The sequence below is a fragment of the Schistocerca gregaria genome, chromosome 1 (assembly GCF_023897955.1).
Source record: "Schistocerca gregaria isolate iqSchGreg1 chromosome 1, iqSchGreg1.2, whole genome shotgun sequence".
In the NCBI taxonomy this organism is placed as follows: Eukaryota; Metazoa; Arthropoda; class Insecta; order Orthoptera; family Acrididae; genus Schistocerca; species Schistocerca gregaria.
The window spans coordinates 553361223-553428745 of record NC_064920.1 but is presented as its reverse complement, the minus strand read 5'-3'; the positions used below and the strand labels follow the sequence as shown (position 1 = coordinate 553428745).

Below are 67523 nucleotides of genomic sequence, written 5' to 3'. Positions count from 1 at the left end.
AGCTTCTTCATCTCCCAGTACCTACTTCAGCCTACATCCTTCTCAATCTGCTTAGTGTATTCATCTCTTGGTCTCCCTCTACAATTTTTACCCTACACACTACCCTCCAGTACTAAATTGTTGATCCCTTGGTGCCTCAGCACATGTCCTACCAACTGGTCCCTTCTTCTAGTCAAGTTGTGCCACAAACTCCTCTTCTCCCCAATTCTATTCAGTACCTCGTCATTAATTACGTGATCTACTCATCTAATCTTCAGCATTCTTCTGTAGCACCACATATTGGTTGTTATATCCATGGACGAGTCGCTCGTGGCATGTCCGAATCTTTCATGCGCAGCAGGTATCAAGTGGTCGTAAATATCGTATGTCATAAAAGGTTCAAGATATCGAAACGACGAATTACGAAAATGACAACACGCAGAAAGGACTATTTTATCATATGATTAACAGTAGATACGTTTTTGTAAATGCGTGAGTAGAGCGAAAACAAGACTCCCTATAACTTACACTATGAGGTTTTGTCCAAATTTTCATAGACAAACAAAGGGAGAGACACAGGTAAACGGGGTATCAAAGTGACCAACATGAGGTCTAGTTTGGCATGAAAATATCAACTGTTTGAAAGTAATCAGGCTAATGAACAAAAACTTAATAAATAAGCTGAGGAAAAATTGAAATATTTCAGGAAAAGCTGCTGTAAATGAAGTGTCGAAAACGTCATCTGTTCAAGACCTAGCTATTTTGCTCATAAAAAACATTGTGTGGCATTTAAATGTCAAAAAGACTTCCTTCAAATCAATTACGTTAGGAAGGCAAACGAGGAGTTAGTAACATCAAACTTTCTGAATAAAACCTAATTCAAAAATGGAAGAAATCAGTCAAATATTTTATGAAATGATTTGTGTAAAAGAAATGAGTAGATCAGAGAAACATTCTACTTGCCTTTGAATGATGCTCGAAATCATGAACAGAAAATGAGGTGCATCAAACGTTTCCCTAATATTTATTTATTTCATACTTTTTGACAAATCATTACACAAAACATTCGACTTTCTTTTCAAAAATTTTATAAGCGTTACTTTTAGAGACTATTTAGAGTAATCAAAACGCTTGGCCTTAACACTGACTGTTGATGAATTACGTTCACAACATCAAACATCTGTAAATTTTCATGGTACATTGTAATTTATTAGGAATTAAATGTGTGTGATGTACTGGGATAGGTGTGAAGATCAAGTTCTAGGGCAAGACCTTAAAAATATACTTAACGATGCAGTGTAAACAGTATACATAAAACTTAGTATGCTGAATCGTAACTGAGTCAGTAAAAATATATGAACTGTCGGGAATCGAGCATAGGAACTTCTCACACAAAATTATAAATCGAATCACTACCCCTGCACCTCACGTAGCTCTTAATCATTTATAACAAACTGTGTACTTATGTTTGTATTTACCATAGTTAGTCGTTTAATAGTCATTCTTCCGCATTTATTGGCTGTTATAAGTTCTTGATCACGTAAAAAAAAAACATTCGTATTTAATTTATTGATGAGATAGTCGAATGCTCCTCCGATCTTTCACGTGTATTCGAAGAATTTGTCTGGTAAGCTTCGTAGTTGACGATACTTATGAAATTCTCCATGGAGAAAAATAAATTTCATGCTCAGCATTCCTTTTCACTTTATTTTCTTAAGTAAACCTAATTCTGTAGCCTTACGCTACAGCTAAAGTATTCTACAGGTTAAAGACGCCGATTTATAGAAACAGCTGGTTGGCTCTAAGCAGCCGTCTTGTAGCGCGACGTGGTCGTTCACACGCAGGACACCCAAGATTGTCGCCCAATGCTGTTCCTTGTCGCTGGAGTGTCGCGTATCTCAGAAGTCGCTCGCTGTCAGTCGCTTCTGTCGCTCACCGAGGACACGGCCTAAGGCGTTAAGCCTGACCGGATTTTGTATATGAATCTGTGGTGACATGTCCAAAGGAACAAACATGAAGCATTCATGTATACTTGATTCGCCTCGGTGACCAATGGATCCACAACCTTGAGTGTGGATGCACATTTACATTCTGCCTCCAGTGGGAATCTAAAATTAGCGAGCGTGGAGGACTAGTTAGGGGCTGCAGATAGATGGACCTGAGTCAGCCGGGGAATGGGCTAAGACAGTCTGCGCATTTGCGATAAACACTGCGTCGGGGTGGTGCAGTGATTAACGCAACTGCCCAGTAACCAGGAGATCCTGGGTTCAAGTCCAGGTCCTCAACACATATTCACTCGTTGCCGTTGATTCCACATGAGGTAACTTTCCCTTCCTTTCTTCCCCCTGAACCTTCAATGTTTTTTTTATTGTCGCCAGAGTTGCTTTTACCCTCTTCTTTGACTGACTGTCCGATACCGAAGCCGCTGCTCGTCACAGTACCTCCAGTGAATTTCGTTATCATCGCAGCAGATTCAGGGGGCCACCATTCGTTAGGTACTTGCCCCGCCCAGGTATGCATTTGTGTGGCACATCATGCACCATCAATCGCCGCTTCATAATGCCCGAAACGACTCTTCCACAAATAAAGGACTCCGTTATTTGCACCATTGCAAACGACGATACTGATTCGTTACACTGGTAACTGGTCTTTCGGCGACAGCGCGACTCTGAATGATTCTGTCGGTCGTGATGCATCGTTCCGTCACTGCGAGTTGCAGCTGAAGTTCAACAAATGCAAGGATGTAAGGTGTTTGTTTTGCACATCTCTTTCAGAGTTATATTGTTCCCGACAGTTAATTTCTATGATCTAGCAGAATGATGATTTTTGCTTAAAGCTTTCTTTTCGGATCCACTTAGAGTAATTTCAGGAATAATGGAAACAGCAATATGTATACCTGGGGAATATCTCGCCAGAATGCCCAAGCTTGCGGACCCCTCAAGACACGTATTGTCCATCATTCAGTTTTCGGCATCTGGTCACACCGATAGAAACACCTATCTGACGTAGAATGTGGGATGGCCCGTGGCTGCATAGTGTATGGTGATTCCATTGGTCTATAGTTTCTTTTCTGCAAATATCTTAAGAGAGAAAGTAGCCTATGATTGACACAAAAAACGAAATGAGGTTACAAAATTGATAAGAACACATATATACACTCCTGCAAATGGAAAAAAGAACACATTGACACCGGTGTGCCAGACCCACCATACTTGCTCCGGACACTGCTAGAGGGCTTTACAAGCAATGAGCACACGCACGGCACAGCGGACACACCAGGACCCGCGGTGTTGGCCGTCGAATGGCGCTAGCTGCGCAGCATTTGTGCACCGCCGCCGTCAGTGTCAGCCAGTTTGCCGTGGCATACGGAGCTCCATCGCAGTCTTTAACACTGGTAGCATGCCGCGACAGCGTGGACGTGAACCGTATGTGCAGTTGACGGACTTTGAGCGAGGGCGTATAGTGGGCATGCGGGAGGCTGGGTGGACGTACCGCCGAATTGCTCAACACGTGGGGCCTGAGGTCTCCACAGTACATCGATGTTGTCGCCGGTGATCGGCGGAAGGTGCACGTGCCCGTCGACCTGGGACCGGACCGCAGCGACGCACGGATGCACGCCAAGACCGTAGGATCCTACACAGTGCCGTAGGGGACCGCACCGCCACTTCACAGCAAATTAGGGACACTGTTGCTCCTGGGGTATCGGCGAGGACCATTCGCAACCGTCTCCATGAAGCTGGGCTACGGTCCCGCACACCGTTAGGCCGTCTTCCGCTCACGCCCCAACATCGTGCAGCCCGCCTCCAGTGGTGTCGCGACAGGCGTGAATGGAGGGACGAATGGAGACGTGTCGTCTTCAGCGATGAGAGTCGCTTCTGCCTTGGTGCCAATGATGGTCGTATGCGTGTTTGGCGCCGTGCAGGTGAGCGCCACAATCAGGACTGCATACGACCGAGGCACACAGGGCCAACACCCGGCATCATGGTGTGGGGAGCGATCTCCTACACTGGCCGTACACCTCTGGTGATCGTCGAGGGGACACTGAATAGTGCACGGTACATCCAAACCGTCATCGAACCCATCGTTCTACCATTCCTAGACCGGCTAGGGAACTTGCTGTTCCAACAGGACAATGCACGTCCGCATGTATCCCGTGCCACCGAACGTGCTCTAGAAGGTGTAAGTCAACTACCCTGGCCAGCAAGATCTCCGGATCTGTTCCCCATTGAGCATGTTTGGGACTGGATGAAGCGTCGTCTCACGCGGTCTGCACGTCCAGCACGAACGCTGGTCCAACTGAGGCGCCAGGTGGAAATGGCATGGCAAGCCGTTGCACAGGACTACATCCAGCATCTCTACGATCGTCTCCATGGGAGAATAGCAGCCTGCATTGCTGCGAAAGGTGGAAATACACTGTACTAGTGCCGACATTGTGCATGCTCTGTTGCCCGTGTCTATGTGCCTGTGGTTCTGTCAGTGTGATCATGTGTTGTATCTGACCCCAGGAATGTGTCAATAAAGTTTCCGCTTCCTGGGACAATGAATTCACGGTGTTCTTATTTCAATTTCCAGGAGTGTATTTGAATAAATGATGGAAATTTTTTATATATTTTTGACAGCTCTGATTTCATATTTCATTGTGTTTTATGATGATTATGAAATAATTATTGATTGAGCAGTATACATGTGTAGACAAGCATTCATGAACTCCTTTAAGGAACCAGTTCAGCGTCTTCTTAGATATTGTGAGAAAATCACTGAAACCGTTAATCTGAGAGCATGATTTGTTACTCCGAAAGATTGATTGTCACGTTCTGCGTTTGATTGTGATGCTGCTTTGTAGACTGAGTTCAGTCTGGTGTATTACACTCCTGGCCAATAATGTTACAGCACCCTGAAGACAGCATGCAACAAGCATCAAATCCGCGTGAAGTGTAGTACATTATTGAGTGTGCAAATAGCTAGGATTCTAGCGCAACCGCAGGAAATATGTAGCTACAACGCCATCTGCATTCTATATTGAAGGAAAGAAAACGCAGAGGTTTTCTCATTCAAAATATCATTTGAATGTCGTTTGTTTGTGAGAGTATCGTGTTTTCTCGCGTAAGGGAGAAGAGTGTCTGGCAGCGGAAGTCGGACAATAGTAGCGGAATAGCCTATCGTAACAGCGGTTTATCGTTGCACGGTACTGTTGCTCCTGTTGATCATAATACCACGACGGAAAATATAGAATTGATGGGTCCAGGACGTCCATGCTCAACGCCATGCATCGCAGTTGCCCCGTCCAAGTACCTGCGACTAGCGTCTGAGAGGACAGACGCAACGTTTGCTCTGCTGTGCAGGATCGTTTAGCTCCGACAGTGTTTTTAGTCAGGAAATGGGCCTCAGCTCACCAGTCTGAGACTGACAGCCTGCATCGCAGTAATAAGTAGCAATGAAGAAAATAAGCAGCAAGCTCAGTGCCCAGCCATTGTTTCTACCAGGGCTGCAGCTATTTGCACGTTTCGCACACTGTATATTCCCAAATCAGTTACTAATTTAGTCATGTGACCATCCTGCTGATCTGTACACACAAGATAAGTAAAATTTCTACATTTTATCCCTCCTGGTGTTGCTGTTTAATAGACAGAAGTACAGATTATACACTCCTGGAAATGGAAAAAAGAACACATTGACACCGGTGTGTCAGACCCACCATACTTGCTCCGGACACTGCGAGAGGGCTGTACAAGCAATGATCACACGCACGGCACAGCGGACACACCAGGAACCGCGGTGTTGGCCGTCGAATGGCGCTAGCTGCGCAGCATTTGTGCACCGCCGCCGTCAGTGTCAGCCAGTTTGCCGTGGCATAGGGAGCTCCATCGCAGTCTTTAACACTGGTAGCATGCCGCTACAGCGTGGACGTGAACCGTATGTGCAGTTGACGGACTTTGAGCGAGGGCGTATAGTGGGCATGCGGGAGGCCGGGTGGACGTACCGCCGAATTGCTCAACACGTGGGGCGTGAGGTCTCCACAGTACATCGATGTTGTCGCCAGTGGTCGGCGGAAGGTGCACGTGCTCGTCGACCTGGGACCGGACCGCAGCGACGCACGGATGCACGCCAAGACCGTAGGATCCTACACAGTGCCGTAGGGGACCGCACCGCCACTTCCCAGCAAATTAGGGACACTGTGGCTCCTGGGGTATCGGCGAGGACCATTCGCAACCGTCTCCATGAAGCTGGGCTACGGTCCCGCACACCGTTAGGCCGTCTTCCGCTCACGCCCCAACATCGTGCAGCCCGCCTCCAGTGGTGTCGCGACAGGCGTGAATGGAGGGACGAATGGAGACGTGTCGTCTTCAGCGATGAGAGTCGCTTCTGCCTTGGTGCCAATGATGGTCGTATGCGTGTTTGGCGCCGTGCAGGTGAGCGCCACAGGGCACAGCAAGATCTCCGGATCTGTCCCCCATTGAGCATGTTTGGGACTGGATGAAGCGTCGTCTCACGCGGTATGCACGTCCAGCACGAACGCTGGTCCAACTGAGGCGCCAGGTGGAAATGGCATGGCAAGCCGTTCCACAGGACTACATCCAGCATCTCTACGATCGTCTCCATGGGAGAATAGCAGCCTGCATTGCTACGAAAGGTGGATATACACTGTACTAGTGCCGACATTGTGCATGCTCTGTTGCCTGTGTCTATGTGCCTGTGGTTCTGTCAGTGTGATCATGTGATGTATCTGACCCCAGGAATGTGTCAATAAAGTTTCCCTTTCCTGTGACAATGAATTCACGGTGTTCTTATTTCAATTTCCAGGAGTGTAGGTCGGACTTGTAAATGTTTTTCACCACAGTTAGCGGATACGAAAGTTAGACTAAGCAAGATTACCGATTTTAGAACCAAATTTATTTCAGTTTTAGATTTGACAGGTACACCAACACCTCATCAGGAGACAGCGTTCACGGTACGGAGAGTATGAGGTACGGTGCAGTCGTCACCGTACGCTCCTGGAGCTACGCAGCTCGCGTCACACTGCTCCGCTAGCGCTAACTGATGTCGGGGCACTTCTAGGGGATGGGCGTGGCCTCGACGGTGTTGCTCTCGATGCCGCACTCGTTGACGCCGCGCAGCATCAGGAAGTAGCCGCTGTCGCCCCACTCGGCGCCCCAGCTGTTCTTCACGATCCAGTACTTCTCGCCAGAGGCGTCGTCTACTCCGTAGCCCACAATCAGAACAGCGTGGCTGGTTGGCTGGAGAACAGGAGTTAAACGTTATATAGCAGCCGTCTAAGAATTACTTATATATCAAAGGTATTACTACCATATTCCAATTCCTGAAATCTTTATTACTCAATACTGAGCATTTCCGATGCTCAAAGCAAAAAATAACTAAATTAATTAATGACCACCTCTCACACACCTGTTTAGTAGAACGTTGAATTTTAATTGGACAAGAGGTGTTTTTAAATAGCGGAAGTAGATGCACCTAAAGTGTCATTGTATTGTAAACTGTGGAGGAAAAAAGCTATTCAGTCGTTTTTGAATCTAAACAACTGTGCGTTTCAGAGCGGCGACAAGTTGCCTGTTTCTAGAGAGTTTTTCGGTCTACGAACTGAAAATATTACATTTTACAACTACTATTATTCTCTGTATTGTAGGCTGTGTCCAAGTTTATGAAGTTATAAAACAGGGAACGTGACCTAATACCGCAATTTCAGATTTCAGAGGACAATACAGCCACTATAAAACATAAATTTTCACATTGTTTTGGTTTATCAGCCAAATATGGGGAAATCCAGACTTAACTGGAAGGAAGATGAGGATTTAACGTCCTGTCGACATCGAGATCCTTAGAGATGGAGCACAAGCTCGGAATTTTGGAAAGGAGGAGGAAACTGGCCGTGCCCTTTAAAATCGCCTGGAGCGATTAAGGGAAGTAACGGAAAATTGAAATCTGGATGGCTGGATGCGGGTTTGAACCGAGCCCAGTGTGCTTACCATTGCGTCATCCCTCTCGGTATGATAGAAATGAGATTAAAAATAAAAGAAAAATCATGTCATGGACCCATAAAAAAACCTAGTGAGATATATTCAGTTGCAAGAAGTTAGGTGACAGAATTAAAGCCTTATGGAGAAAGAAAGAGGTTTCCATGAAAACAGCTTTAGGAAATGATTTGCTTTTCCGAGAATGTTTAGTGATGAATTAGAAACGGTGTTGTAAGGTCAATGAATTCTTTGAAGAACACTGGATTGAACATCACATTTGTGAGCGTTGAACCCACGATAACCGTACCTGCATGTATCTGAACAGGCGTTATAATACGCAACATAAACGTTTCAGTAATGTTAAACTACTATCTGGATTTAGGCCTCTTCTGCTCAAAACTTAACTTTATTACGTATTGTTGCTTGTTTGAATCAACTTCTGGTAACTTAACACAAAGATTTATAGAGTTTACTTATTGTAGTTTAATGGTTATAGTCACCAAAATTGCTTTTTGTGTATTATAATTTCATGTCTGATACAATTTTCAAGTTTAAACAACGAAATGGAAAGGATGGGAAAAATACAAAACATCGACGGACATATGTTCTTTTGACAGTAAGTTTTATAAATATACCAAGTAGCGTATTATACTACTGTTTAGCGTAAAGAATGCAAGTATACAACCCCGAGGAAAAATTATAATTTCAACAATAGCGTACCTTTTGTCGACAAGCACGTATCTTAGCCTGTCGTTTACGAATAACGTTGATGAGGACAAGAGTGACTAAATACACAGATTAACGTTTTTTTAGAGAACTCACAAATAAGTTTACAGCTGATGCACAGTCTGACCTGAGATTCATTACTTGCCTGACCGGTGTGCAGTTTCCTCGCGCTGCATTTATTTACTGTCAGTTCCAGCTGGTGGACGAGTTACCTCAGATTCCAAAGTCTGTTGTGAGCTACGTTTTTAATAACGTCATGTTTACGTTAATGGTACACCACCATCCGTTTTGAACAGGCCTTGAGGAAAGTTAGTGGACTATCGAATAAAATGTATGGGGCTCTATTAAAAAAAAATACGAATTGATGTTCATATCTTTGTAACGAACAGAGTTACAAGAAGGGCGTCTAGGCAAGGTAAGTGAGTCAATTTGTATATAATGAGGTGACGCAGCGGGTAAGACGCAGGGCTCACATGGAGAGGAGTAGCGTTCGCGTCTGCCTCCACCGTGCGGATGCTGGTTTCCCGTGGTTTTAAGTCGATTAAAGGTAATGCCGGGAAGGCTCCTGTGGAAAGGACATGGCCAATTTCCTTCGCTTTCCTCCTCCTACCTCAGCGAATGCTTAATGCATGATGACCTTGTAGTCGACGGTACGACGACTCTTAATCTTGCTTCCTTCTTGTAACATCATGGCTTTGACGCAGTGGATCAATGTAGGAAGACACGACGCCTGTCAAAACAGAGGACTCACAGTCTACAGCTGTGCAGTGTAGGCCTACAGCGGGCTACGTACCACGCGGGGGTTGAAGTCGACCTTGGTCTCGACGTGCTTGTAGACGCCGCCCGCGTACTGCCGGAAGTCGTCGTACACCATGAAGCCGGCCGCCACCGGCCCGTTCTGCACCAGCGCCTCCTGGATCAGCACCTCGTTGCCGCCACCGTAGTAGCCTGTGAAGCACAATGAATCGTATATCGTAACATCAGTGCCTTTTGTGTGTGCCAGGTTGATGCGTAAGTTAGTAACGTTTTCGGTTTGCTTGTTGGTATTCAGGGTGCTATGGATTTGTCAATTGTCATTTTTTATTTGTAGTTCACTGTTGCTGTTTGAGTTTAAATATTGTCATTACGTCATTTGGAGATAGCGAGTGGAGCTGCGGAGGCCAGAAAATGAAGTGCCAAATGGAGAAATTGGAACATTTCCGAGATATTTTTTTGTTTGATTTCAATAGACGGGTGTCAACAGCGAATGTAGCCTTAAACATTTGCGCCGTCTGTGGAGATAATGCCATTGGACAGAGCACGCCAAGAAAATGGATTTCTAGTTTTCAGGAAGATAATTTTGACATCAGTATCAGTGGCTCTCCACGTTTAGGAAGACCTGAGGAGTTTGATGGAGATCATTTAAACGCATTGATCCCACATCAGTGTACTCGAGAACTGACAAATATGATGAACTGTGAACAGTTCACCATCGTGAATTCTTGCATGCAATGGGGAAGATTCAAACATCGGGTGTGTGGGCACTGCATGCTCTAAGCCAAAACCTCAAAAACGGGTGGGTGCCCATAGATGCATATCTGTTTGCTGGTCATAAATTGGCTCGTGAAAAACACCGACCGTACCTATCCTGCATTGTTGCTGGTGATGAGAAATGGTGTCTTTATGCTGACATAAGGAAACAAAAGGAATGGCAGAATCCTAACAAAGCAGCAACTCCCCGTACAAAGACCTGCGCGCGTCCACATTGGATAATGTTATGCAGCTGTTGGAGCAGCGGCGGTGTGGTGTACTAAAAATTGCTTGTTCGAGGAGTAACCATCACTGTTGACATTTATTGTCAAAAACTGAGACGTCTTGCAAACGCAGTCCAACAACTACTAGAGAGAGTGCATGAAGTCACGCTACTCCACGATAAAGCCCGCCCGAATTCTGCTAGACAAACAAAAAACAATGTACAGGAGTTGGGTTGGGAAGTCATTCCGCACCCACCTTATTCACCTGGTCTTGTGCCCTCAGATTTTCAAATTTTCCACCCTCTCTCGAACAACCTTAAAGGAACCCCCTTTCTGGATGAAAACACGCTCCGAACATGGCTCGACGAGTTCTTCGCCTCAAAACCACTTGATTTCTACATTCGCGGAATGGAAAAGCTGCCGCAGCATTGGCACCATAGTGTTGTGAAGGAGAACATTTTATTGCCACCTACAGTCTCTGTTATGTATACTTGTTGTGTATTAAACCTATGGTAAAAGGGATACGAACATATACACCAACCCAAAATATACATAATATATTCAACCTTTTGAAAATTGGTAAGACAACCTGGAAATTGTGGACAAAATCGGAAAAGTATAAGATTAGATACCATAGAAGAAATGGATATATTCGTGCATAACAAAAAAATGAAGATAATATTCTAAATGAAATTCTTTTTTTGGTAGTGACAGGTGGAGGGGGTGCATGCCATCAGTCTTCTCAGTGGTTTGATGAGGCATGACGCGAATTTCTCTCCACTGTTAAACTCTTTATGTCATAATGGTACTTACATCCAGCGTTCTCATCTATTTGTCTATCATATTCCAATGTCTGTCTTCGCCTACAGTTTTTACCCTCCCTGCATCCTCCGGTATCACTGAATTTATTCCTTGATATCTTCACTCATCTGCATCTACAAGACTACTCTACAATTTACTCTCAAGTGTTCACCGACTTCAGATTAGTCTTCCACCGCACCACTCGCGAACAGCGTGCGGGAGAAACGCTCTCTTCAATCTTTGCGTGCGATCTCTGTTTTTTCTTATTACAATGATGTAGGTCAGAGCCTAACAAATATTTTAGTATTTAGAGAGCAAATTTCTGATTGAAATTTCTTGTTTTGATGATTGCCATTCCGATTTGCATATCATGTACGTGACGCTCTCTCGAGCTGCACGATAATAGACAACGAGCTGCCCTCCTTTGCACTTTTTCGACGTTCTCCGTCAGTCCTGTCTGGTAAAGATCAGTAGTGCTCGAGAACAGGACAGATATGCGTAATGTAAACAGTCTCTTTATTAAACCTGTTGCATCTTCAATCTCCTATCATCCTGTCCCTTTCTCTTGTCTCCGTATGTTTCTCTGCTATCCGATACTGCAGAGAATCTTCTGATTTCTTACCTTACCTGTTCACCTATTTTTCAACATGCTCCTGTAACACCACATCTCAAAGGCTTCGATTCTCTTCTTTTCCGGGTTTCCCATAGTGCATGCTTCACATCCATACGATTCTGTGCTCCAAAAGCATATACTTGGAAATTTCTGTCTCAGATTATGTCCTGTTTTTAACAGTAACAGACTTCCGCCCAGGAAGCCCTCATTGCCTGTGCGAGTCTGCTTCTTACATCATCGTTGCTTCATCCGCCTTGCACATTTTGCTTCTAACGTAGCAGAATCATTTCACTTAATCTACTTCTTGGGCCCCAATTTTGATGTTAAGTTTCTCGCTAATCTATTTTCATCTCTTTTTTCCTCATTAATTTTGTCCTGTTTCAGTTTACTCTCGGTCCTGAGAAAGTGATCACGAGACTGCACATTCCGTTCCACAGCACCTGTAACTCTTCCTCGGTTTCACTAAGAATAGCAATATCATCAGTGGATCTTTTTATCGATATCCATTCACCATGAATTTTAATCCCAGTCCTGATCTCTTCTTTTGTGTCCATCAGTGTTTCTTCGAAGTAGACGTGGAACAAGAAGAGCGAAATACCACATGCCTGATTCACCCTTTTTCATTGGGGTACTTCGTTCTTGGTCTTCCATTATTATTTTTCCCTCTTTGGTTCTGCACATCTTGCATATTATGCGTCTTTCCTCATGGCTTACACCTATTTCCCTGAACATTTCTAACATTTTGCATCATTTTACATCGTCGAATGGTTTTTATAGGTCAATAAACACTATGAACGCATCTTGATTTTTGTTAAGTCTTACTTCCGTCATGAAGCGCAACGTCGAAACGTCCTCCCTGTTGTCTTAAGCTCTCTTAAAGTGAATCTAGTCTTCTAACAAATCCTGAATTTTGTTAATGAGATGACTGATTTTTAAAAAATCCTGTAACTCTTTAATATGCTTAGGGTAGTTCTAATGCAGTGCTTAGGACGCCCTAGTATGAAACTAATGACTGCCTTAGTATCGCAAAAAAAAGAACGCGTTTTGCAGTGAAATACATCCAATACAAGTGTCAGTACTAAAGCGTAATGTTACTCAGTAGTACTGCTAATACACCAGAATAAAATACAATCTGAATAAAGCACTGCAACACCAAAATCGTAGGTGAACAGCTGGCGTGTTAGTGCATCACGCCAATCTTGCACCAAGTAAGTGAAGAAAAACTGTCTGAATACATCACAAACAGTCTGTTTTACCTAACTCAACAGTAGAGGGATATCTTGCTTGCTGAGCTTCACACAGCAAAATAATAAAAACAGATACCACTGAGCGTCGACTTCTGCCACTCCCCCCTGACCGCACCACCCACTCCCCTCTCCCAAACCCGACTCTCGGGATGTTTCAAGACAATGTTTAAAATGGGAATGAATGAATATAAGCGATAGCATTTTGATGCCAACTACGATATGAACTATGGTCAAGTCATTTTGTTATGAGTGCATAAACCGCTGAGTGAGAGCTATATGTTTAATTTCCCTTAACAGTCAATTATAGCCATCAAGTTACAGACAATCTGTAGGGGTAGTCAAATTAAAACCGAACACTCTTCACGACGGGATCGTGGAATGTTTCCATCCAAAAGTAATTACAATGTGCGGTAAGACATTTATCCCTCTGGGAAACAAGACAATCAGTTCCTGTCTCTTAGAACGCGGTCAGCAGGTGACGGATCCACAACCGCACCCACTCTTGCACTTCCTCGTCCGCCTGAAACCAGTGTCCACACAGGTCTCCAAAGATGTCAAAATAGACAGTGGAAGATCCGGGCTGTACGGAGGGTGCTGTGTGTTACCCAGCCAAATCGCCGAAGCGTAGTGTCTGTCCTGTTGCTGTTGGCAATGTGGTGGCGGACGTAATTGTGCAAGAGAATGATGCCGTCCCACAGCGTTCTTGGACGTTTTAACTTTATGGCTCGTTGCAGTTTCTACAGAGTGTCTTCATAGCGCTGCGCGCTGATGCTGGTTCCACGCTCGGGAAACTCGACGAGCAGAGGGCCCCTGCAGTCGAAGGAGAAGGTTATCCTGAACACACCGGAACTTGTGTGAACAGCTTTCGATTTCCTTGGGAGGTGGAGACTAGGATATTTTCTCTGTTGGCTTTGCCGTTTGCTCTCGGATGGAACCATCCTGTAGATCGATAACGCACGCCCCACCCCTCCCCCACACACTCCCAATCGAACTAAGGCACCCACCATACAGCCCGGACTTGTGATTTTCACATGTTTGGCGATCGGAAGTCTGTTTCAGTCGGACGAAAGGCTCTTGTGTAGATCTTCTCTACTTTCTCTACCCATCCTGTCTGGTACGGATACCAGACTAACGAACAACATTCAAGTTCTGGTCGAACGACTAATTTGTTTGCTCTTTGTTTTGTAGGTGAACTACAGTTCTTGAGGATCTTTCCAAAGAATCTGAGTTTCGCATCAATTTTACCTGCGATTAGTTACATGCGGCTGTTCCTATTTAAATCGCCTAATGCGCAAACTCCTAGATATTTAATAAATGTGAGAGCTTCCAGTGACTGTTCTGTAAACTTGTAATCATACAATGCCGAGCCTTGCTGCTATTTACACGAAATACGTCCGTTTGTTTATACTGAGTGTTAATTGCCAATCCCTGCACCAAGCGTCGATTATATATATATCTACAAACTACGAAGAAATTATCCAATGCGACGGAAATCGGCAGATGTGATGGACATGTAGAGGTATACAAATGATTACAAAATTAGAGAAATTGGATGATTTACTCAGGAGTAAAATTCACAAATTGGGCAAATCAATAACACATTCATCTGCCTCTGGCCATTATGCCCGCAGTTATTCGGCCTGACGTTGATTGACAGAGTTGTCAGATGTCATCCGGGGTGATGTCGGAGAGATCTGGCTGAGGTAGGGTTTGTCAACCACGAAGACAAGCAACAGAAAATTTCGCAGTGTGCGGGCGGGCGCTGTCTTACTGGAATGTAAGTCCAAGATGATTTTCCATGAAGGGCAATAAAAGTACGGAGGGTGGCAGTGAGGTTGTATCCCACCGCCGTCAGGGGCGTTTCCAGACACGTCTTCGCTTGTCGCTGGGGATCAGTTCGAAGTGGGACTCATGACTGGGGACGGTTCTACTCCAGTCACTGAGATTTCAGGCCAATTTGTTAACCTATTTCTCTTGAATAAACCATCAAATTTTCCTCAAATTTTAATCATTTGTTCGACTGGGCATGTACATCACAACACATTCTTTCCCATTGGAATAATTCCTTTGTGGTGCGTAGTCCGTGATTATTATTATTTTTTGCGTTTAGTTACGCATTTCGGTCTCTCAAACAGGAAGGTAACGCTTTTAGAAAATTCGTATTCTAAACATTGTAATTTGTCTGGAACTACAACTCAGATTCTGAAGAGTGAAGCGCCATTGAAGTCATCTCTCTTAGAACTACGATACTAGCAATATATTGTTACATTTCCATTCGAAAAAGTAAAGCTGAAACTGATATATTTTCAATTAATATAGCTATAAAAAGAAATGATAATTAATCGAAACCCTCTGCTGCCAACAGATGCTGTTGATATACCTCAATGAGGACAGTTGAAAATGTGTGCCCCGACCGGGACTTGAACCCTGGATCTTCTACTTACATGCCAGACGCTTTATCCATCTTTTTTTTAATCTCACATTTTGTTCTTTTTTGTTCGTTGTATATGCTCGTGGCGGACATCGCAAGACAGCCGTTTCAGTTCGTCGTTGATCCATTAACACAGTTTTTTTATTACAGAGGTCAGCGAACCCCCTGACTAAACACGCTGAGTTAGCGTGCCGGCGATCCATCTGAGTCACCGAGGGCATAGAGGATAGCTCGACTGCAGGGACTTATCCCTTGCACGCTTCCCTTGAGACCCACATTCCCAACTGTCCACAACCTACATTCGTAATGTTCCTAAAGGATATTTGCCCATTCACTCATTACTCGCGCCAACTAAGGTGACGATTCCCGTAAGAGTTCGGGCAAAGTGTTCGCACTCGCACCGAAGAAAGTCAATGGCCGCGTAGCCTTTAATTACATGAAGAGTATCCTTTAGGAACATTACGAATGTAGGTTGTGGACAGTTGGGAATGTGGGTCACACGGGGAGCGTGCAAGGGATAAGTCCCTGCAGTCGAGCTATCCTCTATGCCCTCGGTGATTCAGATGGACGCCAACACGGCAGCTCAGCGTGTTCGGTCAGAGAGCTGGTTGGCTGGCCTCTGTAATAAAAAAACTGAGTGGAAGGATCATGTAACGTCCGCAACGCCTCCCCCCCCCCCCAAATAAAAAAAGATGGATAGAGGGTCTGCCATGTAAGCAGGAAATCGAATTCCGGTCGGGGCACACTTTTTCAGCGGTCCCCATTGAGGTATACCAACAACACCTGTTGGCAGCTGAGGGTTTCGATCAATTATCATTGCTTTCTAGAGAAATTGCTTGGTTCAAAAATTGTTCAAATGGCTCTGGGCACTATGGGACTTAACTTCTGAGGTCATCAGTCGCATAGAACTTAGAACTAATTAAACCTAACTAACCTAAAGACATCACACCCATCCATGCCCGAGGCAGGATTCGAACCTGCGACCGAAGCGGTCGCTCGGCTCCAGACTGTAGCGCCTAGAACTGCACGGCCACTCCGGCCGGCAATTGTTTGGTCATCATCGGTTTCTGTTACTATCTTCAAAATATAGCTATGAAAAAAGACTGCAGTACTTTAGTGGAGATGCTTTCATAATTCATTTTGGTGAAAACAGAATTATAATATGTTAAACGGTTCAGGAAATATGTGAGCTGAACAGCTTAGGTGAATTATACTGTATATTGTAAACAGGAACGGTCCTATAATATTTCCTCGATCCAGACGCTCACGAGATACCCTCAACAGAATGCCACGTGAGTAGCGCAGTGCATGCCCGACCTCGGTAAGTCGGACAATCTTGCCGATATGAACAGCGCTGGTATCGTGCGCTTCTTACGCATTCTAAGCTTTACTACCGTACCTATGTCCAGTAGAGTGGTTGATGAATCCAAGCCACATGAGACACGTTGCTAGTCCATTCACTCTGTTGGTAGCACCGCTCTGCCTCCTACACAGCACTTTTACAACTTGAAGTCCCGTGGGGACACTTTCAACGAGGCATCTGAATGACTGTCGAAAAATAGCTGCCCATTCTTTCATAAGAACAAAAACTAGAGAAGGTACTTTTGTTAGTCGCTGGAGTTTGGGGCGAGGGCGACGTTCTAACTCATATCAAAGGTGTCTCACTGGGTTTAGGTCGAGCTCTGGCCAGGCAAGTCCATTTCAGGAATATTATTTTCAACAAACCATTCTGTCACAGGAGCTGTTTTATGACAGATTAAACAAACAATCGTCTTCTTTGACAGTCGATTATCATTCATTACGGAAATGTGTGCCTTATGAGAAGCCACTCGACCACTGCAACCCATTCTTTTTAACTCCTTATGCACTGTTATCCTGCTAGTTGGACTGCTGCTTTGGAACACAGGAGTGAGTCCTTCCGCTGATTTCAAGTAATTTCTTACAACCGGCCAGGCAGAAGGTCCTCCGTGTCCGGTCCAACTATCGGGAAATTTCTTATCAAGGAACTTGCGACCATTGTGGTTGGGCTCAATCTGGTTGAAAAATGATGTAGGGGTTGCAAGTGTTGTATCTGAGGGTAAACAAACTGCTCCAATATGTCCAGATACACTGACCCATTCATTGTTTGTTCTGCAAAGAAGAACGGTCCAACAATCCTGAAGTGCATTAGCCCGCAACACACGTTTAATTTAGGGCTATCACGAACATGTTCAATGACAAAGTGCGGATATTGCGAACCCCAAATCCGAATATTAAGCCTATTAACCCTTCTTGGTAGATAATAGGTTGCCTCATCTGAGAATAAACATCTTTCTAGGAAGTTGGCATCCATATCAATACGCTGCAGCATATCCGCAGCAAATTGTTGTCGGCGTGATTTGTCGTTCGACGTCAGATGTTGCAGAATTTGCACTTTGTAAGCACACATATGAAGACGCTGGTGAACTACACGATGCAATGTTGATCGAGGTACATCAAGTTGCCTAGATGCTTGACGAATTTACTTACGTGGGCTTCTGAGAAACGTTTGTCTGATGTCCTCCACTGTCTCTTCTGAAACACCATAACGTGCACTGCCAGAATGTTTCAGAACACTTCCTGTTGCCACAAACTTCCTATACCATTCCTTAATTGTTTTCACATGCATACACACGACGATAATTTCTTTGCACACTAATCGAAGATTTTGTTTCTGCAAACCACACCACTGCTTGTGCGCGCTGCTGTGGAGTCGCCATTTGCACTTCATGCGGCCATGCTGCACTTTGGCTACAATACTTGGCACTTCTGACGCGAGAATATAAATTACACTACTGGCCATTAAAATTGCTACACCAAGCAGATGACGTGGTACAGACACGAAATTTAGCCGACAGGAATAAGATGCTGTGATATGCAAATGATTAGCTTTTCAGAGCATTCACACAACGTTGGCGTCGGTGGCGACACCTACGACGTGCTGACATGAGGAAAGTTTCCAACCGATCTCTCATACACAAACAGCAGTTGACTGGCGTTGCCTCGTGAAACGTTGTTGTGATGCCTCGTGTAAGGAGGAGAATAGCATACCATCACGTTTCCGACTTTGATAAAGGTCGGATTGTAGCCTATCGTGATTGCGGTTTATCGTATCGCGACATTGCTGCTAGTGTTGGTCGAGATCCAATGAATGTTAGCAGAATATGGAATTGGTGGGTTCAGGAGGGTAATACGGAACGCCGTGCTGGATCCCAACGGCCTCGTATCACTAGCAGTAGAGATGACAGGCATCTTATCCGCATTACTGTAACGTGCAACTACATCTCGATCCCTGATTCAACAGATGGGGACGTTTGCAAGACAACAGCCATCTGCACGAACAGCTCGACTACATTTTGCAGCAGCATGGACTATCAGCTCGGAGATCATGGCTGCGGTTACCATTGACCCTTGACGCTTGCCTGTGATGGTGTACTCAACGACGAATCTGAGTGCACGAATGGCAAAATGTCATTTTCTCGGATGAATCCAGGTTCTGTTTACAGCATCATGATGGTGGCATCCGTGTTTGGCGACATCGCGGTGACTGTACATTGGAAGCGTGTATTCGTCATCGCCATACTGGTGTATCACCCGGAGTGATGGTATGGGGCGCCATTGGTTACACGTCTCGGTCACCTCTTGTTCGCATTGACGGCACTTTGAACAGTGGACGTTACATTTCAGATGTGGCTCTACCCTTCATTAGATCCCTGCGAAACCCTACAATTCAGCAGGATAACGCACGACCGCATGTTGCAGGTCCTGTGCGTGCTTTTCTGGATACAGAAAATGTTCGAATGCTGCTCTGGCCAGCACATCCTCCAGATGTCTCACCTATTGAAAATGTCTGGTCAATGGTGGCCTTGCAACTGGCTCGTCACAATACGCCAGTCACTACTCTTGAACTGTGGGGTCGTGTTGAAGCTGCATGGGCAGCTGTACCTGTACACGCCATCCAAGCTCTGTTTGACTAAATGCTCAGTCGTATCAAGGCCGTTATTACGGCCAGAGGTGGTTGTTCTGGGTACTGGTTTCTCAGGATCTATGCACCCCAATTGCGTGAAAAGGTAATCACATGTCTGTTCTAGTATAATATATTTGTCCAATGAATAGCCGTTTATCATCAGCATTTCATCTTGGTGTAGCAATTTTAATGGCCATCAGTGTATTTGAGATGCTCTACAATGTGGCGCATTTTTCACAGTCGTATCTACTGTGGTTTTTCTCTCCTGGTTCCTTGAAATCAGGGAGGTTTGAGGAGGACACCCTATACTGTTACTGTTCCTCTACTGACAACGTATTTCATACTGGTGGGTCAGGTCTTGTGACATCTAGCGGTCAATTCCGCATTACGTAGAAGTGTTCGGATACATCTGATTAGATAATGTATAGATAAATAATCGGGAGTGTGAATGCTGAAGCTCGTCAAAATGGAGAGCTCAAGACACGTGACAGGGTTGACAGTATTGTCGGCAGTCAGAATTGAAACTCACCGCCCACGTAGCTGTAGTCAGACACGAAGTACCGCTTGCAGGTCTGGTTGGTGGTGCACGCCCCGTCCACGCCCAGGTACGGGTTGCATTCCTCCTCCACGAAGCCGTAGTCCTGCACCAACAATACAACAATACTGTCGAGAACAAGCCTTCTTTTTATGTGATATGAAAACAACCAATAGTAAATCAAAGTTCTGCGATATATGCTTTAGAACGACTAGCTACTGAAGAATATTTCTGTATAACAGACACACGTAATTTCTCTTTGTCGATGGCAAAAGAGATATTGTGAAAGGCAGAAACGTTATGTAAGTAATGTAGCCGATGGGGTAGCCAGTAACACCAACACGTGACTTCCAGAGAACAGATTAACATTTAACAGCAACAAAATGGAATGCATTCTATTTCTAACACGGAACTCTTTTAAAAGCATAATGTTTTATGTTCCAAGACGATCATTCAGTGAAGTAGGACTGAGACTAGGTGGAAGGTTTTCTTGGAAGTTTCGTGTTCAATATCATAAGAATGACCGCCATTGTCTGTGATACTGGAAACAGAAGGCTCGTTTACTTTCCTTACTTTCCCTCTATTAACTCGTACTGTGGTATGTTTAGAGGCAATTCTGTGAACTCATCAAAAAAATTGTTAGCTCAGAAAATGTCAGACTGATCTGCGGTGCCAGTCAGCGAATAGGCCGTTGTCCAAGTGCACCGATATTCTAATTCTGCCGCGCCTGTACACATACTCTGTAGTGGGAGTTATTGTTGAAACTTGTGGCGTAGGCTGCTGAGTGGGGTTAGAGATGGGGATTGCACAGATGTGGGGTCATTTCAACAGTTATTTGTTCGTCATAAAAACCTCCTTAATAACGGACCAACAATGCAATAAGAGTGATACAGAACTTACCCTGCATTGCCGTATAGTTTTTGAAAGCACGACTCAAACGAGAGAAAATACCTTCGGCACGACAAGCAAATTTGAGAAAAAGCCTTTGGCCTAGCACACAGCATTGGACATTCTTTGTACAAATGGGATTAACAAATCAGTCACGCTTACAAGTCACACACACACACGAGAGGTTGAGAGAGAGCGTGCCTTCAAACAACCACGACTTCTCACACGATAACGACAGTCTTCCATGCATAACATTGCCTGCTAACCAGTACACTCTGGGCACCGCTTGTACTCAACACTGCAAACTTTATGGAATGACTCAGCCACCAGAATGCAACCGTCAGTTACTAAGGTACACAGGTAGCGCTCCTCTTGACATACACTAGCTCATTTCTTCGCCTCCATTGGAAACACCATCCACACCCCTGGGGAAAGACACCAACCGCTCCAACAGGTGTCGTTTTCACAAAGCGGCCATGCTCGCCGCTGACTGTTAGGGCTGGGAAACATACGACTTTTTTGCTCTCTTACAGTTTGATACTCTCAGATAGTGTTAACAGAACTGTTTGCACTTGGGCCGAGTTTCCTCTGTTAGTTACTATCTGACAGCCCCTTTCAAGAAATTTCAGTCTGAAATTTTTGCGAGATCATATCTCGGAAGCGTTTACACGCAGCAGGACGACAGTGTATATGAGAGCTGAGAGACCACTCTCGGCGAGATTTATCAGTCGTATTTGTGTGGTGAAGGAATGGCGTTGCGACGGAAGAGCGTCAGGCTACAGATGCACTTTTAATACTGTTTGTGGTAGAGGAAAAACGTACACGAACATGTTCATGTTGCATGCAAACATCTCACTGTAGAGCTTGTGGTGGAAAATCCACAACAATACTAAAATTTTACGTGAATGACAGCAGTGGAGATGGAAGAGGTACTGTTTATAAAGGGACCCAAAATGGGAAATCTAGATACTACTGTATGTAAATCCAATAGTGTTAAGGACAGACCGTTTGTGAATGAAAGTCACTGTTATTCTCTTCAGTGTTTGCTAAAGTAACAATAACGATGAAGTAATATCACATCAATTGCATCTTGATAACCATAGGTGTTCAAAAGCCAAATAAGGTGGATGCCTGATAAATGAAGCATTTCCGGGCATACTTTTATTTGAACTTTTCTTTTTACTTGCATTGACTTGAGGAACTACTCGTAAATTCCATAAGTTCTGTTTTTCAACACCGATCTAATAATATAACCGATGAATACCACATAAAATTATAGATGTAGCTGTAATAGTTGAAGTTAAGTGGCAATTTTCCGAGTTCCGAACCAATTACTTTCAAACATAACTTCACTCGTTTGTCTGAGTTGATTAAATAAGTTATAAAACTACTTTGCCTGATTCCTTGAATTGTGGATATTCAGGTAAATTTCTTCTGTGGAAGAGTTGAAAATTTGTGCCATTTCAGGCAGCAAACTTTGCTTCTTATCTCAGTTCCTGGAGTGCAGTAACTACACATTCCATAACGCTGCCTCTCCTCGTACAAACTTGCTAAATGCGCAAATTCGTCCTGAGTCCACATCCTGGCAGCTTTCTTCATTTTTTTTTTTTTTTTTTTTTTTTTTTTTTTTTTTTTTTTTTTTTTTTGCCGAAGCATCGCTGGCATTCACTATCAGTGCGTATCCATCGCGACAGTAGTCTCAACTTTTCCGATAATGCCAGGAAATGTTTAGAGAAGAATGTGCTGCGTCGTTGATGTGGCGTAGTGTACGGTGCGCTAGATTACTAGTCTTATTTTTCATGTCGACATCGGATAAAGTCTCTCCAGGCCCAATACTTTCTACTTTCATTTGTTAATTCTATATAATATCTCTATGTCGTTTTCATATGTTATTGCTGCGTTGAAAAGTCTAGACATTTCGAAATTGACTAACTGCTTGTGCTGTTCGTTTATGAGGTAAAACAGACGATTTCTTACCACGGCCACATATTACGGCTCAAAACAAGTCATTTTATTGGTAGTTTTATTTAATATGTGCATGAGTAGGGCAAAATATATTAGCAAGATGTGGCCGTGTACAATCTGCGAAACACAGCGTTAATCTGGGACACAGTACGTCCGCTCACTATTCGCCGACAGCTGTCAGCCCTCCCAACAATGCCGGTATAGGTTTCCTTGACTGAGAGCTATGGCGAGCAGGTCTCTGCAGATGGAGATTGCCGTCTACTCGCAGTGAGCGACAATCTGAGATCTTTCCCCACACTCGGACACTGCTACCTGGCTGACTCTCGGCACTGTTTATACGGCACGTATTACTGGCAAAAGCTCTCTGACAGTGAGAAACCCTCACGTCTGTACTTCACTTTGGTGGTGTCCCGCCGACAGCTCTGCAACTTACAGCTTGTAGGGACACAGCAGCCATCGCTTGTTCCTGGCCATCCAGCAAATGATCACCATGCCGTCCACAACTGTTCCCTGTGGCTCCCTTTCTGACCAACCCAAGACCCACACCGCTGCCCACCTCTGAGCGCAGCCTGAGCTGCCAACCTCGGTCACCACTTCGAGTTCTTCACACCCCGCGCTGACTGTTGACGTCACGCCGAAAGCGCAAACGGTGCTGTGTCCCGGAACATGTACCGCGTTCCAAGCGGAGCAAGTGACTGCCGCACCCTCGTCTTACGCTGTTCCACCACGACTCGTAGTGGCGCCAGGATCGCCGAAAAGCCGCTGACTGTGCCCCTGTCTCAGCGCAACCACGATAGCGGCGCTAACGTGCGTGGCTGTACGGGGTAGGAGACTAGACGTGTCGCGAATTACAAATCATGGTACACAGTACTGACTGATCCATCTTTCGTTCAGACCATGAGGTGGAGAGAGATATGCCCTTGTATGAGACATCCTTAAAGGCTCTACTGAAAGGTGTGTAGTATTCCGCAGGTCTCATTTGCAGCAGGCTTTCAGCAGCACTGAGAAAACGAAAGATAAATCCCAGCTGTTCGATAGCTGGCGTTATCGTGTCATATTCAAAATGCTCGTCAATTTTTGAACCTCGATTTGTCGACAACAGTTGAGAAGTGCATCTCTATGGAGCAGCATTTGTTACATTTGAAGTGGTGAGCATTTTGGTTAATGCTTCCCTTGTCGCAGTGACAATGTCAGTCCTCAGATAAGGTGAGGGACACTAGCTTGAGCCAATGGTATGGATGTAGCAGATGAAAATTATTATAGAAATCTTCAGTTAAACACTTCTGGGTATGTGATCTCATCGTCATGTTGTTTCATAGACCAGCGTTTCGACCGCTCCTCCAAATGCTCTTCTCTGGGTTCTGTATTCACTTGGTCGTGTACTAGCAAGGCAGCCACTTACCATGAAGAGGAATATACGGGCAGGTGGTTGAAATTATTCCGAAGCAGCCTGCCGACATGAATGGATATAGGTTCCCATCATGTCGGGTATCTTGCTATACATCACATACTCCTTCTCTTCCACGCTTCTCTCTACAGCCTCTTGAGTCTTATGGTCGAGTTGTGCGACATGTGAAAACGTCAAGCAAATCCGCAGGACAGCCAAGCCACAGCCGCGCGAGATATTCGTGTGGCCTTAGGCGTCTTGTCACGGTTCGCGCGGCTCCCTCCCTCGAAGGTTCGATTCCTCCCTCGGGCATGGGTGTGTGTGTTGTCCTTAGCGTAAGTTAGTTTAGGTTAGATTAAGTAATGCGTGAGTCTAGGGACCGATGACCTCAGCGGTTTGGCCCCATAGTCCTTATCACAAATTTCCAAATTTGCAAGCCACTACACGTCGCTGTACTGCTCATCATTTCTGTCATCTACAACCAACCCATCCTTCTCAGTAACACAGTAATGTATTTAGGTCTAACCCTAGGCAGCAAACCAATATGGAATGCACATCTCTCTATCCAGCACTAGGCCCAAAATCGACTAAAATTTCTAGCAGGCCGTATACGGTTCATTCCAGTAGACATATTTATTGTATTTCCTGTCTGGAGTCGAGGTTCGAATTGTAATTGTTATTGTTGATGCCGAATGCTGTGTGCTAAGGCAAAGGCTTTTTCTCATTTTTCTTGTCATGCTGAAGGTATTTTCTCTCGTTTGAGTCGTACTTTCAAAAACTACACCGCGATATGGAGTAAATTCTGTTTCAATCTTACTGTATTGTTGGTCCGTTATTAAGAAGGTTTTTATGCTTCATCGTTGACGGTAGAGCTTGGTTTAATACTGGGTGCTGGTGGGGATTTCTCTTCGTTTCACTCCCTCTAGGATGGACCCAGGTCCATTTAGCCTGATATCAAATATTTCCTGGCGATAACAGCCGGCCAGGACCCGCCATCCTCCCCACACTTTTGCCGCGACAACGAAAGACTGCATTCTACTTGCAGTAAGGCCAATAGAGCGGTCGATGGCTTTGGCCACAGGCTTTTCCATCTTTGCAGTATTTATTAAATGCATAAAACTTGTGGCTGAAGTGAGGTTTTATCTGCTGGGGAACTGAATTCACGCAAAAAAAAAAAAAAAAAAAAAAACTAATACAATCAAGAAAACTTTTAATGAAGTTATTAATGGCCGCGCAGGTCCATGCTCGTTTATTACAGTAATGTATTTTCTTGTAATTTTTATCATCGTCAGCAGACTAATGTTAAAATTGTACTTTTCTTAGTTTTTGGTTACACCACCAGACTTCCTGGTAAGAAATTTGTAGATTTGCTCTTTCCCCACAGTTTCTGAAGGTCTGTAACGGCTATGCGGAAAGAATCAGTAGACGAAATGAAATGTGTGTTTCACACGTGAGTCCACTACCTGGTCAAAGGCAAGAATGTAGCGCTAAGCGGCGGTACCAGGTCGCACGTTACCTTTCCGTAGCGGCCTCCAGCGAGGTAGGCGAAGCCCCCGGAGCAGCCCTGGTCGAGCACGCTGCAGCCCATCAGGTCCTGCACCGACAGCACCGGCTGCAGCGTGTTGTTGGTCTTGATGCGCAGCCGAGATTCCAACATGGCGGCTGACGCGAACGCGAAGCAGCTCCCGCAGTTCGCCTGGTCCCTGGACACACAGTACACCCTCCGTACAAAGTTCGTTACTCAGCTTTAATACGTTAAAAGACTGAAACCACAAGTACACATAAAAACTTCATGTGCCAAGCGCCAGCAGTTTGCTCCCAACACTTGAAATGACGGTCTGTACTTGCCTCTGTACAAGGCAAGAACAAAAAATATTAACAATGTTACTATTCTGTCATTTAGAGGAATGAACGGTTATTGCGTGATAGTGGGAATTCTATGTATGTTCTGGACCACTTTTCGTGAATTTGCATCTGAATCTTGAGGATCCAGTGATATCATCGTCCTTATAATTGAAGTCATCGTTCTTACCATTAATGTATCATCCTTATCAGTGACGTCATCAGTGGCATCATCATCCATATCAGCGGGAATCTACGCCCCCTCCCCTTCCCCATATCTCTAGCCAGTCACAGTGCAGGATTAATACGAAGCAACCAATGAAACATGCAAGATGGTAAGTTACCAAATACCACTGAGTTATGTGGCAACTTCACAGTTATACGTTGTGAACCGAATTAATGTTAATGGTGTTATTGTGCCGATTCAGTTGACTAGTTTCAAACATGTTGGAGATTCAGAAGTCCCACGCAGAAGCACATAAACGCACGTGGATAACGTGATACCAATATATAATACCCATGTGTCATCTGGCATCCGAGCCTAAAATCCCATTTTCTATTATAAAATTTTGTGGTGCGGATCCCTTGGCTCCAACCTGCTGCTAGCAGATGCGGTTCTGGTTGGTAACGTCTCATATGCGTTCAAATTTGTGTGACAGATTCGATCTTTGTTATGTGAGGTTTGTCAAACAAGTCCGTTTACATGCCAACAGTGTTTGTCAATTAAACCTCACTTTTGAAGCAGACGCTGTTCGTGTCGTGAAGTACTTTAATAATAGTTGGAATGGCTGCCAGCTGGCTGCTGTGGCCGAGCTGTTCTAGGCGTTTCAGTCCGGAACCGCACTGCTGCTACGGTCGCAGGTTCGAATCCTGCCTCGGGCATCGATGTGTGTGATGTCCTTCGGTTAATTAGTTTAAGTAGTTCTAAGCCTAGGAGACTGATGGCCTCAGATGTTAAGTCCCATACTGCTTAGAGCCATTTGGACATTTTGAATGGCTACCAATGTAGACAAAGCATTTCTTGCGCTGATTTTAGCACTGTGTGTAGAGAAGAAAAAGAGGTTAGTAAAGGAAATGGTTGAAAGAGAAATACACTCACGGAAACCTGCTGAAAGAAATGTTACAATCAGAACCTGATAATTGCGTAAACTTTCTCCAAATGGACAATCAGACTTTTAATAACCGAGTTAATTAGCTTTTACATTGAAAAAGAAGATACAAGCATGTGAATAATTCTTCTCTCCCACTTAAGCCTCCAATCAAAGTTCACTCAAATACATACCATGGGAACAGATACATCGTCGTGGAAGAACAGGAGAGTGGCAAGTACCACTTTGGTACTTGCCAGCGCTGCTTTGTGTTTATCCCTGATTAGTTTCCATTCTTGTGGAAAGTCAAAATACATTGAGATGAATTGTAGTATAACTCAGTTTCATTAAACACACACTGCGAAACGAGAACACAAACAAAGTCCGCCATTTTATCAAATTTACCGATAGTCAAAATTTCTCTCAGACGCGTGAAACACGCAGCATAACAAACAAGCAAAGCGGTGTCGTACAGCGTCAAATATTTGACAAACATAGTAAATTTTGACAGATTGTGTGATCGTGTGTGAATACTGAGTCTGAGGACAGTCTGGAACCTGGAACACGGTAAAGTGCCTGCAGCACAAGGCGCCCGCTTCTTTTTTGCCCTGTGTGAGGCGCTTACCCCTGGCTTGTGTTAAGGCTGCTTTAAACGACTAAATTTGTTTCTCACATTCGCTGTTTGCTTCCAACGGCTTTGCCAAACGAGCGGTACCACTGTAGTTTGTCAAATTTAATATCACTTTTGAAACAACTGTCATAAAGTATTTTGACACTGGTGGAAATTGTTGCTGCATTGACTTTGGAACTGTGGATAAAAAAAGAAAAAGGAGACAAGACGCTGGTCCAGAGAACGACTGAAACGGAGAAATAAATGTGCCCGCGACAATCTAAGTTCCTTAAAATACCATAACATGGGAAAATACACATCGTCTGTGGAGGAACCAGAGAGCTTCGATTTTTTTTATTTTACTGAACTTCCACTTGTATGTTGTACGTAGAATATTGATTTTCTTCGCAACGTATTCCTGTTTAACATATGGCTGAGGAAGACACAACACTGCAACCATTTCGGTAAATGCCAGTGCTCTTTTGCTTATACCTACATACTCTTTTTATCGTAGTTTCTACAATTGTGAAAACATAAGATATAATTGGAAAAAAAATTCTCGCTAAACATGCACTGCGAAATATCAACACAAACAGCGTCCGCCTTGAAGTCGGCTGTCAATCAAAACACGTCGGACACGCGCTATCTTTGACAAAAACTCTAAATTCAGATATGTACGTCAAATACTGATACCAACAATTTATGTAGTAGGCTCTATGAAATGAAATGATCGTGTGGCATTGTTGGCCGGGAGCCACCACCCGGGAAGTTCGGCCGCCGAGTGCAAGTCTTACTTCAGTCGACTCCACATTGTGTGCCGGTGATGAGGATGGAATGATGATGAGGACAAAACAACACCCAGTCGAAGAGCGGAGAAAATCTCCAACCCGGCCGGGAACCGAATCCGGGCCCACTGCATGGGACGCAAGCACTTTACTACTCAGCTAAGCAGGCGCACTACATAGTAAATGGATAAGAGTCATTAAAGTGCAGAATTCTCCAAAGCCTCGTACTGCCAACTTCAATAGCTAGTGAAGTTCGACACATTGTTTGATCATTTACAGGAGACTTAAATGTGTCCATCTGAGGTGGTATCCTCCCCCTCCTCTCTCCCCTCCTGAGCAGCTGGCCAGAGCCAGTTGGTGCGAGACCCGTTCAGCAGAGGATTTTGAACTCCGAAACGTCTCCCTGTCCGAGTAGCAGTTGCTTGGTCGCTCAACCTCTACCTAGGTCACAAGGTCGCTACAAGGTCATCGAAAGCTGTGCGAAAATGTGAGCTGTTTTTTCACATGAGATGAGCCCGCCTCATCATTCCTGTCCTTGTCTCAGTTCCCGTTAGGTCATTGATGGATTACTCTGTTGGTGACTACCGTTTTAAAGACAGTTCTTTTTCTATGTATTCCTAGAAATGTATATGTGTATGTGTTCCCACGTACCGTTTTGTCTAAATTTAATAGACACTTTTCCCATGACTATATGCCATTGTTAATCTAGATTACACAGTTCTGGCCATCCCAACGATCTTTTCTCTCGCTACCAAAATAATAAATTCCGTTCTTCTTATAAGTACTTCTGCTTTACGTCGCGGTCACTGACAGCCACAGGATACGCCCCTCTGAAGCAGTAACGCCATTTTGTAAAGACATATTACTCGCGTCTCTTGTAAATTAATTTCATACATATGAAAGAGTATTCATTCTGAGAAAACGCACTAAAATCTATCGTGTGCAGCAAATAGTCATAGGAATAATGTGTGTAGCACATGAACAGCAGTTGTTAGAGAGCAGAATGCTCCAAATTTTTAGGTGTACACAGCAATGAAAACTTGAATTGGAAGAAACATATTAGTGAGTTGTTCAAATAATTTAATTCATACTTTTGTTCTTCTTATAGTTGCACCCAACAGAGTCTTATGGAATATTTTTCTGACGCAACTCATTACTTAAAATGAGTGTACTGCTTGGACAAAACCGATAAGTAGGAAAGACATGCAGTGGACTCCCGCAATCATCTTCTAGGCACCACTTCTAGGAGTCTGCATTTTAAATGTATCTTCCCAATGAAATTCATCATAAATAATCCATCACAATTTGAGAAAAATAATGGTGTACAAATCTACAACACTAGAACAAAAGTTAAACAGGATTACTAATTTTTAAGTTGTCAGTGGCTCAGAAAGGAGATCAGTATGCATCAACAAAAAATTTTAATCATTCCTCCAGAAACACGAAATATGTGACAGGTAATCAAGGAAGTTTTCAATGCAACTTAAATTCATTTCTTCTCTGCAATTCCTTCTATTCCACAGAAGGATTTTTATTTAAAAACTGGTAATCTATAAAAAAGAAGTACTTTCAAATGTAGTTACAATGTTATATGCAAGCTATTGTGCCAATAAAGGAACTTGCTAATGGCCGATATGTAGACATCCACTGAAACTAATCACGTATTAATACCTGAAATCTGACTCTTTCCACAAGATTTCGATAAAATGTCATCAAAATAATCTGTGGAACATGTAACTAACTGATGCCTCACAGCAGCCGCCCTCTTTTGTTTCCCTGCATTACTGCGCTCTGAGAAGAAGCGCGAAAGTTGCGAATACCACATCATGAAGTCCCTTCGATGAAACATGAAAAGAATGATCAAGTAGAATGAAAAACATGTTAATTGTCGTTTCCATGGGTGTGTTTCACAAGGTATTCATGACGGAAAAAGTTGTTAACTCTTATAAATTATATGCATATGCCTTAGAGACGAAAAAAAGAGCCAGCTACATCTCCTGTCGCATCTGGGAATCCTTGGACAATCACTACTTGCCAATGCTATTCGAAATCCCCTACAGTCAATATGCGGATCCGGCAGACCTTCTTCATATCGAGAATCAAGAACTGCGTTTGAGAAGATAGTTTCGATGCTTCCGAAACGATCTAAAACGACGTGACTGATAAACGGTCTAATCGCTCTCCCTGTCAATGTCTTCCAGGATATATGCATGGCAGAGCTGCTGGGAAAAAAATACATACGTAGATACCATGGGGACTTATATGAGGAATTTAAATGTTTGTAACAATATTGTGAATGGAAATATGTATACTGATGTAACTGGATCACTGTCCAGTTCCGTAACTGAGAGAGCCCGGTACTGTTAGAAGTGTTTCGTTAGTGGGATAACTGGACGCACTCATCCTCGTGATGTCAACTGAGCAGCTGCTTGAGTGAGAAGAAGGTCTGGCAAGCCGACAACGGCAAGACTGCAAGGAGTGCAGTACGCTGAGCGCACACACATCACATCACATCCGAGTGACGCCAGTCTCAGAGGATGACACGGTTGCCGTTAGACACCGAGTGACCCGGTGTGTTCACACAAGTGCAGTACTTCCTCGACACATCTTGAACTTTCGTAACTTCGGGCTACTGTAACAAACGATCCTAGAGAAGATGGCGACAATGTCATTTATTGTGGGATTTAGGTACCATGCGTGCGATAGTCTAGAGTGCTGCTAGTTGCAACCTAAGTTACCTCACAGGAGACACGTAGTTGACGCCGTCGACGTTCCTCCAGTCCCACTGCTTGGGCAGGTAGGAGGCGCGCTGCTTCAGCTCCATGGTCACTGGAGCGGCTTGTGGCCACTCCGTCACCACCGATCTGCAAGCAAGAAAGCCATCGTTCATTAAACAGTGTAAACACAGAAAAAAAATCTAGCGGTAATATGGGAAAGTGTAAAACAACTGACATCGAAGTTACGTTTGTTGTAATTATAGCTGTGGTACACAAAACCACACTCCAGTTCACTTACTTTGGCTGCACTTGACGATATGGGCAAGGTGAAAATACAGGTGGCGTTGATACCAACCAAACTTTGTTTCCTCTATATCGTAAACCAAGTGTCACTCCATTTACTAGTTTTTTGTTTAACTTCTCACTCACCCCTTGGGACACTACAGCGAATTGTGATTAGACAAAATTTAATGTGTAAAATCATCCAAAAACTATCATTTGCACTGAAAATAGTTTTCAGCTGAAGGAATAAAATGAAAACAAAATTATAACCTAGAAAAAAAATTGTAAAATCATAGAGGAAGCGAAAAGAAACAGATACATAGAAGAAAACTTCACCTATACAATTTTAGTGTAATATTTTACACTCTTCCGTCATTATTAAATATATTTTCTCAAACAAACTTATTTCATATATGAATGTTATTGAAGTGAAACAGTAATCTGACGGTGTCATGACAATTTCCTCTTTGACGTACATGTAACGGAATGGTTCCATACTGTGCTGATGCTGTTTATGTTGCTAACATAAATACTAACGATTAAGGTGGCGAAGCTGTTGCAGGTAGACTATGAATGTTGCGGAAGATCAGAGGACAAAAGGTATCTACAAATATGTGCGACATGGAGGTCTGGATAGAGAGGTGTTAGAATATGGGACATAGATTAAGTTAAAATGGATGGTTATGAATAGGTGGTGTCGATTTCGGAGTATGTCTGTTGGACAGTATAGGTGGGGAAAATGCTGTTTCTAGTAAGTTTCTAGATGATTGTAAGAATTTGGCTGCAGAATAGATACTGAAATATACTCATAACGGTACATGGGGCGTATGAGAGGAAAAAGAAAACGTTCTCAACAGTACAGAAAAGGAAAAATTAAAAATGTTGGCATGTGTATGTGTATGAAACATCCACTGCTACTTCATCAGAATTTCCTTTAGCAGGCATTATTCCCACAGCTACAACCACTTTGGACATTTGTTGTTCCTGCTGCACGCTACGTAGTTGCAGCATACTCAAGTTCATAACGTCTGCCTAGCCTCAAATTAATTTATACTCCAGTGGAATAGCGAAAACGCAAAAGGAAATATGTATCTAAACTTTAAATAGACTTATTTTCAGTCTGTCGTTTGCTGAATTTTTAGGTTAAAACTGGAGGATTTTGGACAGTGTCACCCGTCTTCAGATCACCTCTCAAAGCAGAAGAGTAACCAGTCACTGAAATTGGTAGTTCCTTAAGAATGGCTACTCTGTAACAAGTGAACAGAAGATGGAAGAGACTGTACGAAATCTATCAGTTTAGCCGGCCGCGCTGGCCTCGCGGTTCTAGGCGCTCAGTCCGGAGCCGCGCGACTCCTACGGTCGCATGTTCGAATCCTGCCTCGGGCATGGATGTGTGTGATGTCCTTAGGTTAGTTAGGTTTAAGTAGTTCTAAGTTCTAGGGGACTGATGACCACAGCTGTTAAGTCCCATAGTGCTCAGAGCCATTCGAACCATCTATCAGTTTGAAACATAAAAACAGCGACTGACCAATTTAAAATGTCTTTTTTTATATAGAAATAAATATCGCAAATAATTCCCGGCCGAGAAGTTTGTCCAGTCGTGATATCTAATCTTAGTTTAATGAGGACTGCAGAATTTAGAATAATGCGTGACCATCATTTTCTAACCAAAAAAAGGAAAATAAAGCGTGTCTCCTTAGTACCCTATACTTTCAAATACTACTTCTTATTAAACGATCCCGTTCAAATCATAGTGCGGGGAAGATGTGGTTTAGGCGGAAGATGGTTCTGTGATGTATTGCAGATGGTTTTCGTATCGAGTTCAGTCCACCCACTCATGTAAAGAACCAGTGTGTTTATTTCAACATTTTTGTGTCCCAGTATTGTCCTTCTTTCTGTATCTTCGTAATGACTACTGTGGAGACTTCCGTTTTCCAAGATGAAAACAGCCCCGCATCCACAGATTGCACGCGTTCTGTCCTAGTTTTTCGAACATTCAGGCAACAATTCGATCCTAGCCCGCTAAATCATCCGACAGTAATCGTATAGAAAAATCAGGTGGTATATGTAACAGCCGGTGAAAAGTAGGAATCAACATCATCACAGTTTACTAGCTCTGAGGGATCTAATCAACGGTAGGTTGAATATGGCATACCTGAAGAAACTTTTGATGTCTCTTCTACACCATATCATGGCTAGTAGTGTTGTTACACGGTATTAGCTTGATGTCCGATACTATTATTGTGGTAACAGTAACGACTAAGATCTAAGTATGTTAGAACCTCTAAATTTCATCCTTGAGAACTGTTTAATGAATCCGGCCATCAGAAAAAGTAATGATATCAAACAAGACGATCGTCTTACCTCTTTCCGCCAGCCATACTCAAGAGTTCGTCGTATTTTTTCCCTTCGAACTGCTTATACGCCTTTGCTCTCCACAGTTTTTGCTTCTGATTTATTTCGGTGACAATCGCTTCCTGTACATCGGCGGTGAATGTCTCCGCCAGCTGCAAGAGAGTGTTAATACAGAACACTTTCAGATATATTGTTTCATGTTGATAACCAGTTGAATTGAAGATAGTTGCTACATTGTGGGGGAAAGACCCACGAAGGCTCATTGCAGAAACCTCAAACATAAAAGCTCGGACATTGAAAATTTAAAGGGGAAACGTGAATTGTCATGTATCTTAATTGAGACTGGGACCACAGCTGCTATGAATTGTCTAAATGATTTCTTTCCGGCTATCATTTATCCTTTATTGGTTGTACGATTGTACAATTTCTCTCTTAGACCATTATCAAATATTTTACAAAAAAATTCAGAACCTGCATAATTTTGTATCGCGTACACATGTGTAGAAACTTCTGTGTTATAATGTGCCATTGATGATTTTTTTGTAAAATATTTGATTATGGTCTAAGACCGAAAATGTACAGTCGTATAACCAATAAAGCGTACGACCAGCTGCAAGCTATATTGTTCGGTTTTCATTATTCAGGTACTTCATGTTCGGCTGGTATCCCACAGTCCTCTATGGGTTATGAGAGATATAACGAATAGTAGTCCATTAAACCCATAACATATCTATCGTGTCTGTGTTTTCACTGTGAACTGTGTAGTCTATAGGTTAAGTAATATCGCAAAGAGGCCATTTTAATCTGTTTCACAAAAAACAACCTGGGACTCTCGAAGAGTCAATGTCAAATTTTCGGAGACGATTACGCGACACAGTAAAATTTCTATGTAGCTCATCACAAAGCTGACCTAGATTAACGTCTTCACAGCACGACAAAAATACAACGTAAATGCATGAAGAAATCCGATGATGCCTGCAACTCTATTCTTCACGTATTTTTATGGTATAGGATACCAATGAATGATGTCACATTTAGACAAAATGCAAAAGACATTTCTGAACTCATGAAACCATTCTCTTCAGCCACATTTGCACATCTAATCACTACAAATATTGGGGAGACAAAATCATTCTGCTTATTTCCACTTAATAACGTTCTAGACAGTAATGTTCTTGGGAAACTCATCATTTAGAAAGAAAGTTTTCGTTTCTCAAAAACGTGCTGTAAGAAAATTCTGTGGTGCTCAGCCGCGATCATCTTATTGATAATATACTTCAAAGTACAGTTATTTTCTTATGAAGTTTGTTATAAATAACAAGGAGCAGTTCAAAATGAGTAATGATTAATATACACTCCTGGAAATGGAAAAAAGAACACATTGACACCGGTGTGTCAGACCCACCATACTTGCTCCGGACACTGCGAGAGGGCTGTAGAAGCAATGATCACACGCACGGCACAGCGGACACACCAGGAACCGCGGTGTTGGCCGTCGAATGGCGCTAGCTGCGCAGCTTTTGTGCACCGCCGCCGTCAGTGTCAGTCAGTTTGCCGTGGCATACGGAGCTCCATCGCAGTCTTTAACACTGGTAGCATGCCGCGCCAGCGTGGACGTGAACCGTATGTGCAGTTGACGGACTTTGAGCGAGGGCGTATAGTGGACATGCGGGAGGCCGGGTGGACGTACCACCGAATTGCTCAACACGTGGGGCGTGAGGCCCCCCCATACATCGATGTTGTCGCCAGTGGTCGGCGGAAGGTGCACGTGCCCGTCGACCTGGGACCGGACCGCAGCGACGCACGGATGCACGCCAAGACCGTGGGATATTACGCAGTGCCGTAGGGGACCGCACCGCCACTTCCCAGCAAATTAGGGACACTGTTGCTCCTAGGGTATTGGTGAGGACCATTCGCAACCGTCTCCATGAAGCTGGGCTGCGGTCCCGCACACCGTTAGGCCGTCTTCCGCTCACGCCCCAACATCGTGCAGCCCGCCTCCAGTGGTGTCGCGACAGGCGTGAATGGAGGGACGAATGGAGACGTGTCGTCTTCAGCGATGAGAGTCGCTTCTGCCTTGGTGCCAATGATGGTCGTATGCGTGTTTGGCGCCGTGCAGGTGAGCGCCACAATCAGGACTGCATACGACCGAGGCACACAGGGCCAACACCCGGCATCATGGTGTGGGGAGCGATCTCCTACACTGGCCGTACACCTCTGGTGATCGTCGAGTGGACAGTGAATAGTGCACGGTACATCCAAACCGTCATCGAACCCATCGTTCTACCATTCCTAGACCGGCAAGGGAACTTGCTGTTCCAACAGGACAATGCACGTCCGCATGTATCCCGTGCCACCGAACGTGCTCTAGAAGGTGTAAGTCAACTACCCTGGCCAGCAAGATCTCCGGATCTGTCCCCCATTGAGCATGTTGAGGACTGGATGAAGCGTCGTCTCACGCGGTCTGCACGTCCAGCACGAATGCTGGTCCAACTGAGGCGCCAGGTGGAAATGGCATGGCAAGCCGTTCCACAGGACTACATCCAGCATCTCTACGATCGTCTCCATGGGAGAATAGCAGCCTGCATTGCTGCGAAAGATGGATATACACTGTACTAGTGCCGACATTGTGCATGCTCTGTTGCCTGTGTCTATGTGCCTGTGGTTCTGTCAGTGTGATCATGTGATGTATCTGACCCCAGGAATGTGTCAATAAAGTTTCCCCTTCCTGGGACAATGAATTCACGGTGTTATTATTTCAATTTCGAGGAGTGTAATTACAATACCAGAGGTCAAAAATCACAGTCATTCGGCATTGCAGACACAGGACCGTTCATAGTAGCGACAGCAGATTCGAAATTGGATCAAATAAGAATGGAAGCATATCATCGTTTGTATCAGTTTTCGGGTTGTATCTCACGGCGCAACCATTTGAAGGGAAAAGGTAGTTGGAACGATCACGAGACTATAGTGGAAAGAAACCAAATTGGTTGTTGTGGAGCTCTGCGTCACGTTGGATAGCTTCACATCTTTTGAGGAAGAAGAGGCACAATGCCTGACGTGTTGAATATTCATGAGCCGACTAAAGGAACCTGCGAAGTTCTTTAAAACTTCTCTATCTCTTCCGTTAATCCAGCTTGGTGAAAATCTCTGAGTTCAGAACACTCAAGAACTGGGCGAATTAAGTTCCTGTGACACACATCTTTCGTGCGTGAAGTACATGGTTCGTCATAAGTAACTCCGACACTTCATGCAAGGGGTAGAAAAATTCCGCTTATCGGAAAATCAAAGACAATATTGGAGAAAACAGAAGCACCTGTGTGAGTATCGATAGCTCACGTAAGACGCCCGTACTAAGCAAAGAAGCGAAAGTAAAAGGGGGAAGGAATATATAGACGCTCTATGTAAGGGAAACAACTTTGAAGACAATGTTATCAAAGGATAAGAGGAATTACATGAAGACGAGATGGAAGATAAGATACTGCGAGAAAAATCTGGCAGAGCACTGAAAGACCTAAGTATAAACAAGTCCTCTGGCTCAGACCACATTCTCTCAGAATTATTAAGATCATTTGAAGAGCTAGGTGGTGTGCAATGTATGAAAAAAGCTAAATAGCCTAACACTTCAAGAAAGATGAAGTGATACAGATTCCAATTAAAGGAGATTACTGGTGTGAATAGTACCAAACTATCAGTGTAGTAAGTGACGGTTGGAAAATACTGAGACGTATTATTTACAGTAGGATGGAAAGAGTGGTAGAAGCTGACCTAGGGGAAAATCAGATACTGAAGAAACATAGGAACACAAGAGGCAATACTGCCGTTAAGGATTACCTTAGAAGATAGATGGAAGGAAGGCAAACCTACGTTCATAGCAGTACAAATTTAGAAAAAAAAATTTGATTAGTTTGACTAGAATACTCGCCTTAAAATTCTTAACGTAGCAGGTATAAAATAAGGGGAGCGAAAGGTAAAGTACAAGAGTTACAGAAACGAGAGTGCCATTATGAAAGTCAGAGGACATGAAAGGGAAAAACAGTTGAGAAGGAAGTAAGACACCTTATCTCAGATGCTATTTAAGGAATATAAAGGAGAAACCTACAAAGTAAATTAAAGCTCAGGGAGAAGAAATAAATTATTAGGTTTGGCGATGATATTGTCATTCTGTCAAAGAAGTCATAAACTTGGAACAGCAGTTGAACGGAATGTGCAGGATCTTGAAAAGAAGTTGTGTCATGAACGGCAATATGAGTAAAGGAAATGTAATGCGATTCTGTCGAACCAAATTAGATGATAACAAGAGATTTAGATTAAGAAATGAAATACTGCAAGTAGTAGCTGAGTTTTATTACTTAGGCAGCAAGAGAAGTGACGACGGTTAAAGATGAGGAGACACGAAATGCAGCCTGGAAACAGCAAGGGGAACATTTCTGAAAAAGAGAAACATGTTAACATAAAACATAATTTTAAATGTTAGGAAGTTCAACTTAAAGTTTTTGTTTGGAGAGTAGCCATGGACGGAAGTGAAGCGTGGGTGATGAACAGTTCAGACAAGAAAAGATTAGAAGCTGCAGAAATTTCATGCTACAGGATAATGCTGAAGATTAGATAGCTACATTGTGTAACTAATAAAAAAGTACTGAACAGAATTGGGGATTTAACGGTAAAACTAAATTAAAGTAAGGTATTAGTTGATCATCTTCAAATGTGTCTGCATTTCCTAGCCATTTCCCAACGATGTCACTTCCTTATACGCAAATACGTCCTCTTAGGAGAGCTTTTATAGAGGTGTGGACATTATCTACAACTTGTAACGGTCCTACTAAATCGGCCGCCCATGTACTATTTTATTCTTCCTTTTAAAGCAGTAATGCTAACTCAATCGCACGAGATGTTTGCTGAGTGATGGAATTAGATGTGCAAGTGAGGGGCGGTCGTTGTATCAGTTGCCTTAGAAAACTAATTCATGTTGAGTTACTAGCCGCTACGCGGTGTTTGAACCCGCGGGGCTATGGAGGCTATGGTTGGAGGTGGCGTTAGCGATGTCGGGGAGACGATAATGAATCGAGCAGCACAGAACTTGGGAAATAAAGAAAATATGAATTATGTTGTAATGCGTGAGTCGTTGGCTTGTATTCCTTCGAGACTGACGTTAATCTCTTATTGCCCAGGCCAGATTTATTAACGTAGATACTGGTTCAAAATGGCTCTGAGCACTATGAGACTTAACTTCTGAGGTCATCAGTCCCCTAGAACTTAGAACTACTTAAACCTAACTAACCTAAGGACATCACACACATCCATGCCCGAGGCAGGATTCGAACCTGCGACCGCAGCGGTAGCGCGGTTCCAGACTGTAGCGCCTAGAACCGCTCGGCCACTCTGGACGGCCGACGTAGATACTGAACTTAACAATGTGTGATTTTCATGAAGGAAGCTCAGAATTTAAGAGGCCGAGTGATTGTAATTCAGTTTCAAAAAACGATCAGGATCCGTTTGTTTAAAAGTTCACTGTTTTCCTTTATGTAAGGAGAGTATTTGGGTGACGGGGTAGTGCTTTCATTTCGAGTTTGTTACATTAAGACTTAATTTGCTTATTTCAAGCGGTGAGATGTGTTATAGGGAGAGAATTATTCTTTGATTGTATTGTTTTTTTGCCTGAAATGGCTATACGCCTGGAGCGGTGGGACCATGGATGGGCGTGAGTTTTACTATTGTAGGAATTATTAACTTATGTACTTATTTAAAATGATCAAATTAGAGTTGTCAGGTCTCTCTTAAATCGTACGAGAGTTTCGCACATACAGCTCATTTTTATAACACAGTTACCTAATAAACAACGATAATTTTAATATGACTGATAGTAATGACATGGTATTAATATAATTAAATAGGGACAATGACTGTTCGCGTCCATGACATTCTATAAGTCACGCGTATCCTCTGGGTGGTGCTAAAGAAGTATCTAAGGCCAAGAAGCAGAGGCAGTCAGATAACCTCAAATGTCTCCTTGTTAAAATAAATTTATCACAAGACACAGACTCGTACGGTTTTTCTCAGGACACTCCAGCTGTCAACTGTGGACCTATTATCTAGATCCATCAAATCAATGTTGAAGGCATAAGTAAATCAAAATGCCAAGTCTTACAGAAGATTTTATCAAAACTTAACGTCATTGTTTTTGCTGTTCGGAAACACATACTGAAAATGAAGAGCAAATGAATCAGAGAGAAAATATTCCTGTCTTTGACTGACTAGAACCAACGTACTATGGTGAGGCAACATACCTACGATCGTAAGTCAAAAAAGCATATCTATGTACTGTGTATGATCTCAATGACATCTACAAAATAATAGCAAAAGTTGGAGAACTAATAGTAATTAATATACACAAACCCCCAGCTATCTCTTAGTATCCACAGGGCATCCCGGTATCAGAAAACCTCTTCTTATATTTCGGACATTTTGAGAGCCACTACACTTAATAGAAGTACAAGGAAAGTGAAGCCGTTCTAACTTGAGCAGATGACAATATCTGATATTTGGTGTTTGATGCAAAGGATAAAGGAACATTTGTATCAGCAGCTTGTAGGCAGGAATATAATCCTAATCTATACTTTGTAACAACTAAAATAAATTCTCTCTCCAAAATTCGCGGTTGTATTACAAGACTTCCCGCACGGTCTACACCGACCAATCTTACGTGAAGTAAAGGACAAATATCCCACAATGAGAAACTTGTCGGAGCTAAGATAAGTGCTGAACAGAAGGAAATCCATAGCGGCTAGCGGTAACAATACATTCGAGGTTGGAATGAAACTAATGAGAAACAATATGGCTAATTTCTAGAAAGCGGGGACCCGGAAATACCGAATAACCTGCTTCGAACCTCGATTCAGCCAGACGTACTAGGTGGATAGAGCTGTTGAGTCACTCAGTTTACAAAGATCAAGTAAATAAGTATGGTCATTACTAAAAACGTTGGATGGAAACAAAATTAAAGGGACAGCACTCACATATAAGCTAATAGGATTGCATCACATTTACAGTCCACATAAAGGGCACCAAGGGATAAAACGTATACAAGATATACGTCGCAAACTTACATTGCTCTAAAAGAACATTAATGAACAACAAGGCTTCTCAAGAACTTTCCCTGTATCTGAAATTTCTGCTGCTTTTAAAACTCTAAAACCTGGAAAGGCATCGGGAAATGATGGAAACCACCCAGAATTTATTCTGCATAGTGGGGACTAGGTAAAAAGGCGGCTGGCGTATTTTCTCTCTGACATTATGATCTCTGGCCCAGTCCTACAAAAAATAAAGCATCAAAAATCATAGCAATTCTGAAGCCCCGCAATGGATCAGACCAGCCTAGGAACTATTGCCCAGTCGCACTATTAAGCAGTACTTGCAAGATCCCTGAAAGAATTTTGTACAGTCGGATTAGTCCAGAAATCCTTCAGAACCTTCCTCTTGAGCAAGCTGGATTCGGACCAGGACGAAGCTGCGCTTATCAAGTCTTATCTTTAACATTTCTTGAAGCAGGATACCAAATGAAGCAGAAAACTTCAGTTGATTTAGTTGCTCTAAGCGAAATTTATGACACGGTTTGGATGCAAGGATTGCTTTATAAATTATTACAACTTGTCCCATGCAAAAGTATAAAATTACTGAAACTTCCTGGCAGATTAAAACTGTGTGCCCGACCGAGACTCGAACTCGGGACCATGCTAGTTCTGCATGGTTCGCAGGAGAGCTTCTGTAAAGTTTGGAAGGTAGGAGACGGATACTGGCAGACGTAAAGCTGTTAGTACCGGGCGTGAGTCGTGCTTCGGTAGCTCAGATGGTAGAGCACTTGCCCGCGAAAGGCAAAGGTCCCGAGTTCGAGTCTCGGTCGGGCACACAGTTTTAATCTGCCAGGAAGTTTCATATCAGCGCATACTCCGCTGCAGAGTGAAAGTCTCATTCTGGAAACTTCCCCCAGGCTGTGGCTAAGCCATGTCTCCGCAATATCCTTTCTTTCAGGAGTGCTAGTTCTGCATGGTTCGCAGGAGAGCTTCTGTAAAGTTTGGAAGGTAGGAGACGGATACTGGCAGACGTAAAGCTGTTAGTACCGGGCGTGAGTCGTGCTTCGGTAGCTCAGATGGTAGAGCACTTGCCCGCGAAAGGCAAAGGTCCCGAGTTCGAGTCTCGGTCGGGCACACAGTTTTAATCTGCCAGGAAGTTTCATATCAGCGCATACTCCGCTGCAGAGTGAAAGTCTCATTCTATAAAATAACTAATTGACAACATGTTAGCTGGAAGTACATTTACAGGAAAGAACAGTCCAAAAGTATTGAATATTTGCTTGACCCATGGAAATGTGCTTGCTCCCTTCTTGTTTAATTTATATGTATCTGATATTCACCCAAGACAGTCCAGAAACTTTGGCTATGCCTACGCCTGAGCAATAGCTGCTCAATACAAAACTTTTGAAACAACTGAAGAATTTCCAATTTCTGATCTAGACATCTTAAGCCAATATTTCCGCAAATGGTTACAACAAAATTCTACTAAAAAAGAAATTTCATGTTTTCATCTGTCCAATAGATAGGACACTTTCTTTTAAGTAGTTTTGGTAGTAGGAAGTTAATGTTTAACGTCTCGTCGACAACGTGGTCATTAGAGACGGAGCGCAAGCTCGGGTTAGGGAAGGATTGGGAAGGAAATCGGCCGTGCCCTTTCAAAGGAACCATCCCGACATTTGCCTGAAACGATTTAGGGAAATCACGGAAAACCTAAATCAGGATGGCTGGAGACGGGATTGAACCGTCGTCCTCCCGAATGCGAGTCCAGTGTGCTAACCACTGCGCCACCTCGCTCGGTATACATTCTTTTAAGGAGCGCTTGACACGAACATCTGCTAAGCTGAAAAGCAGAAACCAGAAACAACACTCTCCCTCAATTCTGTGGCACTCGTTGGGATCGTTAGGAGATACTCTTCGGGTATCAGCCCTCGAATTGGTATACTCAGCAGCAGAGCAATGTGCGCCTGTATGTCTCGAGAGCCCACACATAAAAAGATAGACGTACAACGTAACTAGCCCATGGTCACTGTTAGTGGACTAATACGATCTACTCCCACATATCTGTAACCTATCTTGAGCCACATTTCACCTGATATCAGGCGGCAGAGCGCGATACTGCATGAATTCCATAAGATTGCTGATAACACCGACCTTCCAATATTGAACGATTTATTCCCAGAGGAGCGAAAAATACTAAGATCAAGACATCTCAGTCTCTGAATTGAAAACTGAATTCAACACCATCAATGAATGGAAACGCTGTTGGTTACAGAACTGTCCTCCACAATGCCTGCAATTGCATTGCATCCAGATCAAAGTCGCTGGACTCAACCAACCTTAGGCTGTTGGGACTAACTTGAATCGCATCCGAACGGGCCGTGGAAGATATGCAGACACTCTCTACAAGTGGCGCAAATCATCATCTCCATCGTGTGACTGTGGTGCGGAACGATACACAGTTGCTCATTCGGAATCAAAATATCCCGCACGTTCCTGCAAGGGTCCTTTCGAAGACTTCCCGAGAGCGGCGAGTGGTGTGATAAAATATATAAAAGACCTTGACATCTATATGTAGCTGTTGTCATTTGTGTTATTTTATGTTGGAGAGTTGTGTTTAAATGTTCACCTGTAGTAGTTTTGTAATCATTGTATATGTATTGCCATTTGATAAATTAATAAAAATATAATTAAAATTATTTTAACATGTGGAGAGAATATGTGAATAAGTAGCACTGAATAAGAACTTATAAACTTAATGCTGGCTGTTCTACTATTACTGCTTCTATTGCTGCCACCATAATAATAGCCATAATAATGGGATTGTGTTGTTTGAGGGAAGAGACCAAACAGCGAGGTCGTCGGTCTCATAGGATTAATGAAGGACGGGGAAGGAAGTCGGCCGTGCCCTTTCGAAGGAACCATCCTGGCATTTGCCTGGAGCGATTTAGGGAAATCAGGGAGAACCTAAATCTAGATGGCAGGACGCGGGATTGAACCGTCGTCCCCCCGACTACGAGTCCAGTGTGCTAACCACTGCGCCACCTCACTCGGTTGGTCATAATAATAAAAGTGACACTGGCAGGTATAAAATGTCCTGATGGGTGTACAAACGCTATATCTGGCGTAGCAAGGCCTGAGGGAAGGAAGTTACGTGTGTTCAAGCAGCCAAATGCGAATTTACGGTCCAAATAAGACTTCATGTGCTGTATCCGTTGGCCATAATCAAGGATATTTATGGAAGGGTATTAGTTAATATTTCATGCTGTTAAATACGAGAACCGTCACAGGCTACGCTGGATGCTACTTTTGCTTCTAGCGGTACATCGGCATTAAGAAAGACTTAATGAGTTAGAATTCGTAGAGCGCTTCTAGCTCACTTAACCCCCTGAGCTTGTGCAACCAGGTGTCCTGACACGTTTTTATCTGCCATGCAGTAAGTAGAAAAAACTTTTCACCTTACTTCTTAAATTTTTGTGTGATACTGGTGACCTACGATTATACGTTGGCTGCAATATGGCTGGCCCAGAAAATGTTTCGTGCACCATAAGATAGCAATCCATCTTATAGCATCCACCGCGGGTGCAGGTGATGCAGAAAATATGTTCCGAGATGATTTTATTTCGCTCATTCTGTATAATGTCTAGAACCGAAAATTTTTGCATGTGTGTTGGTAGAAGATCCAATGCATTTCGGCTGCGAGTGGGTAGTCTCACAAACATCTATAAATTCAGTATAATGTCGGCATATTCTATAAGGCTGCATTATGTTGTAAGTGTGTGAGGCTAAGCAATCAGATCTGCCGATCCGAATCCTAGGCAGCATATTTGGGACGAGATACAGTCCCTTAACCGCCTTAAAGGATTCTTCTGGCAAGAGGATGACTCCTTTGCAGTAATCGGAGAGTAAAACAGCTCTTGAATCACTCCAAATAGAGAACGCCCTCTGCTAACATTTTTGCATACATTACCCTCTGTTTCAACACACCTATAACTGCAGACTTTGAACAGTGGTGTTTCCAAACATCTTGTAGCTGAGCTTTACTTAGTCCTGTACCATATCTGAAACCATGTTCGGTAAATACGTTCTCATTTTCTGCTCATACCTAACTTCGTGTCTATTGCACAACATGAACTATACATAGGGCGATTCAGCTACTCCTTCCGCTGGGCTTTATGCAGCCCACAACGCCTTCATATACCACGTGCAAGATTTTCATATTTTTTCACTCGTTATGTTCAAACTATTAGCCCTACAAAAAAAATAAAAAAAACAAGACCTTCCTGTAGAAAATACAATGTAGTTAAATTTTATAATGGGATACTTTTTGCTGGAGGCCATCGTTTAAGAGTTATTCAGGAAAGATGCATTTGCAGTACACTGTTGTAAGTTTCCCTTGTATAATTCGAATTCGAAAACTTTGGCCTCAGGCATAGACGCATCTCAATACAAAGTCTGACTACATTAAATTTCCTACAAAAGGACGTGTTCATTGGGAGCGAGAGAATTTGAAAATCTTGCATGTGGTGTTTGGAGGTGTAGCACGATGCATAAAACCCAGGGGTATGAGCAGCTGAATCGCATTGTATGAAATCTCTCTACGATGTTGTGCTATAATAACTAGACTTTTTCGTGTCATCGTCTTTTGAATCCGTGGGAGGTTCCTCACAAGAAAATTTGGATCTCAATCACATCAAAGATATACGAGTTTAGTTCTAAAAGTTAATAAGAAGGCTTAAAACTCTGCTCTTCACAAGCACAGAATAATAAAGAAGAGATATGCACAGTACAAAAGGGTAAATGAATAGTGAGTGCTTACCTTGTGTGTGGAAAGCGCGGGTTTTGCAGATGAGAGCTGCCTCCTGGTGGAGCCGTCCTTGATGCCATAATAACACGACCAGTGTCGCACAGTGACGTCGTGTGACCACCCGGGCAGTGTCTGGTCACACAGGCTGTACGTATCATTACCCACCTGAAAGAAAATATCACAGCGCTAAATTATCAGCGTCTTCGCAATATCTAAAGGAAAGTAAAAACTTCGAAGGTCACCTACCGTTTCGTAGGCAGAGAATGCAAAGTATGTTCTGCCGTTTACGGTCACTTCGAAGCCCTGGTTTGATATCAGCGTCCAGGTTCCGACGTTGTCGTATTGGTCCACCGCAACGTTGGGGTAGGACAACGTGACCCGCACTTGCTGAACGACATCTGCCGGCAACAAACGAACGGGTCTCCTATTAAATATCACGCTGCTGTTTCCAACACACTGGAAGAGGTTTCACAACACACGAATGACCTCAGCCTTCACAGCTCAAGGAATTAGATATAAACTGAATAGCAAACATCTCTTTACTACTTCAGATTTGTGAGAAAAATGTAGTGAATAGTATTGCAATGCTGTAACGTACCTATTATTGGAAAACGTAAATGATATTTTCGCTATATTGCCTTAACGGGTCGTAATTTATGCATGCCGATCCGGTTTTACTAAAGCTGAAATTTCTAGTCACAACTGTTTATCTCCTTCAAAACAGACAACCGCACACTATAACATATCTTTTGATATTATTTCAGTTAACTGCAAAAATATTGCTAATGCGTTGAGTGGACAATGAAGAACTGTTTCTTTTGTGTTATGGAAATACAAAGTGTTTTAGGAAATTAACATACACTACTGGCCATTAAAATTGCTACACCACGAAGATGTGCTACAGACGCGAAATTTAACCGATAGGAAGAAGATGCTGTGATATGGAAATGATTAGCTTTTCAGAGCATTCACACAAGGGTAGCGCCCATAGCGACATCTACAACGTGCTGACATGAGGAAAGTTTCCACCCGATTTCTCATACACAAACAGCAGTTGATCAGCGTTGCCTGGTGAAACGTTGTTGTGATGCCTCGTGTAAGGAGGAGAAATGCGTACCATCACGTTTCCGACTTTGATAAAGGTCGGCTTGTAGCCTATCGCGATTGCGGTTTATCGTATCGCGACATTGCTCCTCGCGTTGGTCGAGATCCAATGTTAGCAGAATATGGAATCGGTGGGTTCAGGAGGGTAATACGAAACGCCGTGCTGGATCCCAATGGCCTCGTATGACTAGCAGTCGAGAAGACAGGCATCTTATCCACATGGCTGTAACGGATCGTGCAGCCACGTCTCGATCCCTGAGTCAACAGATGGGGACGTTTGCAAGACAACAACCATCTGCACGAACAGTTCGACGACGTTTGCAGCAGCATGGACTATCAGCTCGGAGAACATGGCTGCGGTTACCCTGACGCTGCATCACAGGCAGGAGCGCCTTCGATGGTGTACTCAACGACGAACCTGGGTGCACGAATGGCAATACGTCATATTTTCGGATGAATCCAGGTTCTGTTTCCAGCACCATGATGGTCGCATCCGTGTTTGGCGACATCGTGGTGAACGCACATCTGAAGCGTGTATTCGTCATCGCCATACTGGCGTATCACCCGGAGTGATGGTATGCGGTGCCATTGGTTACACGTCTCGGTCACCTCTTGTTCGCATTGACGGCGCTTTGAACAGTGGACGTTACATTTCAGATTTACGACCCAGCCGGCCGCGGTGGTCTAGCGGTTCTAGGTGCGCAGTCAGGAACCGCGCGACTGCCACGGTCGCAGGTTCGAATCCTGCCTCGGGCATGGATGTGTGTGATGTCCTTAGGTCAGTTAGGTTTAAGTAGTTCTAAGTTCTAGGGGACTGGTGACCAGAGTAGTTAAGTACCATAGTGCTCAGAGCCATTTGAACCATTTTGTTACGACCCGTGGCTCTACCCTCCATTCGATCCCTGCGCAACCCTACATTTCAGCAGGATAATGCACGACCGCATGTTGCAGGTCCCGTACGGGCCTTTCTGGATACAGAAAATGTTCGAGTGCTGCCCTGGTCACCTCATTCTCCAGATCTCTCACCAATTGAAAACGTCTGGTCAATGGTGGCCGAGCAACTGGCTCGTCACAATACGCCACTCACTACTCTTGATGAATTGTGGTATCGTGTTGAAGCTGCATGGGCAGCTGTACCTGTACCGCCATCCAAGCGCTGTTTGACTCGATGCCCAGGCGTATCAAGGCCGTTGTTACGACCAGAGGTGGTTGTTCTGGGTACTGATTTCTCAGGATGTATGCACCCACACTGCGTGAAAATGTAATCACATATCAGTTCTAGTAGAATATATTTGTCCAATGAATACCCGTGTATCATCTGCATTTCTTCTTGGTGTAGCAATTTTAATGACCAGTAGTGTATGTTATTAATCTCTATTCTGCGAAATTGTGGTTACTTCGTCTATCAGAAAAGCGACATTAGATTGTTTCTTTCTACCCTTTCTGCCAGCGGCACGATGCAGATGTAAGTTTACATTTGTGGTGTCTGTTCTCCTGGACATGTGCGAAAGAACAGACACCACACTTACCCGTCCTGACGGCGACATACTGATACCTTCAGTGCTGATGCACTGTCCGTTCGATCTCTTGCGGGAATCAGGTAAGGCTGCGAACAATGAGCATAATGGACAGGGACACGCGACATGCGAGAATTTGATTGAGCCGGAAAGCGTGCTCAGGCGGGCGAACTGTTTGAGGCGACCGCTCTCGATCAGCGGGAAATCCAGCCTCGAGTCCCGGTACGGCACAAATTTTCGCTTCTCTCCAGTGGCTTTATTTCTATGTCCGGTTGCAGCCGATGTCGGAATTTCTCGTTTGCCACAGATGAAAGTGTAATCATCATGACGGTTGGACCATTATATTATAACTTTGTTTTATATTGGAAAATGAAAAACGTCCCAGTGTTCCGGTTTTAACTACATAAGGCAACTCATTACTGACCGTTTATATTAGGCTGAAGCGACTTGCTTGATGACACAACGAGCGAGCGCTATAAGCGGTCCATAGTTAGTTCTTCATGTTTGAAAGTCGATCCTTCATCGTGATTTGAAGTCGTCTTTTTTTCTACAACATAATGACTTTTATATGACGGTCAACAACGTACACGGTTATTCGTCACCAAGAGCGCCATTAACCAACAATGATCATTTTGGCCTGAATTTAAAATTCATTCAAGCTACTAGAGCCATAGAACCTGATTTTATTCAGAGTGAAAATAATCAATATTTAAAACTATTTCAAATAAAAATGAGAATAATAGCACCTTCAGACCTTCCTCTTATTTACCGGCTTTGCAGAAGATCCTATTGTTTGAGACTATATGACGTACACAAAAGGAACCACTTCAGCACTTTTCGAAAACAAAGTTTCTCTTTTTCATTTATGTTGGACAGCTATTGATGTTCGCAGCACTACGAACGTGTATGGCACATTTTATGTGAGGTCTGATTCAAAATACCGAAAATAGTAGATGAGTTACTGTAATTTTACCAAATTACTTCGAATCTACACCAAACGCAGAACTTTGAGACGGTTTTCTACAAGGGAGAATCTACACCATCTTCAGGTAATGGATCAGATCTTTTATTGACACACACGGAGGATATCTTATTAAAAAGACAAAACACATCTGGGTGTATCAGTATGAATTAATGTGCAGCGTTTTCTTGCCAACTACCACAGTTTATCTACAAAGACTTTCGTCAGTTGCAGAAGTTCTAACACATTTCTCTTACTTTCGGACAAACTAGTAAGGAGGTGCAACTAAGATGTAGCAGACTGCAGGGAGGAAAGCGATTAAGCAGTGCAAAAAGAAGAGAAATAGAAAATAAATGATTACTCGATTCGTCGAGGGAAGATTTCTTACCAAAATCTTCGCAGAGGGCGGAGCTGTCGAGGTTCCGCTGTCCCTCGTGGAAGGTCCAGGAGCCCTCTATGTCGCTGTACAGGCAGCTGGCGGGCGTGTCCGCTGACACCGCAGCCAGCAACAGCGCCGAAGCTGCCGCCACCAACGCACTCACTCCGGCGGTCATCGCGACAGACGTCTCTGAAAACAGAAAAGCGCACTGACTGAGTCAGTGAATAAGCACTGTCTGATAATCAGGTGTAGCGATTACAGGCTTCAAACGATTACCATGCTCACAAATGGAAATCTGCGGTTGGAAAGAACTTACTACACAGCTGCTGAAATGCTTAATCTTGTTCAAAATGCGTAGGTTTTTAGAAGCAAGTCGTAGAGTCTCGTTGCAGGGCGCGACAGGTGAACTAAATTAAAATCTGCAACTGAGCTGGTAATCGGCGAAAGAAGGAGCGAAGACCAGAGGCGTGTTATCAGTGGTCTGTCTGACGTCATGGCCAAGTACGAGGGGCATTCCACAACTTACAACTTATAAAACGCATTTTTTTCTTCATCAGCTGCGGTTGCAAAAGAGCTGTTGCTGTTGAATATCATGGAATTTTCCTTCAGCTCCTATAGTTTCAAGAAGTTTCGACAGGTGATGGCACTATATGTAGCTTTCAACGTGGCGTCTGTAACGGAGATGCAATCCAAGGAGAGCTCTAGATGTGATAAAGTTGTTTTTAGCGGAAAACTAGAGCATCGCAGATATTCATAGGCGCTTTCAAAATGTCCGTAGAGACCTGGCAGTGAACAAAAGGATGCTGAGTCGATGGGCGAGGCGTCCGTCATCATCGTAATAAGACTGAGCAAACCTGTCCAGTCTCCCGCGCGCCGGCGGACCGCAGGCAGCTGTGACTCTTGCAGCGTTGGGAAGTGCGGACACTCTCATTCGAACTCATTGACGGATCACAATCGAACACTTCACCGCACTTAGTGATTTGACGCACAAATTGTAGTGGGTAAAGATGAAATTTTTGCTTCAAAATGGTTTATTTGTACAGTGAACGATCATATACATAAACTAAATTAAGTGGAAGTTACATATGCTAGTACTAGATTTCCACATTGGGAGAAAGTTGACTCAAATAAGCAAACTTTAATGATACACCTGTTAACCTAAAGATTTAAACAGATTATGCCCTGATTAATAACTCAGTTTAAGCTTTAATAAGTCACTGTCGCAAAATACTAACACGAATTCTTTACAGAGGAACTGAAAAAGTGGTAGAAGTCGACCTCGGGGAAGATCAGCTTGGATTCCGTAGCAATCTACGAACACGTGAGGCAATACTGACCCTTTGACTTATCTTAGATGATAGGTTAAGGAAAGGCAAATCTACGTTTCTAGCTTTTGTAGACTTAGAGAAAGCTTTTGTCAATGTTGGCGGGAATACTCTGTTTCAGTTTCTGAAGGTAACATGGGTCAAACAAAGAGAGCGAATGGCTATTTACAATTTGTACAGAAACCAGATGGCAGTTATAAGAGTCGAGGGGCAAGAAAGGGAAGCAGTGGTTGGGAAGGGAGTGAGACCAGGGTTTTAGGCTAACCCCGATGTTACTCAGTCTGTAAATTAAGTAAGCAGTAAAAGAAACAAAAGGAAAATTTGGAGTAGGAATCAAAACATATGGAGAATAAGTAAAAACTCTTAGGCTTGCCGAATATACTGTAATTCTGTCAGAGACAGCAAGGGACATGGAAGAGCAGTTGAACGGAATGGAGAGTGTCTTGAAAAGAGGATATAACATGAACATCAACAAAAGTAGGATAATGGAATGTAGTTTAATTAAATCAGGTGATGCTACGGGGATTAGATTAGGAAATAAGACACTTAAACTGGTATGTGGCAGCTAAATAAATGCTGATGGCCGAAGTAGAGCGGATATACAATGGCTATGGCAAAGAAAGAAGAAGAGAAATTTGTTAACGTCGAGTAAAGACTTAAATGTCAGGAAGTCCTTCCTAAAAGTGTCTGTATTGGGTTTAACAATGTGTGGAAGTGAAACATGACGATAAATAGCTTAGACAAGCAGAGAATATAAGCTTTAGAAACGTGGCACTACAAAGACTGCTGGAGATTATATGGTAGATCACTTAACTAATTACATGGTACTCAATAGAATGGGAGAGAAGAGGAATTTATGGCACAACTTCACTAGAATAAGGGATCGGTTGGTAGGCATCAAGGGATCACCATCAAGGGAGTATTGGAGGGCAGCGTGGAGGGTAAAAATCGTAGAGGGAGACCAAGAGAGGAATACACTAAGGAGATTCAGAAGGCTGTAGGGTGATGTAGTTACTCGGAGATGAAGAAGCTTGCACAGGATAGAGTAGCATAGAGAGTTGCATCAAACCAGTCTCTGAACTGAAGACCACAACGACAACAACAACAACAACATCATCTGATATGATGATGGGATATGTCCGAAACACACTCGCGTTTAGCGAGTGGACTATTGTTATTAACGGCCAAATAGCGGTGATGTGTTCAGTTACTAATATGATGGTCGCACGGCTTCTACACAGCTTTATGCTACAACATAACGTTTGGGGAGAGTCTACAGTGACAGCCGCCCCAGCCATCGCGGCTATCTGTAGAGCATTATATGGACTCGCCGAAAAAGCAAAACCTGAAGTATTTATTCCACGGCTCCAGCTGAATATTATCACCGAGAGTGATACTCGAGAGCAGTACTGAATAATGACTCTCAAGTTCACGGAATAAGTTGAGTTCAGTTAATATTAAAGCAATATTGAGAGAATTGTGAAGATGGTTCGATGGACCTTCTGCCAGTCACTTAAATGTGATTTACAGAGTATCCATGTAGAAGACAAAGTGCTGGGTCTACGACTTTGTTTCCGCTGTTTTTTGTGCAAGTTCGAGGCTTTATTGTGTAAAACTTACAAAACATTTATAACTGAAAGTATAGACCATTGCTAGCAACTACTTTTACCACCTGTCATCCATTATTCGAATACCGCGGCGGAAAAACTGGGCCCCTTTTGAGGAGATCATGAATCGATCAAATTTCGCACTTGTTTATGTTACCAGAAGTGCTGGTCAGCCAGGCCGTGTCCCATTGATCGAAAAAGATGGTCGTGCTTACCGTGGCTGTGGCCAGCTTGTATTGATCTTTTTATGCGGAAACATTAATACTTTATTTCACCATCTTTACAGCTACGTAATTAAGGCTTCTACCTGAATGAGATTTTCACTCTGCAGCGGAGTGTGCGCTGATATGAAACTTCCTGGCAGATTAAAACTGTGTGCCGGACCGAGACACGAACTCGGTCCGGCACACAGTTTTAATCTGCCGCCGGCCGCGGTGGTCTCGCGGTTCTAGGCGCGCGGTCCGGAACCGTGCGACTGCTACGGTCGCAGGTTTGAATCCTGCCTCGGGCATGGATGTGTGTGATGTCCTTAGGTTAGTTAGGTTTAAGTAGTACTAAGTTCTAGGGGACTGATGACCACAGCAGTTGAGTCCCATAGTGCTCAGAGCCATTTGAACCATTTTAATCTGCCAGGAAGTTTCAAGGCTTCTACCTGTTTGCCTGTTAATAAAAAATATTCAGTTCGGTAATATCGCCTGGGCCAATCTACCCCTCGTATCGGGCAAGTTGTCGCAAAGTTGGGCAAATTGGCCCGTATTATCTTATCATTAATTTAGTTCTATTTTTTATTTAATTGAAAAATATCGATTTTAATACTCACAGTTTATTTTAATACAAATTCCTACAACTTCATGACAAAAACTATTATCATGAATTGTGTTATCGCAGTTATAACATCAGATTGATAGAAAAGGATCTTCACAATTTCTATATCTTCAACCGAATGCCTGATAGGACCTTCACAGTTCAAAAATTCATAAAGAAGTGCTTTCACGTCATTTTTAACACAACAGATGTGGCTACCGCTTACAACGTGTACATTGAATCCACTCCGCATCTGGACTGTTGTGAGAATGTGGTAAAGACATCTAAGCCGCACAGCATCCTCACCTCAATCTTCTTCATCTTGAAGAACCTTCTCAGAAATTTCTTTTTTCTTTCTGTCTGTTATACAAAAAAAATTTAGCTTGACTAGAGCTCATTGTCTTTTTTTTTTTTAAAAAAAAAGGGTTTTTACATACTAGATCCGTATTCCTCTTTAAATTGTGTTCTTTTCTCTCTGTGGAGGATTGTATTCTATGACTGATAGTGTTTTAGTTGCTTTAGAAACATCACCTCTTTTAGTTTTCATTTTATAATTTCGACTGATCCTAAAAACAAAACAGTAGAACGACGATGAGTAAAAGTATGGTTGCATTCGAAAGGATTAACGTTCAGAGGTCTTTAGAGGACTACATTCGAAGATACAGGTAGATTTGATACTTGAAAATATATGTTCTTGAGTGTCCAGTAAGTAATAAGTTCAAATGTATATTACAGTCATTTTACTTGAACACCTGAATACAAGTTACAGGTGTTGAAAGACAAGAAGAAAATAATAACAAACATCACATAAATATTACCGGTTTAAAATCAGAGCAAGACACAATTTTCTCGCTTAAAAATTGCATTGAATTTGATGTAGTCTTGGATTACTTTGTACGTATTAAAGTTAATAAGATTATTTACTTACAAAAAGCAGAGGGACAGGTTGACCATGTGGGCCGACGTGCCCTTATTTAAGTGAGGCACAGTGGCTATATTGGAATTACGTTAGTTCGTTAGCGAAAACGTTTCAAACATTTATCACCGTCTACAGTATCAAAATAATACTTAATCTATGGACTTTAATCAGAGCACTCACTTGTTTAGCAAGAGTGTTGTCTTGAAGTAGACAACAAAACATCTTAAGAAAGCAAAATTTACTTTCTATAACAAAAAAAGATCATCTAAATGCACTGGCTAGTTTGTGGAAAGACAACTACAGTGTCGCCATCAATCTCCATGGTAGGTGGCGTATTTTAACGACAGTTTAAGAAAACTACACCAATTGACCATCGTGCCCTTATGACAAATGTGCCTCGGTCTCCCCAGGTCATATGCCAATGATCCAAAAAGGTGCTAATCACACGGGGAATTGTTTGGAGGACACGGCGGGTGGGGTAGGTCTTTTCGTTTCAACGTTTCTCACTATGTTTTGACGGGTTTCGCGACGTGGAATCGACCACTTTTGGAGGCAAGAAGTAGCTAGAGCAGGAAAGCTACTGAATAATGATGTGAACAATTAAACGACTACGAGTTGCTGCCTCCTATAGAGGGACGTATGATATTGGCTAAAGCGATGAAAGTGGCTGTTGCAAAATAGGCAACACTTAACCTCATTGTAATCTTGCAGATAACTGTGTGGTGTTCTTATTAAAGAGCGGGAAATTACTCTTGTCTGAACAATACAGGAAAATACTCTGTACTACGCATTATATAACGCTAGTCCTTGATATCAAAATGTTCTGATACCGTAAGATGACATACTTTGAGATACACAACAAGACACTGAAATATATTGATGACAGAATTCTTTGTTATTTATTTTTAAGAATTTTGCAAATACAACTTTTTTTTACCAGTGACATACACTTCAAGAACAGGGAAACTACTACCATTACTGTGCCCTAAAAATTTGTGGTTACCTTGCGGCTCATAGTTTCGACAGAATAATCTAGAAGTTCCTTAGGGGCAATTTTCTATATCTAAATTAAGAGAATCTCTATTTCTCAACAATAGTAGGAGATATTGGCAAGCTGCAGTAAGTTTTTGGAGTGAGTCGCGTACAGACATAATGTGATATACTGACGATTTTGTTGTTACCTTTGTAAGCAACTGAACATATACAGTTTTGCAGTTTGTACTTTGTCACACACGTTTTGCCACAATTTATGAGAAAGCTTCATCGATAGCCTAAAATATACACGTATTTTCAATTTGCACGTTTCGTTTACAGTGTAAGTTGGCTGTTTAGGTTTTCTTATTGGTAACGCCACTTAGCGCTCGGTATGAAAAAAATCACTGGATGTGCTGTGCGCAGTCTGTGTTTAGTTTGCATTGTTGTCTGCCATTGTAGTGTTGGGCAGCGGCAGCTGGATGCTAACAGCGCGTAGCGTTGCGCAGTTGGAGGTGAGCCGCCAGCAGTGGTGGACGTGGGAAGAGAGATGGCGGAGTTTTGAAATTTGTAAGAATTGGTGTCATGAACTGCTATATATATTATGACTAGTGAGGTAAATACATTGTTTGTTCTCTATTAAAATCTTTCATTTGCTAACTATGCCTATCAGTAGTTAGTGCCTTCAGTAGTTTGAATCTTTTATTTAGCTGGCAGTAGTGGCGCTCGCTGTATTGCAGTAGTTCGAGTAACGAAGATTTTTTGTGAGGTAAGTGATTTGTGAAACATATAGGTGAATGTTAGTCAGGGCCATTCTTTCGTAGGGATTTTTGAAAGTCAGATTGCGTTGCGCTAAAAAATATTGTGTTTCAGTTTAAGCACAGTTTTATATAATTCTTCAAAGGGGACGTTTCAACAGATTATCTCATTGTAGTTTCGTGTTATAAACAGTTCTAGTAGCTCACTATGGCTTAACAGATGTTTTACTACTAATAAAGTGCGTCCATTTTTCACTCCATGTGCACTTCCTATACTGCTGACTGGTCAATCAGATCTTTTTATTTCTCACTAGCTCGGTCTCTGTTGTAGGTTTCTTGAGTACGGTAGATCTCTTTCATCAGGATAGGATTTTTGGTGTGACTGGCGATTTTCATATCGTGCTTTATATTTGTGTGGTGATGGTTATAACGTTTTCACCTTATAGTGTAAGATAAACATATTTAATAGGTAACAAAATAAATGTTGAGCTGGAATACGCCGGAGTTGTTTCTAATCTCCACTCAAGCGCCAAAGAAACTCTTATCGGCGTACGTATTCAAATATAGAGATATGTAAACATACAGAATACGGCGCTGCGGTCGGTAACGCCTATATAAACTAACAAGTGTCTGGCGCAGTTATTAGATCTGTTGCTGCTGCTACAATGGCAGGTTATCAAGACTTAAAAAGTCAGTTTGAACGTGGTGATATAGTCGGCGCACGACCGACGGGACGCACCATCTCCGAGGTAGCGATGATGCGGGGATTTTTCCGTGCGACCAATTCACGAGTGCACCGTGAATATCAGGAATCTGGTAAAACATCAAATCTCTGACGTCGCTGCGGCCAGAAAGAGATCCTGTAAGAACGGGACCAATGACAAATGAAGAGAATCATTCAACTTGACAGAAGTTCAACCGTTCCGTAAATTGGTGCAGATTTTAATGCCGGTCCATCACCAAGCGTCAGCGTGCGAAGCATTCAACGAAACATCATCGATACCGGCTTTTGGAGCCGAAGGCCCACTTTTGTACCCTTGATGACTGCACGAAACAAAGCTTTACGCCTCACCTTGGCCTGTCAAAATTGAGATTGGGCTGTTGATGACTGGAAACATGTTCCTGATCAGAACAGTTTCGTTTCAAATTGTATCGATCAGATGGATGTGTACGGGTATGGAGACAACATCATGAATCCACGGACCCTATATGACAGCAGGAGACTGTTCAATCTGGTGGAGGCTCTGTAATGGTGTGGGGCATGTGCAGCTGGACTGATATGGAGCCCATGATACGTGTAGATGTGACTCCGACAGGTGAAATGTACGTAAGCATCCTGTCTGATCATATGCATTCATTCATGTCTATTGTATGTTCCGACGGACTTGGGCAATTCCAGCAGGACAATTCGGCTGCCCACACTGCCAGAATTGCTACAGAGTGGCTCCAGGAACACTCTTATGAATTTAAACACTTCCACTTGCCACCAAACTCTCGAGACATGAGCATTATTGAGCATATTTGGGATGCCTTGCAACGTGCTCTTCAGTAGAGATCTCCACCCCTCGTACTCTTACGGATTTGTGGACAGCTCTGCATGATTCATGGTGTCAGTTCCCTCCACTACTGCTTCAGCCATTAGTCGAGTCCATGCTACGTCGTGTTGCGGCAGTTCTGCATGCTCGCGGGGGCCCTACATGATATTAGGTAGGTGTACCAGTTTCTGTGGCTCTTCGGTGTAAATATAAAGTGTCAAATTCCGAATTATTTGTGAAGCAAGCAGTACGTTTCCTAGTAAATTAAAGCAATACTGGAGTGGGAACATTGAATTTATTCAGTCACGCATAGACGAAACTCAAAATCGTGACTATAGCATTAGAAGTCCGCGTTCGTGGTCACGCGGTAGCGTTCTTGCTTCGCGAGCGCGGGGTCCCGGATTCGGTTCCCATCGGGGTCAGGGATTTTCACCTGCCCCGAGATGACTGGGTCTTGTTGTTTCGTCTTCGTCATCATTATTCATCCCCATTACGGTCGGAGGAAGGCAACGGCAAATCACTTCTGTTAGCACCATGCCTGGTACGGCGATGCGGGTCTCTCGCATCGTTCCTCTACGCTCTGTCAAGAGTCATAGGACTTCATTTCCACTCCATAACATTACAGACAATTAAGACTAGATAGGTAGGCAACGTTAGAGGTGTACAATACAAATCGCAAACGAACGTCGACCACAGAATTCGGGTTAAGAGAGTAGAACAAAACTGCACTTGAAAGTAAATGTTTGTAGCCTCAAGATATTTAACTTCTGTACGTCTGGTTAGCGTAAACTGCATTTTAGTGTGCCCACTTGCTTTTCAGAAGACGTGCCGGAACCTTTGAAGCCCATGCTATTCTCACTTTGACAGATGTAGCTCGTTGTCTGAGCTATTTTATCCGCTTAACGCGACCAACGGTTTAGAAGGTGGTGCTCAATCTAGACAGATGCTATCGTTCCGCAGTTCTGATCGTTTACGTATCATTTGCTGACTAGAATGTTCGATAAATTAAAAATCATTTACATGTTCATCCACGACGTTGGATGGAATTATCAAAACTACTACAATAAACTTATATGAAGCACAAAACACTAGACTGTATGTTTAGTCACTGGATGGATACAACGAAATATGAAGAAACCGTAAGAGACAGTAACTGATCATGTTTATAGTACATTCTGCATCTCCAGTATAATCTTTTCGGTTTACAAGCCTTGACATTTCAAACTCACGTGGTTTGCGAACCGAAAAGATTTCATTGAAGCATGCTGTCGTGAAAGACTGCGAGAACACACATTCTGCATGTGCTTCTACAGTTCGCTTAACACTTTAGTGTGTGGTGGAACGTGCATACAGTGCCAACATATCGGTAGGCCATGCTATACCGCAGCAAAGCGTCTTACGGAACGATATTAGCGTGTACCTCTATACATGAGCTCAAAATCCGTAAATTTATCGCAGTAGCAGTTACAGATTTTCTGTGTGAGTAGTGCTGATATGTTGGACTTCTCTGAAAGACAATTTCCCTGAATGTTTCATAGATACCAAGTCATAACGTCACTACTTTAGCAAAACCCGTCGAATATAATTGTATATATGAAAGACAAGATGCATTCACTTTGTATAGCAGGCAGCGGCTTTGTAATTCCTCACAACTTTTACAAATGGACTGCAAATGGGAAAATAGTAACTTTACTGGACTTGGATTCGCAGTATCGTTCAGTGTTTGGAAGGATAGCATTAATGCTATTAAATTAGTTTCGCTCACAAATTGTTAGGAATGATGATTCAGGCGAACTTCCCGGACTACGAAATAAATTTTCTTAGGTATGATCTGTGTTTATCAAATAGAATCATTGACAAAGCTAATAAGATGAATGAAGGACAAAGTTATCAAACAGCGTGCTCACACACACACACACACACACACACAAAATATATGGAGGAGATAATTTTATTCCTTGCTTCGTACTCCCGTACTCCTACAATTCGTAGCTGGTCACGTTTCACTGATCACAAGGTGTATCTCTGAATAAATCTTTTTCTTCGAATGTTCTATTTCTCTGTTGTTCGCCATATTTCCATGTAATCCCACAATTCTAGTACTCAAGAAAGGAACAGACGAGAGAATTGCAATTATTCTCCTGGGAAGGCAAGTTATATACCGTAGGAATCCTTCTTAAAGGCTAATAAGACATTAATTCAGAGAGACTTACGTTCACATTCGACTAGGAAAGAGGATCTCTAATGAATTCAAACTTTTTTGACCAAATGTTTATATGTGATTGCTGCGGGTGTTAATGCCTAAAACTAATCTCTTATAATTTACATGACTTAAGGTGGATTTACCTTCTATACTTGTCTCACATAGAATATTAGGAACGCTGTCCTCTTTTTGCTAGTCAAATGTGAACAAAGAAAGTCCATGTGAATTAATTTCTTATCTGCCTTTAAGAAGGATTGGTCTGTGTTCACAGGCGATTTAATAACCAAACAAAATAAAAACTAGGGAAATTGAAACGTTTTATAAATCTGAATTAGTTTTTTACTAAAAGAGAGTAAATAAATCAACGAAATAAAGGAGATGCAACTGGAGGTGTTTTTCCTCCAACCAAAACGGACTCAATTTCCTACCGAAATAGTAAACTGGCTGCGGCTGCGCTTCAAAAAGTTACAACTTAATAGTGAAGCATATCAAATTCATTTGTTGTTGTTGTTATAAAGAGTTTCCAATTTCTTTCATGCTATTAGCCAACAGACAAAATGCCAACAAGTGCTGTTGTTTGTCATTCCATCTCTAAAGGTACTTTACTGAACGATAGTCAAATGCACTGAATTATGGCGCACAAGCAAACCAGCTTAACAGGTTACGAATCTGTGCTTTCGACATCAAATTATGCAGTTAAGGTAGCTGCGCCTGGCCACTCACCTGTTAACTGTTCGACCCCGAATTTCTCACAGCGGTAGAGAGACTCTGCTTTATATCTGAGATTTAGAGTGGTTAAATACTCAAGTGTGATTATCTAGGTAGCTTGCGATATCAGATAAGCAACAATTCATTAGAATTTATCGTTTCTCAACGGTGAGCAATACAATCAAATGACATGCTTGATTGATTGCCAGGTAGATTCTGCTGTTGCGCCACACTTGTGCTACTCTGTAAAGGATAATATTTTGACAACGACACGTCATTTTCCACCAGTGGCTGCAATTACAAAGTACTTTTCTGGTCGTATTACTGAACAGTGACATTAACTGGACGTAATCCTACAAAATATTCGCGGCAAGCCACCAACGATTCGGTATAAATATTTACTTCCGCAAAGAGAAAGATAAAGGGAAAAAAAGAAGAAAGAAACTAAGGTGATATTTTCCCTTAGAGTACTTGAGTGTTCAAATTTCTAATTTTCAGGATCTGAGTGCGCCATTGTTTCTTCTGTGGAAGGAGAAGTATTACAGCGAAAGTGGTAAACATAAGAATAAATCGTCCGAAAGAAACACGCTGTGATCTTTGTGAATAGTTGTATCAAATAAACTCGAGATTCCTTCTGTTGGGATATCGCCGTGTCAGTATAGACAGTAAGACGTTTCCTTGGAGTTTAGTGTGACACAAGAATTTAATACCAGCCATCAACACTCAAAACGAATATACACTTACGTAAAGACAAAGTTAAAAAGAAAACACAAGAACCAACAAATACCTTGTGTCTACATGAATAAAATCATCCTCTTCTTATTTCACCACAATACATCTTGTCCATCAGGACCGCAATTACTTATTTTAAGATCACTAGTATCAGTTTATATAACACACCATCTTCATATCTTCGACTACAACACTACAGTTGAAGATATTGACATCGAATTTTCTCAAGACGTAACAAGTGATGAGGTCCCCGTGGTGACAGTCCACACATGGGCTGTAGATAGAAATAAATCGAATGCGTATTGTGGTGTCTTAGTTATACATTCAGGTTCAACTCTCCCATTTACGCCATCCAGTCACAGTAATGTGACGACTACATACGTTCGCCGTCAACGTGCAATAAATAATTACAGACGAAAGGAGGCAGCACTCGCAGTGGAGGGGACAGAAAGCGTGTTGGGGGACACGGAAAACAGTGCAAGTCATTGTCGTCGTGGAAAGACGCAACGATTGCTCATTAGCTTTCAGGCCAAGGGTGGAAGCATCTGCGGCTAAATTTTTAAAATGGTCGCCTGCCGGCGTGTTTAAAGTGTACCACACAGGGGAAAATGGCTCTATCAAAAAGCATGCGCTGAGACAACTGTGGCGTACCACACACTATAGATGACTTTGGTGAACGAAAAGATGTCAAACCAAAGGGCTGCCAACAGTGTCTCTTCTCAATAACGGTTCAGCGAACGCTGCACATTATGCGCCTCCGCAGCAGGCGCCTGGTTCGTGCACGCACTCTCTTAACTGCTGTTTATCGGCGACGAAGGCTGGAACTTGTACACCAATACCACAACTGAACGTTCACTGAATGACAGCAGATTGCCTTTTCAGGTGAATCACGTTTTGTGCTCCAACAGACCGATGGCCGCTGGCGTATAAGGCCTTGCAACAATCGTCGGAAGGGTCAAGGCCGGAAGAAGGAGCGCTATGGTTTGGGAAATGTTTTCGTATCATTTTCTGGGTAATTTCGTCATTCTTGATGGTTCAATGGATCAACACAAGTTTGCATCTATCCTTGGGGACCATGTCCACCCCTACGTGCATTTCGTTCCTCCTCGGAACAACGGTGTGTACCAGCCGAACAGTGCAACGTGCCACACAGCTGCGGTGTACGTGTGTGGTTCGAAGGGCACCAGGATGATTTTACTGTACTCCCCTGTCCACCAACCCCCCCCCCCCCCCCCGGATTTAAACCCAATGGAGGACCTGTGGGAATACTTTGATCGGACTGTTCTCTCCTTGGATCCACAACCTATAAACTTAGAACTTTTAGCCAAGACACTGGAGTCGGTCTTGCTTCACATCTCTGTCGATACTTTCCAGAACCTCACGGACTACCTCCTGTACGTCTAAGGTGCAAATGGTGGTTATTCAGGCTTCTGACAGGTGGTCACATTAATGTGACTGCACCGTGTATTACATATATTTGGGATTGTGGACGTCTAATCCAGAATCAAAAGTGCCTCATCGAAATATACACACCAAGGAGACCAGAAACTGTGCTACAGTTTCAGCTCATTGCTCTAACCATCGATGTTTATTTCTGCACGAAGGTTATATCTTCCAGAATTGTGCCTACGATGCGTTTGTGCGACAGTATTGTCGCTTCGTACGTGATATGACTAGCCTTTTCCGTGGCTGTTTTAAAGCTGAACCGTTACTTACTTCTAGTCTGCGATCATAGAACGTGTTGCTATTCGAACAAACTCGTTTAATACCCAGGGCGATTCAGTTAAGTTTTTCGCGTCAAGTATTTTCAAAACCGTTTAAGACATAAATTTGTTTTCACCGATATGAATTTTGGTAAATCCCGTACTAAACGACGTACAGTCTTTTTTGTGGCAATATTAATTAAAATGCAAATTATTAAACACGGTTTCCCAAAACTCCTTCAACAAAGAAGACGAAGTAAATATTCCTGAATTCCAATCAAGAACAACTGCCAAGATGAGAAACATACACTATGTGATGAAAAGTATCCTGACACCCCTTAAACATACGTTTTCCATATTAGATTCATTGTGTTGCCGCCTATTGCCAGGTACTCTATATCAGCGACCTCAGTAGGCACTAGACATCGTGAAAGAGCACAATGGGACGCTCCGCGGAACTCATGGACTTTGACCGCGGTCAGGCGATTGGATGACACTATTCTCATAGTCTGTACCCGAGATTTCCACATTTCTAAACACCCCTAGGTCCACTGTTTCCGATGTGATAGCGAAGTGGAAACGTGAAGGGACACGTCCAGCACAAAAGCGTACAAGCCGATCTCGTCTGTTGCCCAACAGAGACCGCTCACAATTGAAGAGGGTCGTAACGTGTAATAGGCAGACATCTATCCAGAACATCAGATAGGAATTCCAAACTGCATCAGGATCCACTGCAAGTAAGTGACAGTTAGGTGGCAGATGAGAAAACTTGGATTTCATGGTCGAGCGGCTGTTCATAAGCCACACATCATGTTGGTAAATGCCAAACGACGCCTCGCTTGGTGAAAGGAGCATAAACATTGGCCGATTGAACAGTGGAAAAATGTTGTGTGGAATGACTAATCACGGTACACAATGTGGCGATCCAATGGCAGGGTGTGGGTATGGTAAATGCCATGTGAACGTCATCTGCCAGCGTGTCTAGCGCCAACAGCAAAATTCGCAGACAGTGGTGTTGCGGTGTCGTCATGTTTTCGTGGAGGGGCTTGCACCCCTTGTTGTCTTGCGTGGCACTGTCGCTAAAGACTGGAAAATTGCTCAAGTCACACCAAAAAGGAAAGTAGGAGTAATCCTCTGAATTACAGGCCCATATGACTAACTTCGAATTGCTGTAGGGTTTTGCAACATATACTGTGTTCGAAAGTTATGAATTACCTCGAAGAAAATGATTTATTGACACATAGTCAGCACGGATTCGGGAAATATCGTTCTTATGAAACACAAATAGCTCTTTATACTTATGAAGTAATGAGGGCTATTGTCAGGGGACGTCAAATTGATTATATATTTTTTGATTTGCAGGAGGCTTTCGACACCGTTCCTCACGAGCGTCTTCTAACCAAACTGCGTGGCTGTGGAATATCGCCTCAGTTGTGCGACTGGATTCGTGATTTGCTGTCAGAAAGGTTACAGTTCGTAGTACGAGGTGCATTTAAGAAAGGTTACAGTTCGTAGTACGAGGTGCATTCAAGTGCTAAGGCCTCCGATTTTTTTCCTCCGGACTGGAAAGAGATAGAAACATGCACATTGCTTTAAAATGAGGCCGCGTTCATTGTCAATACGCCCCAGAGATGGCAGCACCGTACGGCAGATGGAATTTTACCGCCAGCGGCGAGAATGAGAACTGTTTTAAATACTTAAAATGGCGACGTTTTCCTTACTTGAACAGCGTGCAATCATTCGTTTTCTGAATTTGCGTGGTGTGAAACCAATTGAAATTCATCGACAGTTGAAGGAGACATGTGGTGATGGAGTTATGGATGTGTCGAAAGTGCGTTCGTGGGTGCGACAGTTTAATGAAGGCAGAGTATCATGTGACAACAAACCGAAACAACCTCGGGCTCGCACAGGACGGTCTGACGACATGATCAAGAAAGTGGAGAGAATTGTTTTGGGGGATCGCCGAATGACTGTTGAACAGATCGCCTCCAGAGTTGGCATTTCTGTGGGTTCTGTGCACACACAATCTTGCATGACCACCTGAAAATGCGTAAAGTGTCATCCAGGTGGGTGCCACGAATGATGACAGACGACCACATGGCTGCCCGTGTGTCATGTTGCCAAGCATTGTTGACGTGCAACGGCAGCATGAATGGGACTTTCTTTTCGTCGATCGTGACAATGGATGAGACGTGGATGCCATTTTTCAACCCAGAAACAAAGCGCCAGTCAGCTCAATGGAAGCACACAGATTCACCGCCACCAAAAAAATGTCGGGTAACAGCCAGTGCTGAAAAATTGGTGGTGTCTATGTTCTGGGACAGCGAGGGCGTAATCCTTATCCATTGTGTTCCAACGGGCGGTTTTCCAGTGGTCAAAACAGACTCCTAAAGAAGTATTTGACGCTGCCATGGAATCATGGCGTCAGCGTTGTGAAAAATGTGTACGTCTGCAGGGCGATTACGTCGAGAAGTAACGCCAGTTTCAGCAATTTCGGGTGAGTAGTTAATTAGAAAAAAAAAATCGGAGGCCTTAGAACTTGAATGCACCTCGTAATAGACGGAAAATCATCGAGTAAAACAAAAGTAATAGCCGGCATTCCCGAAGGAAGTGTTACAGGCCCTCTGTTGTTCCTGATCTATATTAAGGCATATGAGACAATATGAGACAATCTCAGTAGCCGTCTTACATTGTTTGCAGATGATGCTGTCATTTACCATTTTGTAAAGTTATCAGATGACCAAAACGAATTGCAAAATGTTTTAGAGAAGATATCTGTATAGCGCGAAAAGTGGCAATTGACTATGAATAAAGAAAAGTGTAAAGTTATTCACCTGAGTACTAAAAGAAATCCGCTAAATTTCGATTAAGCGATAAGTCACACAAATCTTAAGGCTGTAAATTCAACTAAATACTTAGGGATTACAAATACAAATATCCTAAATTGGAACTATCATGTAGATAATGTTGTCGGTAGAGCAAACCAAAGACTGCTATTCATTGGGAGAACACCTGAAAGGTGCAACAGGACTACTAAAGAAACTACTAACACCACTCTTGTCCTCCCTATTCTGAAGTATTGCTGTGTGGTGTGGGATCCTCATCAGATGGGACTCACGGATGGCATCGAAAAAGTTCAAAATAAGGACAGCTAGTTTTGCATTATCGCGAAATAGGGGAGATAGTGCCACAGACATGATACGTGAATTGGAGTGGAATCATTAAAACAAAGGCGTTTTTCGTTGCGGCGGGACCTTCTCATGAAATTTCAATCACTGGTTTTCTTCTGCAACTGGGAAAACATTACGTTGGCACCCACCTACACAGGGAAAAATGATCATCACGACAAAGTAAGAGAAATCAGGGCTCGCACAGAAAAATTTAAGTGCTGGTTTCTCCCGCATGCCGTACGAGGGTGGAACGGTAGAGAGAAAACTTGAAAGTGGTTCATTGAACCCTCTTCCAGGGACTTTATTGTGAATAGCAGAGTAATCACGTAGATGTAGGTGTGAATTGGTATTAACTTCGCTTTTTCGAATGGAACTATAATAATTTCTGCTGTCAGTGTTGCAGTTCTAAAAAAGAATAATTTAATTGCTTTCTCTTTCCAAAATATTGATAGTAGTTTCGGAGCACTTAGGGTATTTAGAACTTACGATTTATCACTTTTGGACATGAAATCGATTGCGGTCTTATATGTAAGTGCGCGTTTTTATACTCAAACTAGCTGAGTACCTTTCATTGCCCGGGTATGTATTTATTATAATCTTCTATTGGTCCATCTCCTCCTTCCGCCTCTCTCTGTCCATCTCCACCAAACTCTCTCTCTGTCCACTTCCTCTACCCCTACACTCTACATCCATTTCCTCCTGCCCCTCTCTCTCTACATCTCCTCCAGTCCGTATTTCATTATCTTCCTCTACTCCCTGTCCTTCTGCTCCTTCTTGCTCTGTCCAGCTCCTCCCCCTCTAATTCCACCTCCGCCACCCGCCGTTTTTGCTAATCAGTCTCCTCATGCGCCCTCTCTATCCATATCTTCCCCCCCTCTCTCTCTGTCCATTTGCTCCTCTCCTCTCTCCCTGTTCATCTCCTCCCAATTCCTTTCTGTGTCATCCTCTCCCACCTTTCTGTCTATCTCCTCTTCTGTCCTTTCTCTGTGCATTTCCTCCTCCTCTCTTTATGTTCATCTCCTCGTCCCCCATCTCTCTGCATAGCTCTTACTCCCCCTGCCTCTGTTAATGTCCTCCTCTTTACTTTCTCTGTCCATCTCCTTCTCTTTCCTTTCTCTATCCATGTGTTATTCTCCATTCTGTCTGTCTATTTCCCTCTCCCCTACCTCTGTCCATCTTCTCCCTCCTCCTATCTGTGCCCATCTCCTCCTTCCTCCGTGTTTTCTGTCCATCTCCTCATCCTCCCTTCCCTCCATGTTTTCACATTCACTTCATAGAAGGCTGGTCATTCTTATTCTTACAGTATTTCTCTC

At 43.2% G+C, this 67523-nt stretch overlaps 1 protein-coding gene across 1 annotated transcript; it reads right to left on the bottom strand.

The window, feature by feature from the left end:
• Nucleotides 1-6848: 6848 nt before the first annotated feature.
• Nucleotides 6849-60666, bottom strand: LOC126356164 (dipeptidyl peptidase 1-like). Its single transcript, XM_050006923.1, has 10 exons — nucleotides 60621-60666; nucleotides 49784-49963; nucleotides 46060-46211; nucleotides 45826-45978; nucleotides 33949-34091; nucleotides 31324-31449; nucleotides 25777-25963; nucleotides 20015-20126; nucleotides 9469-9623; nucleotides 6849-7214 (listed from the first exon to the last, which is right to left on the bottom strand). Exons 2-10 carry the CDS (start codon nucleotides 49947-49949, stop codon nucleotides 7032-7034), a joined length of 1377 nt encoding a protein of 458 aa, XP_049862880.1. The 5' UTR covers nucleotides 49950-49963; nucleotides 60621-60666; the 3' UTR covers nucleotides 6849-7031.
• Between the last annotated feature and the right edge of the window lie 6857 nt (nucleotides 60667-67523).

Bases quoted from the DNA above. Each gene is read 5' to 3' on its own strand.
- LOC126356164 (XM_050006923.1), bottom strand. From the start codon at position 49,949: ATGACCGCCGGAGTGAGTGCGTTGGTGGCGGCAGCTTCGGCGCTGTTG. The intron at 34,092-45,825 runs GTAAGCACTCAC...ACTCTCTTGCAG, and splicing joins CCGCGCTTTCCACACACAAG to CTGGCGGAGACATTCACCGC. The intron at 25,964-31,323 runs GTAACTTAGGTT...CTGTGTGTCCAG, and splicing joins AACTACGTGTCTCCTGTGAG to GGACCAGGCGAACTGCGGGA.